The sequence below is a fragment of the Malaya genurostris genome, chromosome 2 (assembly GCF_030247185.1).
Source record: "Malaya genurostris strain Urasoe2022 chromosome 2, Malgen_1.1, whole genome shotgun sequence".
NCBI classification, from domain to species: domain Eukaryota; kingdom Metazoa; phylum Arthropoda; class Insecta; order Diptera; family Culicidae; genus Malaya; species Malaya genurostris.
The window spans coordinates 231530238-231601998 of NC_080571.1; the positions used below are offsets into that span (position 1 = coordinate 231530238).

The following is a 71761-nucleotide window of genomic DNA, read 5'->3' on the forward strand; positions in this document are numbered from 1 at the left end:
AATCAAGTGCATATTCTACCCCGTAATTCTGGAATTGAAAGTCTTATCCGGATGAAATTCAACAGCAGGATATGGGACTAAAAAGCCTTTCATTTCAATTTGATCTAAAGAAAATAGGTTATGCGGTCGGCTCATTTTTTTTACACACACAGATACATTTTGCGATTTCGACGAACTGAGTCGAAAGGTATATGAAACTCGGTTCAAAAATATTTTTTCATAGTGGTTGCATAGCCCTTCTATATGAGAAAGGAAAAAACCAATTACCAATTGGAATCCTGGTAATCGAGTGAACGTAATTTTAATAGCAGAACATTCCGTGCTAGACCTGAAGAAACATTTGGAATTCGAGAGGAAATAAATTTCTTGGTTGTAATCGTTCAACTTGATCAGCAACAATTGAGACAAAGTTCACGATCATGGCGGTTCAATCGAGATAGGCTACACAATGTCAAAGAGTATGATTCGTAACAAGTAAATTGTTGAATGTAGAAGATTCGATTCAACTGATAAGCCTTAACGGTTCCACTATTAGTCAAAATCGTTGCAAAGTGATAGTACGCCACTAAATTGATAAGACATTTGTAAAATAGGGAGAACCATCTATGATTAGAGAGCAAGAGTCGTAATGTGAATTGTACGCATTCCATTCGTTTCACATGTACTGCAAAAACATATTTTACATTATTTCAAAAAAAAAAAAATTATGAAATTCACGTAGTGTTCACGTTATTATATTTTGGCAGATATCTACTCGTACATGATCCAAGTGATTTTGGATGGGGAGAGTAGAGTGGCCATCTCACCGTTGTTTATATTTCGTGTATATTGGGTTGGGCTCTTCCACACTTATTGGGGCGATACTGTAACAGGCACACTGAGATCGGTTAATATGATCTTATTATTGTGAATACATTTTTGAAAGACACCATGTTACGTGAAAATGTTTAAGGTTGGTCAAAATAATTAATCATGACGGTAAATCTAAATTCAAGCATATAGCATAACAGATCGGCTGAAAAGTTCGTATCGTTTCTATGAGAGGGCGCCACTAGAATTAAATCCATACCATTTTCAGTTAGTACCAACCTTCAAAAGATACGTGTATAAATTTGACAGCTGTCTGATTATTAGTTTGTGAGATATTGCATTTTGAGTGAAGCTACTTTTGTTATTGTGAAAAACATTGGACATATTATTCACGAATATTTGGATATGAGAAAGCTTTGTGCGAAATGGGTGCCGCGTGAGCTCACAATCGATCAAAAACAACAACGAAAAACCATGCTGAAATTGAACGAATTGGGCTTCGAATTGCTCCCTCATCCACCGTATTCTCCAGATTTGGCCCCCAGTGACTTTTTCCTGTTCTCAGACCTCAAGAGAATGCTCGCTGGTAAAAAATTTAGAAACAATGAAGAGGTAATCGCTGAAACTGAGGCCTATTTTGAGGCAAAGGACAAATCGTACTACAAAAATGGTATCGAAAAGTTGGAAGATCGTCCGTCTCGCAAATCGCAGTGAAATTCGTCGGTCAAAGATTCTGTAAAGAAGGGTAGACTGCTCGGGATTCGGGCGGGACAATGTCGTAAACAGAAACTAATAAGTAAAAAAAATACGGACTTTCGGGATCAATTAGTGTCCAGCAACACGAAATTAGGATTAAAACCCATTTTATCGTATATTTTTTATCGTTTCACACTACATTAGAATTGTTGTCATTAATGTTCAAATCTTTACGCCTAGCACTAGTCGGAGTTATTTTTCAGGGGCATTTCCTTTCAACCTGACTTTTACCGGATTCTTCATATTCCTGAGACGAAATCCACATTTGCTGGAATGTACCGATGCTAGCCAAAATTGAACCGCCAATCCAGGCACCGAACCGTCGCTCAACCGAACCGTTAGCGGAAATCATCTTTAACCGCGTATTGGAAGGAGCTCGATGCTGCAAATCTCGATTGAGACGCTCTGGGAACCCTGGTAATAGGGTGTTCCCACCGGTAACAACCACCGATCCGTACAGAGATAAACGTACATCGGCATCACACATTCCCACGCTGGTTGAGGCTAGTTGACCGGCGCCTAGCATAGTGTGATCAAATAAACTCTCAGCCAGTTTGAACCGCTCTGGACCGAAGTCTTGATGGTATCCGTTAGGGAACTCGTAATGAACGGCAGGAATCTGAGCAGCGGTTCTCTCGTCGAAAGGCGTTTCTAGGACTTGAACTACCGACATTTGAAAATCTTGCAGCAAACCTTTGAGCATATACTGCTGCCAGGAAGTTGTTAATTTTTCTGGAAGTTGGCGTGGAGTGAAACGAGCGTTGTCGCGTTCTTTGATGACATCTTTGGCAGCTATGCCATAGACCGGTGTTAAATCAATGTTTTGACTTTCTAAGTATTGACGACACTGCAGCGATAAGTAGTCACCGCCCAAAGGAGATTTGACTACCGCTTGACTAAGCACGTATCCTTCCTAAAATGTTTAAGCATTGGCATTGATGACTTTTATAGTTCCAATTGATTATGTTAAACTTACATGAACCGGAACGGCAGAAGTATGCGTAGCGCCGCTGTCCACAACTAAAGCCGTTGCGCGTCCGTTGGCAAACGCTGCAAGAACCGCATTTTTTACTAAGAAGAAAGCCGGAACACTGTACTTCTCGAACATGAGTTCCGTCAATCGTTCTCTGTTGTTACGAACATTCCAAGCTGCTTCCGAAAACAGTACAGGATGGTACATTGACTCTGATTGAACTACCTGCATTTGAAAGTAAATTTAATATTGCAATTCATACAAAAACAAAAAAAACTCATTTACTTTTGCGTATATATAATCCAGCACTTTTTCAAATAAATCCCAATTGTCCACCATGCCATCCTTCATATAAGTTTGGATCTCCGTATTCGATCTTGGAACACTGACGAAAGTTGTATCGACATAGTATTTATTTGCTAAAAATATTAAAATTTAAATAATCACCAAAATATACTTTTCCGTCAGCATTGAAACTTACTGCTGCCGATGTTGTTATCAACTTTAGTTTCCAGATCTGTGTTCAGAGCCACATCACCTGGTCCAACGCCAACAACCGCAGGTATTTCAGCCTTCGGCGTGTCCTCCTGAGCGTATCCCACTCTCAACGAATGATGGCCGGGATCGAATACCAGTGCGCCGATTTCATCACCACCGTATAACATACCACCGGCACTCATTGTAATCGTAGGGATCTAATTCAATTATTTCACTTAAAAATGAACGAAAACAGAGAAATTACAAACGTAAATCGGCGTCGTCGTTTTTGACAAGCGGCTTACAGAATGACGTTTTATTGAAATTGTTTATGGTTGACGAATAGCAGACCCTGTCAGCTTGGAGCGACATCAATCTTCAGTTCAGCAACGCCATCGCACGGCATCACATTCAACATATCATGTCAATTGTATGGGTGCGCAGCCCTGCTATTTTGGCGCGCACGAATTTGACATTTCTCTCCCCTACTTCTATGTATGAGATTCGATGCGAACTCACCTGAGGGCGACATGCTCGCAAAAAAGGATGTGCCAATGATTTGTTCGGGAAATGTGAGAGCTGGATATCTTGTTAATATGATGTCTTTGCGAATAGGCTCAAATGATTAAACAAAAAAGCTCTTACAAGCAGTGCAGCCAATTTTCATCTATGCATTGTACATCATATGAGATGATTTAATATCATATTACTAATTCAATTACATGCGGGTAAGTTTTTATCGTCACGTCACAAATAAACTCAGATTCATTTTGTACCGGTCAGTCAGTTGTATCCATGAACTTTATCTAATTTTTGCCTGTTCTTAAACCAAGCTGTTTCACGAGGATACTAACTCCGAGTCCTATTGAATTGTCAACAACATTGAAGTTAGAAGTGACGATACAAAACCTACTTACAGATTTCAATATATTCCATTTTTATGCGTTTAAAAATGAAATGGATGTTTCAAGTTATTTTAATAGGTATCAGTTAGTAAATATTTCAATGCAAAACATGCGTGTGAAATCGTCAGGTTAGGCTGAAAACAAAATCGATTCAACGATACTCACATTATTCTCTTTTTCGTTTACGACTAACATTATTGTACTGGAATAGATTTTTAGATCATTATTAAATAGTAAATTGAAAAAATTTCTATTCCAGAGAAATGAACGATGCGTTTAGAGAATCTACCATAACCATAATGTGTATCTGGCAGCCCTGACATCATGACAGGGTTGGGTGAACAACTTAGCCGGAAAGCCTTTCATACACGCATTTATCGAAATAACTAATTGTGTGTAGAAAAAATATACACAGGAAAATTTCTATTATTTCAAACTAAAAACTAGCTGTTCAAAACTGCAATGTGCTTCGAATCGAAATATTAGTTCAAATAAATGAGCTTGTTTTTAATTAGAGCGTGGTTTTTCAATGAAACGTTAGTTGTTTCAAGAAAACTTTGGTTGAATCAAATCTGAATTGTTATTGTCACTATTGAAAAATCGCTGTGCTGTGCAAGCGGCAAGTTTTGAACTAATCAATGGTGATAATTTTCAGATTTTGCCTGAAGATTTGAAAAAAGTGCAGGTTTTTCAAAGTTCTTTCCACGAACCGATTACTCACATACAAAACCATGTTCATATTGGGTAAAAAAACTCGATCACTAATATTTTAGTGACTTTCCTCGGTATGTTTGATTCATATTTATGGATGAATCGAAAAGTGAAATATAAAACTCGAAGAAGTCAGGTTGAGGGCTTCTTTAGATATGGAAAACTAAATTTCTATGGATGCATTTAGAGATTCGTTGACGAATTATGACCGAAGATTATTTTATTCTTCTTTTTACGCATGTTTCACCACCCAAATCAAATCTCTACGTGCACTGATAATTCTACATTTTCTTTGACATTTTCAAGTATAGAGGCCAGTTTTAAATCATACGTCAATAACAGCTCGTGAATAATCATATTTTATCCATATTGGTAAGGTCTTGCCATCTGCATTCGTTCAAAATCCAGTATATTGAAAAAATCGTCCAACATTGGATATGTCTAAACCATCACTATCACGCTATCTCATGATGACTACGCAGATTGCATTCTTCAATATCAACAATAAAATTCATTAGAATTACTCGATTTTTTTTTCTTGTTATAATATTCTTGCCTTTCTCACACAGAAAGGTGATACTATCACTGTGAAAACCGACCTCTTAACCGAGGCCAAGTATCGTATACCATTCGACTCAGTTCGTCGAGTACGCCAAATGGCTGTGTGTGTATGGGCGAATGTGTGTATGTAACGTTTTTGTGTTCTTTTCAGGGGAGATGGTTCGACCGATTTCATAAACTTAGATTAAAATGAAAAGCCTGAAGACCCCATTAAAATTCCTTAATTTCATTTTGATCCGACCTCCGATGGCTTAATCGATCCCCATATACTAAGGTTCAATTGAAAGGTCTTATGGTCCCATACAAAATTTCTGAGTTTCATTCAGATTCTTACTCAGAGCGGTGATGCAAAACACGGAAAAATATTTCAAAACTGAACTCAATCGAATTTCGAACGATCACTCTTGTCAGTTGGCAGCCAGAAGAAATGACTTCGACCACTTCCCGACTACCGGTCCGGAAGCACCGAATATATTGATCACAAACTTTAAAATGGAACTCGCTTTTCTCGGCGTTGGCTTGGCCTTTTTCACAAACTTAGTTCGAATGAAAGGAAACACCGTTTCTGCGAACTAAGTACACAGCCGTTGGCGAGTCTCCAACCGTATTGAAGTAACTAGAAACATGGTGCAGGTACGAGTCTCTGTTACCGGTGTGTGATTGAACACGGTGCTGACTTGCTGAGATTGAGACAAATTATAGTCACTTTATTAGAATTTAAATGGATTGAAGTTCATTTGGAAAGACATCATTCATTTTCCCATTGAAGTTTATTTGGAAAGAAATCATTCATTTTTCCTGTGCCAACTTCATCAGCAACTTCTCTAATAGTGATTCGGCGATCATCCATAATCATTTTTTCCACTTTTCCCACATTTTCATCGATTATTGACGTGCTGGGTCGACCGGAGCGTTCGTCGTCTTCGTCTTCGCGGCCATCTTGGAAACGCTTATACCACTCGTAAACACTTGTTTTTTCATAGCAGACTCACCGTAGGCTCTCTGTAACATTTCGCACAGTTGGTTACACTTTATTTCATTTTTCACGCGAAATTTAATACAAATTCTTCAATTCTTCCATTGTTTAAACTAACAAAAATCGCCGAGCTCAAAAAAACACGTCTACACCAACCGCTACAAGACAGAATGTAAACAATGAATACAGCTGAAAATTTCACCATACATTAGGGACATATGTACCAACAATAATAAAAAAAAATTTTGACCACCGGACTCTCCAGACGCGCGCAATTAAAAAATTCCGGGAACTTTTTGAACAGACCTCGTATACTGATTTCCCCGCTGCTTTCGACAAAATAAACTATCAAATAACAGTTGCAAAACTCAATAGGCTTGGATTCGACGGATCACTACTTAAATGGCTATAGTCTTATCTAATTGGTCGTGGAATGTCAGTAAAAATTGGAGACTGCATTACAACACTTTTCGCAGTCTGCTCTGGAGTCCCTCAAGGCAGACACTTGGAACCATTTTTATTCTTGCTCTACCTCAACGATCTTAATTTGAAATGCCACAAACTATCTTTCGTAGATGACTTTGAACTATATTATCCAATAAAATCACCTGACGACACCATATTTCTGCAGTCACAGCTTGATATATTCGTGAACTGGTGTATTAGCAACAGAATGGTTTTAAATGCCTCGAAATGTTCCGTAATGTCGTTTACTCGCAAACACTCGTTATTAAGGTACGACTATAATATTTCGCAGGATATACTTAAACGTGAGTCTATCGTTAAACATCTAGGTATCATTCTTGATATCAAGCTAGATTTCAAAAGTCATATCGACTATGTGATTTCTAAGGCATCAAAGCTTTTAGGTTTCGTTTTCCGCATCACCAAGAGCTTCGTCAATGTACATTGTCTAAAAGCATTATATAGTTTTTTAGTCCACTCGACACTTGAATATTCAGCTGTTGTCTGGTCACCTCATTATCAAATCGACATAGAGCGGATTGAAGCCATTCAGCATAAATTTGTTAGATTTGCCCTGCGTAACCTACCTTGGAGAGATCCTGCTAATCTTCCTATAGTTACACAGATTGTTGTATGCTTATTGATTTGGATCGGTTATTTGTTCGTCGAAATATCTCCAAGGCAACTTTCGTTGCTGATTTACCTCAATCACATATCGACTGTCCTGAGCTTTTGCAGTTAATTAATCTCGACATTCATCGACGTAATCTACGTTTCCACCCCTTTCTCAGATTACCTATTGCAAGAACAAATTATGGGTACAATGAACCATTCTCCAGTATGTGCCGAACTTTCAACAACTGTTCCAATGTTTTCGACTTTCATTTATCTCCAAATATGATTAAACGATAGTTTCGTAAACACTTGTCAAATTAGCCTTCCGATCAGTATTTGTTTTTTAACCGACAATATTGTTTTTTCGTTCAACCCCCACTTCGTCTCTCCACCATCTTCATTGGACACTAACTAGATTTGCACGCAGAAATTAACCCGGTCATCCCTTCCTCTTTTTCTCTGTCTTCCACCATGCTTTCTTCGATCACTAATTAGATCTACATGCCGATTCTAACATCGTCGTTATCCACGCTCCTTTACCACCTCCTCCACCAACCCTCGTACTCCATTCGCCTATCCACTTTTTTCTTTTCTCTCACCTTTTAAGAAAGAGCACTATCACTGCCATGTAATGCTTGGTGTCATCAACTAGTTATAGGGTTATAGATTTAGTTTTAATTGTTAGCTTTAATTGTTAGTTTTGATTGTTAGTTCTAATTGTTAGTGTTAAGTCCAAATGTATCTGTTGGATCATTGTAATCTGTTGATGCTGATGAGGAGGTTTTATGCCTGCTGGAGAGAGAGAGATTGCCAAATTTCATCTCCGTCGGGCTTTTTCCTGCTCCCAAATAAAGAAATGACAAATAAAGACATGCAATGGAATTGCATGCTTCACAAAGTGTATGAAATTGAACAGCCGCACATACACACTCTTCCACTTTTCCACCTACTGACGAATTAAACTCTAGTGAATCTATTATTAGCAACAATGAAATGAATTACTGTCATCCCTCTTGAAAATCGATGAACCTGAATCGATTCTTCTGTCGTTAGTGGAAAAGCAACCGTTGAAAAACCGTTGACAATTTGAAATCCTGTTATTTGAATTTAAACAAAGCATTTTTTGGAAAAATGATGGAAATATGTAAGTTTTGTTGTAAACTTGAGCCTTCTGTAATAACTCATAATATTTTCATTTCTAGTGCCAATATCAGCTGCCGACAAGGGTTCAGCTAGATTGAAGCAAGCAATCAACAAGGAATTATTTATTTCTCGTTGTAAAAACCGGATAAAGGGAGTAATGTCTGAGTTTCGTTAGCGAATGCAAAATTTTTCTATGGTTTATGATTGTATTCCAGAAAAAGAAACTACAGAAATATCTGCCCGAACGTTCTAGCTTTTTGTACGAGTTCTTGGGAACAAAAGGAGGAAACCTGAATTTGAAAACTAACATTTACAAGGACTTTCTTGGACAAACGGGTCACTCGGATGACGTCAAGAATAAGATTATTAGCTCAATGATACCAGACGAAGTATTGTGCAATGCGGAAGATTACCGACCGCGCCGTTTCATGACCGCAATGATGTTTGCCGATGTGTCAGGTAAGACAGAGAAACCAATGATACCATTGTCAATCGAGATTTATTTTATTGTTGCTTATGCCCCGTTTACACTTCTGCTGGCTGCCAGCATGCTGGTGCCAGTGTACTGGCCTCTTAGGAAAAAACGTTCAACTGTGGTCCAATGATCCAACGTCTTAGACCAACGAAGGGCCACCGTTGAACGTTTTTTTTCCTAAGAGGGCAGTACACTGGCACCAGCAATAGTGTAAACGGGGCATAAGCAACAATAAAATAAATTTCGATTGATATTAACCCGGCGAAATGAGCTGAAGTAATGGTTTTGAATAAATACGAGAAAATATTCAGGAAGAAATATTTCAGGAGAGATAACTGCTCCTGCATGTACCAACGATTTTAAAGATTCACATTTCAACGATGTAGTAGTTACTATAGATGGTCGGGTTTCGGGTATTTGTACCAGAAACCCGACCTGAATCCGAATTTCATCCCGATGGGTATCAGTCGGGTTCGGGTACAGAAACAAATACCGTCTTATAAAAAAAAAGCTCAACGGTGGTCTTTCGTTGGTATCATTGTATCATTGATCCAATCAACGTCCAATTAATCGTTCAACGGGAGGCCAACACGGGACCTTCGTTTGCCGATTTTGAAACAGACCGTTGAACCGAAGGCCGTTTTTTTCGTTCAACAAACCCGGCAGACAGAGGTCCATTGTTGAGCCATTTCCAATGGTTTTACTGGAGATTTTTGGAAGTTTTTATCCACTTATTTTTTAAATGAACACTACATACCTGTAGAACACCTTTACTTTATTTAGAATAACAAGAAATTTTCTTTCTGAATAAAGATAACACAAAATTTCCACACTGTTTTTTTTAGGAGTAAAAACAACAACAAACCGTTCCTGCAAACTGAATGATTAATTCGTGCAGTATGCCGTTCAACAAGCGTTAAACGACCAACAAAATGTGGGGTATTGTTGCCGGGTTCGGGTCGGGCACGGATGCCGATTTTTTCATTTTCGGCGGGTACGGGTTGAGAAATTTGTTTGGATTTCTGGTTTTATTTTGGGTTTCGGGTTCGAGTCGGGTATGGATGAAGATGTTTATTTTTTTATCGGGTACGGGTCGGGTTCGGTTTTTGGAAGAACAATTAATCTCGAGTTCGGGTCGGGTACGGGTTGCGTTCGGGTTCGAAAAAATGCTTACCCGTCCATCTCTATTAGTTACCATTTAAATAGAAAATTGCCGGATATTAGAATCTAATGCCAGTGGAACTTATATTTTTTATAGAAATCGGTCACCAGAAACCATCGTGATCTCAAAATTGGTAGTGATTTTAAGCTAAACTTATTCTTGATACGTGTAATTATCAATTTTGTTGGTTTTGGTAATTTAATCATGGGTGATAGGTTATGTCAATGTGGCATGTGAATTGACTTCAAATTTCCGAATCGATGAATATTTCCATTTTTGGTGGCTCTCAAAAGGATACTGAAAACGTGCCCAAATTAGTTTGAGTGAACAAGAGATTTTCAAGAAGTTTAATAGAGTATAAAGTAGAAGTGTAATTCTAAGAAAGTAAGCAGAGTTTTTGCACAAATTTTGCATGTAAATTTTGACGCGGATTTCCGAAGTTACTTGATTTTTTATGCGAATTTTCAAAGCTATGCGACATTCTTGTTTTTTTTCTACTTAGAAATGGTGTTATATCGAAAACGTTTCTTAAGTCAACTCTCTGACACTTGTTTCAAAAATATTTTTTTTCAATTATACCAGATCTCGACGTTTCAGATATGCTCTGAGACATTTGGTATCACAAAAAAATTTTCGATTTCGGAAATCCCAAAGTCGATTTTTTTCAAATTATTTTTTGTCAAAATAACTTTTAAACTTGGAAAAGAAGGAAGAAAAGAAGAAGAATGATGTAGAATACCAGAAATATATATAAAAAAACGAATAAATAACGTAAGAGTATAGATAAGTATTTAAAAAAAAATACATTAAATACCCAACAGGTAAACCCATTTAAAAGAATATTATTATTGTTATTACTATTACCATTATTATATTATTACATTACTATTACAATTATTACCACTACATTCCATACAGACAATTACAAGTACCACATACCACATTTTACATTATCACAAAACCAGATCTACGACCATTGTCATTACAAAAACAACAACCAAACTATAAAACACAACCACACATTATAAAGACAATTTCATACAATCAATTTGAATCAGCACAAAAAACAGTGACCAAGTGGATACCATAGCCTAGGAACGTATGTGTGTTGATTGAAAATAGAAGCTCATAGAAGCAAATCTTATCAAGGGTTCAGTGTAGAACCGAAGCAAGGGACTGCTGCCACTGTGACTACTTACAAAAAAAAGAAAAGATATTTGGCAACAACAATTTTTTTCTATAGTTTTGTGGGTTTTTACGCGGATTTCCGAAGTTACGTGTTTTTTTACGCAGTTTTTTTTTGAGTTACTCGTCTTTTTAGAGCGTACGTATTCTCCGTGTAGAAGATGGCCTCAGTGTAATAGTATGAGATTCCAGATCAATCTATACAACCAATCCACCAGCACATTTTATTTGCATAGCAAGTAATAGAAAATCGAGACGCGTGTGAAGTATTTTAATTTTTGTATAGTACCTCTGATTTAATATTTAATTCTTGTACATTACCTATCATAACATAACAATCCGCCCTCCAAACCCCGGTTGAAAAATAGGGTTACACAGTTATTGCATACTTGATCTATTTGGAAAAAATATCTCACCTTTTTTATGTCGATTATGTAAGTTTTTAAGGTCGCGATTCGCGCGGGGTTGGGAATAGAATACAGGTGGACTGCGTGAAAGAATTCGACTCGCCCATTACGCTATACCCGTCCCCAATATCTAACCTTCTTCTACATAGGATTTCGAATACGATGAATTAACTTGCTGTGCTACACCACTTGAAATCAATACTGATCTTCTCGACGATATAATCGATTAACAAATTGAACAATGTCCGCATACAGCGTATCTGGTAATTGCATAGCTATGAAGTGACCTCCGTCATCGAAATGATTGTTTTGAATCATGTTACGAAAATGATCACGCAAAGCCCAGTCAGTTTGTTGCATTAGCTCGTAACGGAATTTGGCACATGCTGCTGGAACACGTGTTGGAATCCGATCATAATCATTGAATATCTCAACGCTGTTGAATGCTTCCGAATATAGTCTTTGAGAAGTAGTGATTGAATCGGTTAAATAATATATCATCACATTATCCAGCAGTGCGTCTAAACTGAAATATTTCTCGAGTCCACCGTCGGGAAGATCTCGGTAGGCAGGATTGGTCCATGTAGAGAATTTCTCAAGAATATACGCAGCCAGGCCGATAGGATTCCCAGTTAGTACGGCTCCAATTGTATCCGGCTTTGTAGATTGAATGTGCATGTATCCGGTTTCGGTTACGAGTAGTTTGTACTTCTCAATAAGAGGATAATAATAATTAACGTATTGCTCATCAACTACTAATTTTGGCGCCAGGCTCCCAATAACACCTTTCAATGTGGCAATGGGCGCAGAATTTATACACATTGTCAAATGGACACCTAAACGAAATAGTCGTATCGGATAAGCTATCTTTGAAAGATAACCTTTGAAACTTACCTAACACCTCATTCTGGAAGAAAGTTGCCATAAGATTACCGATGATAGCTCCCCAATCACCGCCGTGTACGTAATACTTTTTGAAACCCAGTCGCAACATCAGATTTCTTAAGATAACAGCAATCTTTGCTGGACTTAGGCCTTGTTTAGACGCCCCTTGGCTGAAGCCGTAACCAGGTAGGCTGGGTACAATCACTTCGAACACGTACTCCTTCTCATCACTTCTGGATGTCAACTTAGGAATTATCTCGTAGAACTCACGTACTGATCCAGGCCATCCATGAAGCAACAGTAGAGGTAGAATACGCTTTGGATTTCTAACGTTTTTTGGTTTCACGTAGAGAAAGTGAATGTCCAATCCCTGAATTTGTGTCTTATACTGTGGGTACTGGTTTATGAAACTCTGACGCTCGGTCCATCGAGTCAAATAATCTTTTCTCCAATATTCTATGATTTCACGAAGCCGCTTGCTGTTAAATCCATACTGAAAAGCTGCTCCATCGAGAGGCTCCGCTAGATTAGGAATATCACTTAACTTCTCTTTAAGAATATCGATCACTTGATTGTTATAATAAACTTTGAATGGCAGAACGTCAACGTTTTCGGTGTAGTTGTCAGCATCTCCTGATCCCCAGTATTCTTGGTATAGAATGTTGGGTGCAGGTTTTGGCTCGGTTAGATCTCGGTACTGCTTGAACAGCATGGCAACCGCGAGGGTGGAAATTACAAAAATCAATCTTCCCACAAAACCCATTGCTGTTTCGCTTCCGAAATGACGACTGACGAGGTATCGCCGGAACTGCAACTGAAAATGAAAATAGAAATCCAAATATTCACGATACACACACACTCTCTCTCTCAAATCTGGATGATATTGAATCGAAGATAAGGAAAACATACACATCACATTTAATCTTAAGCCATTCATGCACGTTCAATTTCAGTTCTATTTTGATGGTTATCAATGATGGTAAAGTTTTTAAGCACTGCTGTTTTAAATAAAATTGATTGATGAAAATTAATTGCAGTATTAGATTTAAAATAATACACAACCAACATTTTAAGGTGCATCACTATATAACCTGAAACATTATTCTACCAGCAGGTGTGCATGTTCAAAACGTCGTTTTGTTATCAAATGGCACTAAAATTAGCATATTAACCCTCAGGGTACGGACTATAAAAAAGTTACGTTCAGTACGGACAGGGTTAGCCTAACCCGGCGACTTTGATCGGGTGTATATCGAGCTGTACTTTGTCAATTTGAATAATTTTTTTTTATTTTGTGTGAAATTGTCTCAAAAATATAATAGAGTTGTCAGATTAATCATTTAACTGATTGAAAAAAAAATATAATGAAAAATGTGAACGGGTCTTGAATTTTTTTTTTGAAAAACGTTTTTTTTCAAAATGCTGTAACTTTTTGGAAAAAAAATATTAACATTGTATAACTCGCATTTGAAAGGTAAAAAGTAGTTCTTACAAATGTCCATAACGGTTTTTTGATTTATTCCAAAAACTATATTTTTTTGAAAAATGAAAATACGCGTTTTTTCGAGTTAGCGAAAAAACGTTGTTTCGTTGATTTATGATGATAAAGGTTAAAATTAATTATTTTGAGCGTAAAAAAATTGTTTCTAAGATATTGTTGAGTAGTATCATATAAATAAATACCAAACATAATTGTTAAAGGCGAATATTTATGATTCAAAAGTTACACAAGTCATGTTACATAATATTGCCGCACTCGCAGCACAGTTTCGCTACGTGCTCTTTACACATAGCCTTATGACATCTAAGGCACTTATAATACGTTTTTCGGTCAAAGGAACTTGGACATAAGTTACATCTCTTTTGCTTTGGAAGTCTATTATCGACAAACTCATCGCGAATGTCCATTTCTTCTGGCAACTCACGAGAATCCAAAAACTCTTCAATCGTATTTCGCAGACCTATTCTCAGAGTAGGTTTTGCCAATCTTTTATTCAAAGTAGGTTACTTTATGTACTGACGTATCTAATCTAACGTTATTTTGTCTCAACACAGTTATTTCCCTTTCAACTTGCTCGTTTGTATGTTTGACGATGATATCTAAAATTTCATCGGTAAATAACACGCTCCAAGCTTCGTGCGGTGTTTTAACTCGTGTCGCATTACCTTTAGTTGATGGCACGTAAGATTGTTGGGACTGCGATCGACGGCCCCTCGATTCCGGAGCAGAGAGATTCCATTTGTACCCGCTCTTAGCATGCAGGTATGAAGGGCGGCCGCGTTTGCGCGGCGGGGCGCCTCTCGGAGCAGCTGCTTCTTCTTCGCCTGACAATGGCTCTCCTTCAGATTCTGCGTCTGTTTCAGAATCGTGAGAACTTTCCTCTTCCGCACCTACGGCGTCGTCGGTGTCACTGTCATTCTCTGTGACGCTGTCCTCCTCGTTTTCCTTGTACAACTCCTCCAAAGCAGCAACGCTTCGAGTGATTAGACGCGTTGCCATGTTTTTAATGCGTGTTCTTTAACAAAAAATTACAAGAAACAAAATTTAATAAGTTATAATTCACTACGAGCAGCAAAGATTTCGATATAAGGCGTACGTTCAAGTGATTGAGATCTACTACAATACTTCGCTTACACCATGTACAACGCGTTATTTTGAGGTTAGAATCTACAAAATTAAGTAAAGAGTGCGTATTCTTACTTACCTTTTTATTCCTCAGCGGCAAACAGACGAAAATTAAAACTTAATTTTTTTGAAAATTTTGGATTTTGTAACGTTCGATACGGACTGGGTGTACCACACCCGAGCACAATGTTTTTATGTGTCTAGCTCGGACACAAAGCGGAGACTGCCTCTGCCGCTTGGGCCTCTAATAGTGTGTACCTATAAGTTTTTCCCCCCCCCTGGTCCGGACCCCCCTCGCCGACTTCTCTTCGTATGGCGCTTCTTTCAAATTTCGCTCGGGTTACGGTAACCCAGTCCGTACCCTGAGGGTTAAATATATTTAGAACCTAATGCTATTTTGTTGGTTGGGACCCCCTCTTTAAAACGTCGTATTTATTTACTTGGTTTCGCACTAGAAATATATTTTTATTTTGTGTAGAGACAAATAAAATGGATTTGCGACAAGTGATGATTTTCTTGTTTAATCAAACGGAAAAGGTATCGGAAAGTCATAGCGATCTTTTCACAACTGTCAAAAATGGCGAACGCAGGTTTTAACCTTTCAAAATTGCCATTGAATTAACATAAAAACGAAAAAATCGACCAAAAAAGTTTGAAGATAACGAACTACATAAATTGTTGGTCGATAATGATACACGAGCACGACAAATGATGGCGAAGCAATTGAATGGCAAGTCATTTCCGAACATCTGAGAACCATGAGAAAAATTCAAAAAGTTTATAAATGGGTTCCACACAAACTGAACGAACACAAGATGGAAAAGCGAGAAACTAATTGCGAAACGTTCTTTTTCGCTACGAAAGAAAGTTTGTTTTTTGTTGCATCTAATTTCGACTGACGACGAAAAATGAGAATATTTTAAAAATCTTAAACGCAAAAACTGATTGATAACCATCAACATCGAACACAAATTCGTCGAATTGCAGAATCGGGGTGGATATTATTTTTACGAATAAAAATGGAATTGCAATATGTCTGTAGGGACCTGTTCTAGGCTGGGCTCCTTGCTTACGGAGTATAGATTGTACCGACAGAAAGTACTGTCTTTTCTTGGTTCATATTTTTGTTGTTTTATTTCACTCCGGTTTCGGTATTTCTCCTGCGGATTTATAATGTGCAATTTGTAGCTACATTATTATTCATTCCGTTTCGACGATTCTTTTTGACATGGATACAAATTGTATAACTAACCAATTTTAAAATAATCTAGTAGCTCTCCGTTATTGTACTAAAATATGTAATGAAAGGGAAGCAGATGCAATGCGGAACGCAGTTCACTGACAAAGCCATGAGAATAATAAACAATACACCTCTACATAAGCAATGAACATTTTATTTTACAACTTTGGACAATTCTAATTCTACCATTTTACTGGATCTTTTTCACGAACTCCACTATATCATTATACAAAACTGTGGGAAGTTGCATAGCTGCAAAGTGACCACCGTCCTCGAAATGATTTGTTTGAACCAAATTTATGAAAATATCTCGCAATGCCCAGTCTATGGTGTGCATCAATTCGTATTTGAATTTGGCACAAGCAGAGGGGACCTTCGTTTGAACACGATCGAAACCGGCAGACAGTTCACGAACGCCAAAGTTTTCTAGATAAATTCGTTGCGATGTGGTGATCGAATCAGTTAGATAGTAGATCATAATGTTATCCAACAAACTATCCAGAGTGAAGTATTTCAATAGGCCACCATCTGGCAACTCTCTGTAAGCGGGATTTGTCCAGGTCGAGAATTTTTCCAAAATGTAAGCTGCTAGACCTACAGGATTACCCACCAGGGCGCTTCCAATGGTGTCTGGTTTGGTAGCTTGCAAGTGCATGTAGCCGCTTTCGATAACAATTTCCTTCAGTCTAGGCAAAGCAGGATAGTAGAAATCAATATATCTATCATCGATGAACAGAGATGGTTTGAAACTGGCGATGATGGTTTTCAAAATGGCTAATTGAGACATCGCACCGCACATATTCAAATGTACACCTGTTAAAGTAAATAAAGAAATTGTTAATCGATGTCAACAAATAATTATCTCTATTATTTTTACCAAGCACGTTATCTGGGAAGAAAGCAGCTATTTGATTGCCGATCACTGATCCCCAATCACCACCCTGAACGTAGAATTTCGGATGACCTATACGGTTCATAAGCCTTTTCATTATAAGCGTAATCCTCGATGCACTAAGTCCTTGTTTAGCTGCAGCTTGGGACCAACCATAACCAGGTAAACTGGGAACGATTACTTCGAACACAAAGTCTTTGTCCTCACTTTTGCTGGTTAACTTTGGTATGATATCATAAAACTCACGTACCGATCCAGGCCATCCATGTAACAGTAGCAACGGGAATACCTTGGTATCTGGCGATACTTTCGGTTTCACGTGAATGAAGTGTATGTCTAGACCCTGAATTTGAGTTTTGAAATGTGGGAACTGATTCAAGTACTTCTCTCGAGTGCTCCATTTGTCTAGATAATCAGTCTTCCAGTATTTGAGAACCTCCTGAAGGTAATTACTGTTAAAACCATACTCGAAGGAAACCCCTTCCAGTGGTTTACTGAATGTTGGTGTGTCATTCAATTTGCTACGAAGCTTCTCAATCACCTCAGTAGTGTACGCGATCTTGAACGGTTTGATCGCCGTATTTTCTTTATACAGTTTGCCATCGCCAGGACCCCAGTACTGATCCAAATCATTTATTGTCGGAGCTGGCGTTGGTGTCGCAAGGTTGCGATATTGCTTGAAGATCACCGCCACAGATAGTGCAATTACGACGACGAACACGCGACTAGCGAAACCCATACCTAGGAAAAAAAATTACAGATTTGTATACAAGATACGACTGAGCACAATGATATTAAAAATTAAACAATCTCTAGGTTCACCTAATAAATACAATTTTCTTATGATGGTGGATGCACTTAACTGAAAACTTATTGTACACGCTTAGAACAAATGTTGTGAATTTACGTCTCTATAGATGCACATAAAATGAGTATCGGAAATCACGTAAATTTACAATTCAGAGCTTGTAATTGCCATCGGAACAGACACAGAATTTATTTCTACATGTTAACCCATTATGTCCTAGCGTATGATATATCATACGCAAAGCTTCCTATATTTTAATACGTGTTTATTTTAGAAGTTTAATACCTAACATAAGAAGTATATTAAAATTGTTCTCAAATGTCATTGTTTTATTTGTATTATAACCACAAGTTTTCACAAATTATCAAAGAAAAGTAAGCAACATATTCGTGTGAATCTTATGTTCGATGTTATAATACTTCCATCTTTCGGCAGTATTTCGATGAGCACCTCAATAACGATGTGGCGGAATACGAAAGTGGCGGCGCGGTAACGAACTTGGGAACGCGTGCGGAGGACGATAGACTGCCGGTCCCAGACCTCCAAGAAATCGAGGAGGAGGTAAGCCGGTTGAAAAATAATAAGGCCGCTGGCGTTGACCAACTACCAGCGAGCTACTAAAACACGGTAGTAATGCACTAGTGAAAGCACTGCACTGGGTCGTTACCAAGATCTGGGAGGACGAGATTTTAGCGGAGGAATGGATGGAAGGAATCGTGTGTCCCATCTACAAATCCCGGCGATAAGCTGGATTGCTGCAATTACCGCGCGATAACTCTGCTGAACGCCGCCTACAAGGTACTCTCCCAAATCTTATGCCGTCGACTTTCACCGATTGCAAACAAATTCGTGGGACAATATCAGGCAGGATTTATAGGCGAACGCGCTACCACGGACCAAGTGTTCGCCATCCGCCAGGTGTTGCAAAAGTGCCGCGCGTAAAATGTGCCCACACATCACTTATTCATCGATTTCAAATCAGCCTACGACACAATCGATCGAGATCAGGTATGGAAAATCATGCACGACTACGGATTCCCGGACAAACTGATACGATTGGTCAAGGCTACGATGATTCGAGTGATGTGCGTTGTTCGAGCATCGGGGATAAACTCGAGTCCCTTCGAAACTCGCAGAGGGCTACGGCAAGGTGATGGCCTTTCGTGTCTGCTATTCAACATTGCTTTGGAGGGTGTGATAAGAAGAGCGAGGATAGACACGAGTGGCACGATTTTCAGAAAGTCCGTCCAACTACTTGGTTTCGCTGATGATATTGACATTATAGCACGCAACTTTGAGAAGATGGAAGATACATCGGACTAAAAGCTGAGGCCAAGCGGATTGGACTAGACATCAATGTGTCAAAGACAAAGTACATGAAAGGCAGGGACTCGAGAGAAGATATCAGCCACCCAATGGTAGACGAGCTCGTGTACTTGGGCTCACTGGTGACTGCCGATAATGACACCAGCAGAGGAATTCAGAGGCACATATTGTCAGGAAATCGTGCTTACTTTAGACTGCGTAGGACGCTTCGATCGAGCAAAATTCGCCGTCGTACGAGGTTAACTATCTACAAAACGCTGATTAGACCGGTTATCCTCTACGGGCACGAGTCTTGGACAATGCTTGCGGAGGATCAACGCGCACTAGATGTTTTTGAACGGAAGGTGTTGCAAACCATCTTCGGCGGAGTGCGGATGGAAGATGGTACGTGGAGAAGGCGGATGAACCATGAACTGCACCAGTTGCTGTGAGGACCAACCCTCGTCCAAACGGCTAAGGTCGGGCGGTTACGGTGGGCCGGGCATGTTGTTACAATGTCGGAGAACAACCCGGTTAAAATGATTCTCGATAATGATCCGACCGGTATAAGAAGAAGAGGCGCGCAGCGGGCAAGATGGATCGATCAAATTGAGGACGACCTGCGGACCCTTCGCAGCTACCGAGGCTGGCAGCGAACAGCCATGAACCGAGTTGCATGGAGACGCCTCCTGTATACAGCAGAGACTCGCGTGGTATACGACTGAAAGAGTGAGAGTAAGTAACTTCCATCTTTTGACAAACCATTGCCAAAGGTTCAAATTAGTTATTTCTGTAGCGAAATTCCAAAAATATAAGTTAAACAATACAAAATTGTGGTTAACATTTGGTCTTATGATATATCATACGATGGGATAATACAACAGTATTTTTTCCAAAGTATTTCGTTAGCCGATAAACTCGAGTATCAGAATTATCCCATTAATAGAAGTCTTTCAAAAATCTCTTGCCATCAGCAAATCAAATTCGAAATGTGAAATATGTAACCGTTCGTTACAAAGTCCTCTGATTATTTTTAGTATATGTTTAAATGTTATTTGTACTGTCACGTTTCTAAATGTTAATACAAAGGTTTATTGTTAGGAGGGTTAGTCAAATAAAAATGTTTAAAAATTGTTAGATTATATGTTAATTGTAAAACTAGGATTAGTAGGGTTAAATAAATAAAAACACACACCGAAGCGTATAACAGAAAATGTAAGGTGGCGGAAAGCTGTTCTACGGCTGATGAAGTACAATTGCGCGGCACACTAATTGTTCGCGCCTGGAAGGAGGTAAAAACAACCGCCAAATTTCAGTGAATAGGAAGGAGAAAAGCAATCGAACCCAGAGCAAAGGTTCAGAATTAATCTGGCGTTCGTGTGCTGAGGTTCAGTAGAGCAGTGAATAGATTGTGGTATTTTATATAAATTGTGAGGTGTGATAATAATTAGTTCAGGTAATTGTATAAAGCTTACGTAAACTGAACAGAAGCCAACTGTTCCAGTCCGGGTAAAACTAATACCCGTATTACATATACCCTCACAGGACCTTTTGGTATATTTATTGATCGCCTTGGACTGAAGGAAAATCTTCCCAAGGTAGCACACGATTCGGCCTAGTGAGCCCTGGATGCTCACTACGTCTAACCCGTCAAAGACCAGCGATTATTCTCTGGCCTTGGGCCATAACTGCAAAGGAGGACATACCCCTCTCGGCACGGTCACTCCGGTATCGTCCTGGGCCTGTCGATCTCCGTCAAAGAGGGAAGACGCCAGTACTAGCCGTAACATTCAACCTAGAACCCACCAATTTCGACCAACCGAAATTCTACGCCAGCCATAGTTCCCGTACAACCGCACCGTCTGTAGCAGCCACGCGAGCGCTCGCCGGACCATCCCAATTCACCTAACAACAGCAGTAGTACGTACCAGGAAAACCCAACCAGCACTCACATACACTCACACTTACAGATTTAAAAAAAATAATAGTAAATAAATTAAATCCAATAAATCCGTTTTGTTAGTCCAAATACATTTCATTTTTATTCACAACCCAGATTCAGACATGTGACAGTATCCTACATAAGTTGTTCGCGAAGCCCCTCCGAGTACCCAGTAGTAAGCCTACCCTGAGACCCAGCTCGAGGGGTCTCTTGCTATAGAGCTTTTCCGGGATACACAGTAGAAAAGTTACAAATACTCAAAAAATATGGCTGCAAAAAATAGCGATAAGGATAGGGACCGTTTAGGATTTGACGTACACGTGAATATGAACTAGAACACTAACTTAGAAAAGGAAGCATGAATACCTCTAAAACTTATTAAACATTGGAAATCCTATCACATGAGCTTACGATACTCTCAACAAATCGTTCAAATATCTAAAATACCATACATGTGTGTGTGTGTGTGTGTGTGTGTGTGTGTGTGTGTGTGTGTGTGTGTGTGTGTGTGTGTGTGTGTGTGTGTGTGTGAGTGTGTGTGTGTGTGTGTGTGTGTGTGTGTGTGTGTGTGTGTGTGTGTGTGTGTGTGTCAATACACATTTTCACAAACTCAGATTTTAATGAAAGCCATTGTCTCATAGCCTGCTATTGAAGTTTATCTGGATCGAACCTCGGTCGCAACATGGTAAAATATGCATATTACTTGAAAAAATGTGCACTCGATTTTCTCAAAGATCGCATAATCGATTTTCTGGAACTTAGATTCAAATGAAAGATCATACAGTTTCATTGCCTGCTATTGAATTTCATCAGAATCCGACTACATTTTCTAGAGTGACGGGGTAAAATGTGCAATAAATGTCCTCGATTTTCACAGAGACCGCTCGAGTAACCACATCAAGCTTTGGTTAATACATTTGAATTTCACATAGTACACACTAAAACTCAATTCCGTTGTTCGGTAATTTTTTGACGAAAACTTTCGGTAATCAATAGAAATTACCGATATTTCGGTACATGAACGTAATTTTACAAAAATTATGCAAATTTTTACCGGGCGATCAGTTTTCATAGACGCCAAACAAAAACTAATCGTACGATATGCGTCAAAATTTGACAGAATGTGTATAAAAGTGTTGCCAACGTTGAGAGAATAAAAGTATAGAGATTGGACAAGCGCGGGAATTTTAAAATGAAAATTCCGGTTCTTTTTTGATAATAAGGTATATGATTACAGTACTTCTTCAAAAGTTTATTAATCAACGAACAAAATAAAATGTTAAAATGGAAATCTTTTGTGCAAATGTTTGATGATGAACACTGATAAACATTTATATTAAAATTTAAAACCAATTTGAATTTAATTTGAATTTGATTCATTTTATTAGTGAAAACAGATAGAGCAGATACATATTTTCTATGAAAATATCTGGCATCTCTGTGCACAGACGATGAAACACACACATTTAACAATGTTATGGTGACGTATAGCGGAAACAAACCAGTGCTACTAGATTTGTCACAATGGTTATTTGATTAGTATTTAACACGCTCTATTTGGTAATATTAGAATCCGAAACAGTTTTATTTATATATAAAAACCAATGATAGAATTAAACTAATGTCACGGATACCAAAAAATACTTGTTGATGATAATTTAAAGAAGAAAAAATATTTTTTTTTATTTAACATTATGAGAAAACTTGGCAACCTTGCGATTCGAAATGAGATAAAAACAAAGCGCAATCAAGTGAATTAAGTGCAAATTTTCATCTCATATTTTTCATTGCTTTTATTGCTTATCAGGTAATTTCAGAAGTCTTTAATCGTTGAATAAACAAGTGGAAAGTGAACATTACTAACTATAAAGTCATCCAACATTGAATAGTGGTGTAAATATGTGAAATAGTGATCATGTTTTGAGACGAATCGATTAGTAAATATTCAGAAACATGATGAATTGTAAAACTTCAGATGAAAGTGGTTCCTAAATCAAAAAGTGAGTTTATTTTAAATAAAAAAAGCGATCGTTGAAGGTTTTTTAACTATTTTTTTCAATTGGAAAGTATGGCAAAGCCTAGAATAAATGTTTTAAAACGTTCCACAGTTTTGTACAGGTACGTTTAAAGATATGATTAATGTTCAAAGTTATGAGGTAAAGGAATGAGATGGAAATTGGAGCTGAGATGAAATAGAGAGCCCTTACCCTAAAACCATAGCCAAAACAGGTTGGAATTTTTTTCATTCGCTTTTGTGAATATGTGTAGTTTTTTGAAATCCGAAAATAAAAGAAATTTAACCAAAGGAAAATAAGCAAACATAAAATTACCGAACAATCAGTTAGATCCATTTGGTTTACAGTTTACGGTAGTTGTTTGACAGTTCAGCAATTACCGAACGATCGGTAATCACTTTGATTACCGAACGTTTAGCTGTTGAAAATTCGATAAAAAATTACCGAATTACGCGAAATTTTCTAAGTGTGTATCGAATTTTATCCGGATTCGGTTTCCGGTTTCGGAGTTATAGGCTGATAAGCACAAAATTTTCAATTTCAAAAGTGTGTACAAGACACTGAAAAATCGGCAGAAATACTTTCACACAGCCGTGTAATACTTCAGTTGAAAGATCTTATGGTCCCAGAACGCAGAATTTGATGCGGATTCGGTTTCCGGTTTCAGAATTACAGGAGGGAATGTGTTCAAATTTTTTGGCTATAACGGATCGCAGTTCCCGGTTCCGGAAATAGTGGTTAAAAACTCAAAAACAGATATCACTTTATTTTCTCACCTAAACCGATTTTCAAGAACTGAGGATCAAGGTCTTATGGTTTTTCATAGGCTGCTATCGATTTTTATCCGAATACGACTTCCTGTTCTGAAACTTGGAGGGTGAAGCCTTTTTAAAAATCCCAAACCGCCATTCAAAAAGACAAAAGTGGAAAAATTTCCATATATCTCAAATCTGTTTACAAATTAAAATGGTTATACTAGTTTATGCCCATATTTTTCGGAGAAAAATTTTTAATAATTCCTGAATAATGTTTATGTAAACATGAGTGATATGAGAAAGGCATCATTACACTACTAGGTGGATTGAAAACGGTTGTTTTACATTAATTATGGTATCACTATCAATATTAAAGGGTGGCATTGCCAATACTAAAGCACATCGCAAAATTTTATATCACGGAATATTAGAAAATCTCAAAATCACAAATATGAGTTTTCCCAAAAAAATCTTGTGAAATTTTTAAAGCAGAAGATTAGTTCATCGGTGAAGAAATATCAACTAAAAATCATATAAAGATTGCTTGTGCCAAAAAGAAAATTATTTTAAAATGAGACGATTTGATTACGTTTCGCAGTCACCTCATCAGTTCATTAGTAGATTATGTTGAACTGCCAAAGCCACCTCGCGAATCAACACAATCCGCTAAGCATGCCGTCAATTTGTTTTGTACTTTCGGAACGCCAGGATATACATTGCACTTCGGTGCAAACAAGTGATTTGCAAATAGCAAATACTTCACGTCTGCTTAGCGCGTTATGTTGATCCGCGAGGTGGCATTACGACTGTATTTCATTTGTAATCCCAATAACGCTAGCAAAATCAAAGGTAGCTAGGATTCGATCGAACCACACTCGATCGAAAAATTAATACGTCGTTATTCAGAATAAGGGTGATTATCTGCTAATGCACTGACGAGCTGAGTGCGAAACATAAACGAATCGTCTATGAAAAAAAAGCTTCGGAAAGAATTGATGAGAGTGCGCAAGAAAGATGGCGCAAGTATTGTACAGAATTTGATGGGTATTGTTGAGTCCAACGTGCGGACGTTTACCCTAAGAGAGGAGCTTCTGTTACCCTAATTAGCAAAAACATAACTAACATGTACGTATTAGTTTAATTTTAGTGATCATTTTTGTCTGTTGTATTTTTTTCGAGTAAAGTCTTTACTCTCAAAAATATTTAGCCAATATTCTCGCTTCGGTCCTAAGGAAAATATAACAGATAAATTAGAGTAAAAATGTGAAATATTTCTGCTATAGTGACACAAAAATTGAAATAGAAACGGCTAATGTTCTTTCCTTTCTATGAGCCAATTCATTGAACAGAGATAGCAGAAAATGTGAAGAGGAAAAACATAAAAACACATTCTGTTGCAGGATTATCCGTTAACTCATCTCCAGTTACCATAATTGAGGACAGTGTTTTTTTTTTCATTTATATCATGATGAATACACTTGAATAGTTGTTAAATGAAACTACATATAGCAGCTCTACAATAATGTTTCGAGCTATGATTTGTTCCGTTATCATGCAGCGGGCTCGGATGTCATACTAAATTTCGTTAGAAACTACAAACACAATCAAAAAAGCTTGTCTGACAGATAATTTCTGTATAAAAATTGTGTAAACGAAAAAGGTCCGTTTTGAAAAATGTATTGTTTATTTTTCATCTTAAAACAGTCATAATTCTGTAATTTCACTGAATTTTTTTTACGAACTGCACTATGTCATTGTACAATACACTTGGTAATTGCATAGCTGCAAAGTGACCGCCGTCCTCGAAATGATTTATTTGAACCATATTTATGAAATTATCTCTTAACGCCCAATCAATGGTATGAAACAATTCGTACTTGAATTTGGCACAAGCTGAAGGAACCTTCGTTTGAACACGATCAAAACCAGTCGACATTTCACGAACGGTGAAAAATTCGGCATATAGTCGTTGCGATGTGGTGATCGAATCAGTTAGGTAGTAGATCATAATGTTATCCAACAAACTATCCAGAGTGAAGTATTTCAATAGACCTCCATCTGGTAACTCTCTGTAAGCGGGATTTGTCCAGGTCGAGAATTTTTCCAAAATGTAAGCTGCTAGACCAACAGGATTACCAACCAGGGCGCTTCCAATGGTGTCTGGTTTGGTAGCTTGCAAGTGCATGTAGCCGCTTTCGATAATAAGTTGCTTTACTTTAGGCAAAACGGGAAAGTAAAAATCGACATATTTATCTTCTACGAACAGTGATGGTTTGAAACTGGCGATTGTGGTTTTCAATTGGGCTAGCGGAGTCGTTAAACCGCACATATTCAAGTGTACACCTGTTGAAGTACATGAAGAGAATTTTAATGGGAATCAACAAACTCTAATTTCGAATAATTTTACCAAGCACACTATCTGGAAAGAAAGCAGCTACTCGATTGCCAATTACTGATCCCCAATCACCACCCTGAACGTAGAATTTCGGATGACCTATACGGTTCATAAGCCTTTTCATTATAAGCGTAATCCTCGATGCACTAAGTCCTTGTTTAGCTGCAGCTTGGGACCAACCATAACCAGGTAAACTGGGAACGATTACTTCGAACACAAAGTCTTTGTCCTCACTTTTGCTGGTTAACTTTGGTATGATATCATAAAACTCACGTACCGATCCAGGCCATCCATGTAACAGTAGCAACGGGAATACCTTGGTATCTGGCGATACTTTCGGTTTCACGTGAATGAAGTGTATGTCTAGACCCTGAATTTGAGTTTTGAAATGTGGGAACTGATTCAAGTACTTCTCTCGAGTGCTCCATTTGTCTAGATAATCAGTCTTCCAGTATTTGAGAACCTCCTGAAGGTAATTACTGTTAAAACCATACTCGAAGGAAACCCCTTCCAGTGGTTTACTGAATGTTGGTGTGTCGTTCAATTTGTTACGAAGCTTCTCAATCACCTCAGTAGTGTACGCGATCTTGAATGGTTTGATCGCCGTATTTTCTTTATACAGTTTGCCATCGCCAGGACCCCAGTACTGATCCAAATCATTTATTGTCGGAGCTGGCGTTGGTGTCGCAAGGTTGCGATATTGCTTGAAGATCACCGCCACAGTTAGTGCAAGTACGACTACGAAAATGCGACTAGCGAAACCCATGCCTTGGAGAAAAAAAACGGAAACATGTAAACCATTTGTAAATTTTTTTCATCTTTACACTAAATTAGAATCGAAATGACATTAAAGATTGCACACAACAACCTTTTTCCTGGTGATCACATTAGCGAACCTAGAGATGTTATAGGGAGAGAAGAGAGTTGTCAGTTATCATAACGTAACCGGAAAAACGGTAGTTTTTTTACCGCTTAATTTTCTCGGAAATGGCTGAGCTGATTTCAACAAGCCTAGGCTCGTTTGCAAACTACTATTGGGTCATTCATCAAACGATAAATCTTATTACCGCTCAACTTTGTCAGATATGGATGAGTCAATTACTTCAGAAAGTGATCAATGATCAAGTTCACTTGTATTATTGCTGATACATTTGGTTGGAGGAATGTTACCGAATATGTGACGTACGCGCTGGAGCATGCTTTTGTAAACTACCCATAACAAAAGTTAAGTTGACTGTGTCAATGACAAGATAAAGGCATTATAACACAACTAGGTTGATTAAAAATAGAACTTTTATTCAACAACTGTTTTAAAAGCCTCTGTTTAGGCAAACTCGTATAAGGCTAGTTTCCCTTGATTTGAATCATGGTTTAATAAAGCACAAATAATGTATTGTTTGCATACATTTAAGATAACCTAAGAGCGTAAGCTACTTTCAAATACGTTTGAAATAATTTGGTTCAGTTATAAAAATTGTTTGTCATGCATCAGTAGCTAAACTTCAGTTGTTTCGGCGATATCTTCGGTTTAACACCTCCAGCCCCTCCTTTCTTGACACCAACTATATATGATCATTAACACTGTCTCAAGCTTGCCGGCGACCGCTCAATTTTATTGTTGATAAGAGTGGAATAAATATATACCTATAAGCTTCAATCAAGTTTAAATTCTGCTTTGCTTTGCGTGTGTGAGAGAATGAATATCAATTTAGACAAATTGATTTGTTTCTATTTGGTGATTTTCAACGAAGTGCACATGTCTGATAGATAAAACATGTAAAGCGTTAAAAAAATTTTCTTCGGTACGCAAGTTATTCTTAAGCTCTTGGTGTCATTCTCCAGCTCAATACTAAACCAGGTATTTATTGCATATATAAAGTAGTGTTCTATTTGAAAAATTACATCTAATAATCACTTTCTCTACAGGCACGGTTAAAACTCACTTTTTAAACACTGGACACCACGGGACAGTCAGATCGAAAAATTCACCTTCGAACAGATTGGCGCTGTTTTAAGCACTGACTGCGCAGATGTTTTTTGCTGCTCGTTGAGAGTTGTTTGTTCAAAACAAGCATGCCGGCTTCGTGGACTAGTATTTGTGACATCGGTGTGTTTATCTAGGAAATGATGAAATTGAATGATGGCGAGTTTTGCAAGTCACTGTCAAATCTCGCTGTATTATATAATAGGGTAACGTAGGTATTTTGTCTACCCTATCATACATTATCAGTTCGGAATGAGTTCGAATCAATTTCGAATTAATGTGGGCTCTCGTGCAACAACCGATTCTAATTGAATTTCGCCGTTTCACGAATGGAGAATAAGCGAACTGAATTGTCGATTCGTTTTCTTTTTCTCGCATTTTTTTCGGTTTTCTTAGAAGTTCAAAATAAAAATGTGTAAATCTAAAACATCAAGTTTTTTCGGATATATGGAATTAGTGAGAAACCAGTTAGAATTCCAACCTAAGCATGATAACCAACAAAAAGGCCTAGTTATCGTCGTCCATTCCTCTAGCAGAAGTATAATGAAAAAGCCGAACTTCTGCCTGGCTTCTACACTAACACATTTCTAGAGACAGCAAAAATTCAATGCCATTTATAATGACACTGTCAATCAATTCCATTTCTATCCAACGAGGATTGAGGGGCACTTTGTTCGTAGCTCGTCTTATAATCCATTGCCTCATCGTCGGTGTTGTGAAAAGTATTGTGGGTGGTTCAAAAAGAAAAACAAGAATTGCTGACAGTACCGCCTCTGCCAGGTTGAAACCGCCGCAATGGACGTTCCTGTTAGTCTAGTGGATTTAAGTACATTTGCAATCACTCCGGATATGATCGCAACAGCTACAAAAAGGTTTAAAAAAGTCATACTCTACTTGACCTGATGGTATTCCAGCAGTAGTCGATGCACCCACGTGTGGACTGATCTTTTGTGTGTAATATTCAATAAGTCGTTCGAGCAAGGCATATTTCCGACAATCTGGAAACAGTCTTATACCTTATGATCAAAAAGAACCGGAATTTTCATTTTAAAATTCCCGCGCTTGTCCAATCGGTAAACTTTTATTCTCTCAACGTTGGCAACAATTTTATACACATTTTCGTGTGGCGATTTTTATAATGGATGAAAATTTAGAACAACGTGCGTGCATCAAATTTTGTGTTGCAAATGGACTTAAGTGTTCCGAAACGTTGAAAATGTTAGAAAAGGCCTTTGGTGAATCGTGTCTAGGAAAAACACAGGCATACGAGTGGTATAAACGCTTCAAAGGTGGTCGTACAAGCTTGGATCACGATGAGATCCCTGGCCGCCCAACAACATTTGTTACTGATGAAAACATTGAATCGGCGAAGCAAATCGTGTTGCAAAATCGTTCTGTACCGATTAGAGAGATTGCTGTGTTGTTGGGCATCTCTTTTGGATCAGCCGAAAACATTTTAACTGATGTTTTGGGTTTGAAACGCGTCGCTTCTCGGCTGGTGCCAAAAAAGCTGAATTTCATTCAAAAACAGCGTCGTGTTGATGTGGCCAAAAAGATGATTTCCAACGCAGATAGTGACCCCACATTCATCGAATGCATCATAACTGGTGATGAGGTGTGGATCTAAGAATATGACGTCGAAACCGCACAACAATCGACCGAATGGCGCTTCGAAGGCGAGCCGTTGTTCTATATTTTCATCCATTATAAAAATCGCCACACGAAAATTTTTCAACTTCTTTGTATAGATGCCAAACAAAAACTAATCGTACGATATGCGTCAAAATTTGACAGAATGTGTATAAAAGTGTTGCCAACGTTGAGAGAATAAAAGTTTACCGATTGGACAAGCGCGGGAATTTTAAAATGAAAATTCCGGTTCTTTTTTTATCATAAGGTATGTTCCCAGTATTCAAAAGTGGCGATTGCCTAAATTTACGAAGATACCGAGGTATAACCAGTTTGTCAGCAGCGTCGAAGCTCTTTGAGTTGGTAGTTAGCACTGTCGTACTGTCCCAAACTAAAACGTACATCTCTATTAATCAGTATGGTTTTATGCCGGGTCGTTTGATCGAATACATCATGGAATACTTATAACGAAATTATCCCGACTAGGCGCCTCGAGAATCTTTGTTAAATGGCTGAGCTCTTATTTATGCGACAGAGTGCTACGTGTACCGTTAGGCTTGTATATTTCTTCTCCTTTCACGAATAAATCTGGTGTTCCTCAAGGCAGTAACCTAGGTCCATTACTGTTTGTTCTGTTCTTCAACGACGCTATTTTACTACTTGGCGTTGGATGCAGACTGATTTACGCTGATGACCTGAAGCTGTATCTGGCAGTCCGGTCTATCAAAGATTGTGCTCGTCTCCAGAAACTTCTAAATACTTTCGTTGGGTGGTTTTTCTTTTTGATCGCAGTCTCGGGGTCGTTGTTAATTCCTGTAGATGCGCCTTGCTGTAAATTGACTGCGGTTGCTAATTGGTTCGAAGATGAAAGCGCTTTTGGAACAAGAGTACTGGGTCTACTAGTTACCGTTGCTGATCGGTTATTCTTGACTTGGGTTGAAGATATCCTTTTCGCAATTTCATGACATGTAACCATGTTATCAGCGGATTCTCATTTGTAACCAGTGATTTACAAGGATGCCTTCCGCTCTGACCACAAATGACATACGATGGAATTGTCATATGCAGTCGCATACGTAACACTCACACGCCACTGGGGGAAAAATTCCGCCATACTTCCCTTTCGATGGAAAGAATTTCTCCGCATTGCGATATATTTTCTCGAACGTACCTGACCTGCGACAGTATGAGTAAATTCTTATAAACATAATTTTTCGTGATGCACTAGATCCACCTATATTGTACTGCGCTAACTATTTACTATCGGTACACCCCTGATTTCATCATAATATTTGAAAATGAATCATCACAATAAATTATTGGATTACGTTGATAATATATTTAACTTTTTTAGCGGTAACCATGGAAGGAAGGTAACCATTTAATTTTCTCAACGTTACTCATCTAGATTATTTTTTTATTGTGTTAGTAATTTTCATCCGAAATTAAGTGGCGATAGACCAGAAGCAAGTAAATATTGTAACAAAACGGGTTCGATTTTGTATTGCGTTGGAGGATGAGAAGTAGCACAATTACGAATATAGTTTTGGCAATATGTATTAAATCTGTATCCTGCATGAAATTCGCATGGACGTATACGAATCAATACATTACAGGTAATTCTGTATAAATGGCAACTCAGTTGGTAAATGAAAAAGATAAACACAGTCTAGATGACAGACAGGATGTTTTTGATAGGGTAACGTGGCGACATCATGACATATGCGTGTACTGTCCCAACTAAAGGAATATTCGAAATGACCGTTAAAATGATTGAAGAATCTAATTTGAGTGTCCTGTCTGTTAGTCTGTGGTTCAAGGTCATTTGACATGACTGACAATTTGCAGCTCTTATCCCAAGGTGTTCGGTCACCGACACCCCATTTTTTTCGACAAATCGTGAAAAGTTGTCAGTGATATGCAGGCTGCTGTCGAGACAAACATCTAGCTGCCCATACAGCTGATGCTCCGGCTAAGAAAAAACATTGAAAACCGGCCAAATTAATACCAAAGGCGCCACCATCCAAATACTCGACCAAGAGAGTCAAGGTGAAGTCACAATCAGACAATGAAAACTTTTGTCAAAAACGCTTCCAAAAAGAATAAATTCTGAGTCATCACTTATATTTTTCCATTTTTAGCGAAATTTCATGGGGTGCCGGTAACATTATTTTTCCACTCATTTAGCTCTGCACATTGTCCTCAGTCACCTATCTGGAATATTATTTTTCTATTTTAGCAAGTAAGGGGACTAAGCAAATTTGGTTTAGTCTGTGGCAAAACGCTCAATATTGAAAGAATCTCTAACTATTGATGAACGGAATGGTTCATTTTTAACAATCTGCACAATTAACCTTGAATTCTAATAACTATCAACACAGGATTTACGGATCTGTCGGAGAAATTCAACCAACCTGGAAAGGGTGGCGCTTCCAAGCTATCGCATGTATTGAACTCGTATCTGGGAGCGATGGTACAGGAAATTCTATCTCACGGGGGAGACATATTGAAGTTTTCCGGAGATGCTTTTCTGGTGCTATTCAAGGTCAGTTCATCGGTTTCGCTACCGGATGCAACCCATCGAGCTATCGATACGGCAATCATCATTCAGAAATCCTTTGGTGCATATGAAACTGAGGTAGGAGTTACGCTGAGGGTTAAGATCGCTATCTCGGCCGGTGAAGTTTACTTTTCTCTGATTGGAACGGAAAACTTTTCTCATTATGTCGTAATTGGTCAGCCGGTTTGGAAAGTGAAAATTGCGGAACGAATTGCCGTAGCAGGTCAAATTATTGTCAACTATTTGGGTATGTAATAGAGTTCGTTGAATCTCAGACAGATGGACTTATTTTCCAATGCAGCTTGGAATTACATTCATGACAATGAATATATTTCTGAACAATGTGAAGACAGAGTACATTTCCGAATCAAAGGATTCACAAGTGACTGGAGGTCCACCCAACGTTTGAATATTTTTGATATGTTACAGGAAGATCGTATGGATGATGAAGGTTCTGAGATAATGATTGGAGCCGATGAAATGAAATTAGACACTGAAACTCTTGGAAGTAACTCCGACATAACATTATATTACTTTTTATTTACTGATCTTTTGTAGTACGACCCAGTCTGAAGCACGTAGGAACTCGTGTAATATCTGCTTCTCTGCGAAGGTTCTTAATAAAACCAATTCTGCTTGCGATTGATAACGAAGAACCAATGGAATTTCTGACAGAGATGCGTCAAATTGTAACCGTTTTTCTAAATATTGTACTTAGACCGAAGGATATCCTACCAGTGATCAATGAGATAAACTTTATTTTAAAATCCCTTACCGCGTAAGAGGCCTTTCACTTTCTTTCTTGCCAATTCTAACTGTTCGCTCAGTCTTGTAGACAACTACGAAGGCATAGTTAACAAAGTATCATTATTCGATAAGGACGTAATGTTTCTAATCATTTTTGGGCTGCGAGGATTCAAACATGACCTGGACAGTCAGCTGGCTTTACGGTGTGCTGCAGAAATACGAGAACTATACAAATCTAACCCGAAAGTTCTTTCGGCATCGATCGGTGTTACAACGGGGATGACTTATTGCGGTGTAGTAGGTCATTTCGTACGCCGAGAGTACTCTGTTATCAGTGTTACAGTAAATAAAGCAGCGCGCTTGATGATGGCCTATCCAAATAAAGTAACATGCGATAAAGATACATTCATGATGAGCAAGTTGGACCCGATACATTTTACACTGCAAGAAACCATCGAACTGAAAGGGTTACAAAATGTGGGGCCGATCTATGAGTTCAAAGAAGTGATTCCGTTAGTCGAAGATGCAAAGTTACTGTTAATGGTGAATCTGACAATTTTGTTTCACTTTGTAGCGAGCGAGAAATGATTAAACCCATAGAATATGAATATCCTTTAGTAGGAAGGAACGAAATTCTAGAAGTATTCCAAGAGATGTTGGATGATGGCCTGTTTCTCACGCAACATATGAGCTCGAACGAACAACATCAAGAATACGTCTACCAAAGCTGTCTTTTGATAAGAGGAGAAGCTCAAATGGGAAAAACTCGTTTGTTGAATGAGATTTTTCACATTTCTCTGAAAAACAAAAAAATTAGCACACTTAGACTGACACTGTCAATGAATGATGTTAAAGTAGTATCATTCGATCGAGATTATTCCATTCTAATCTAAATCATACCTTTTTCCCTCTAGAAACCCTTTTCGGCAGCCTGTTTGTATCTTTCAAGACCGCTAGGTTTTACAGAAACGATTACTAGTATAACCAGACAAAATCGAGTCAAGCAGTACCTGAAGGAGTATAACTTCGATCAACATCTAGCATTGCTCAATGAAATCCTGGATACTGAATTTCCTGAGACGATTATCCTTCAAATGATGAACAAACCCGAGCAAGATGCAATGCGAAAAAAGCTGTTTGAACTGTTGTGTCATAAGGTAAGGTTTTGATTCATAAAATCAAACTGTTGCTGTAGCTGCCAGCGTGTGTATAGCGGGTTGCCTAGCTGATCGGCGTTTAACATTAGTTTCTGTCTACATTGACAGGCCTTTCAAAACCTGTGGGTACTGATTATTGATGATGTTGAATTTATGGACGACGAGTCGTTCGAGCTGTTTGAATTTCTCTGGAAGATGCCTCAAGTTATCACGGTGCTTGCACTGGGCTACCAGCGGAGATTAACACAACAATACATGAAGTTATTTGATAGTCCTTACGTGTGTCAGTTGAAGCTGACCCCGATTGATACGCTGCTGCACAAGGCGATCGCGTGTCAGTTTTTGAATGTGAATGCTATTCCACTGGATCTGGAGCGGTGAGTGAATGGGTTGTTTTGCGTTGGGGTGGAAAAGGTAAACTTTGGAGAAATTCAATGTTTCTGGTTTTTGTTTTAACATAAAATACGTAATGTTTTCGAGTTGTCTACGATGAATAATTGATTCAGGTTATATCACTTTTAACACTTTAGCTGCTCGAGGGTTTTGGGAAGGTTAAGGATGATTTCATAGATAGGAGAATCATCAGCATTGTGATGAATATCATTTTAAGAACTATCTTTGTTAAAATATTCAATTTTGTTTGTGTGTTATTACTTTTCCACAGCGCTACATTTCCATAGCGGAATACCGGGATGTGTTTTCAGGTGATATTGAATTTTCGAGCGAAAGTGTTGATGTAACATCACTAATGAATTCTTGTATATTTTATCACTAAACGAAACTCATTTGAAATTCAAGATAATTTGATTTTTCCAACAGTGAATTGTATATTGTTTCTTGTTCCGCTCATTATAAAGCAGTTTGTTTCCGAAAACTTCTAAATTGGACATTTGAAGTCCTTGATATAATTTGACTACGTACGAGAAAAGCAGCGCATGCAAAGATGGGACTAAAATGGAAGTGTCTTTGCGTTTGTCACTAAAACTACTCGCATATGGGTTCTTGTTTCTAACATATGATATGTTGACAAAAAGAAACGTTTGCAATATTTCATTCCAGAAGAAGATTTTATAAAACAATTCAAATATTTACTCAATTTAGTGAAATAGTCCTACATCCTAGTAGCAAAAAAAGTTTTTGTTGAAAAAACTCTGCCTTTAACAGTTCCAATCTTGCAATGGGATATGGGGGTAAGTCCGCCTAAGGCTATGCAACCACTGTGAAAACCGACTTTTCAATCGAGGCCCGGAGGACCGAATGTCATATACCATTCTATTCAGTTCGACAAACTGAGCAAATGTCTGTGTGTCTATGCATGTGTGTGTGACAAATATTGTCACTCGATTTTCTCGAAGACGACAGAACTGATTTTCACAAACTTAGATTTAAATCATAGGTCTTATGGTCCCATACAGAGATGCCACGTAAAAATTTTAAATATCTTCAGACAGGGTTGCAAAAGTCTGTATATCCAAAAAATAATCTGCAGTTAGCAAGTATGTCTTTAATTCTGTATAAAGTATGATACGCTAAACTGACTTGTCGAGCAAAAACAAAAAAAGGTCGCGACAATTTCAAAAGTCTGTAAATTTTGACGAAAGTCTGCGAAAAACTAGATTAGTTAAAATAAAATCAATCAACTTTCGCGGAGACGGCTGAACCGATTTTCACAAATTCAGATTCAATTGAAAGGTTTGCGATCTTAAACAAAGTTCCCAAAAATTCACTTGTATCCAACTTCCGGTGTTGGAATTACAGGGTTACATGCATAAAAAAATAAATATAATATCACCAGCTTTTTCGAAGATGACTCAACCGATTTTTTTCTAAGCTATTAGATTCAACTGAGAAGTCTTCAGATATAATAAGAATATCCCGATTCAAATCCAACTTCCGGTTCCGGAGATAAGGTGTTTAGAGTAAAACTGTCAATTTCAGCAGTGTTTTGTTTCATAAGTAACCAATCTGATGAGTCTCGAACTCTTTGAATTGGCTAATAAATTTCTCTGGTTTGCAGATCAAAATAGTCTAAAGCCAAATAAATTCATATTTTCATAAAATCGAACTTCAATTAGCAGGTCTGATAGTCCTATAAAAATATCCATGCCCAACTTCCGGTTCTAATATAACAAGGTGATAAGTTTTCAAAATGTCAAACCGTCATAGAAAATCATAAAATATCTTCTAAGTTGTGCTCTAAACTGTTCCAATTTGTAGGTCATGTTAGTTTATGACCATACGAACTGTTTCAGTTACGCCGGTCCCGTCATTTATTTCAAACCGCCATTTAAATCGAAGTTGCAGTAAATTTTGGAAATTCTTCTGAATTTTGCTTAAAACTGTTTCAGTTTATAGTTCATATTATCTGATGGTTTATTGATTCGAATTTCACTAATCCGGTATTCTGTTTTCGGTTCCAGAAATTGTTGTTCAAACCCTTTAAAATGGAACTCACTTCATTTTCTCAAATTTTCACTAACTTATATTTAAATGTAGTATTTAAATGCAGTAATATCATGAAGAAGAAATCTTCATAAATGGGTTCTAAACTCTTTTAATTGGTAAATTTAATTTATATTGCTGTAATATATAAGAAATAATGAATAATATGAGAAAGGCATCAGGTAGACTAAAACAGTTTTTTTTTAATATCGAAGAGCTGGATTTACAGTTTCATCCATGACATATCTTAATATAGCTTCATTGCAACAACATATGTGCTTTTGTAAGGAAATAGGTTTGTTATTGCATCAACCAACGTACCTCTAAATATTGAAAAATGACTAAACTAGCTGAAAATTACCAGTATGTCGTAAAATTCGTTACGTTCGGGACTTCACCAGTAAAGACACTGTGTTTCGGTACAATTTAATTGTTTCAAATACAAAAAAAAAACTTTGCGTCTGTTTAGAGATTTATTGTGAACTGCTGAGTGACATCGTAGTACAACATAAACTGCTATACGCTAATGAGTGGATGATGAAACGTCAAAAAATAGACGAAAACAGGAGCATTCACCATGTGCACTGCATAAATGCGAAATCTATGAATATCTTGAATATTGACGATTATGGATATTCCCTAGTAATAATTTAATATATTTATCATCAGTTAATGGGTTCATAATTTTCACCATGAAATGATATCCATCTTCACTCTGCCGAAATAATGGCGTGTGCATTGAAGAATCCTACCACCGATGGATTTCCAAGACACATGCAATTTATTGCTTGTGTGGAGAAAAAACTATATCTCGTGATTGTACTTTTTCTCCCACAAATCGACGGATTGTTCGTCAACGGAAATTTTGTCAGCTCGAATTAAAATTTTATGGTTATCAGATATCATCCGTTCTAAAGCAGTTTTCAATATTTTGATTAATTCATTGTGCTCGTTTCCTCTTAACAATGAACGCAACATTGCAGAATTTAATTTCATTAATTTCACTTTACCACTTGCACAACCCAATTCAAGTATATCATTTTGGAACTTCAGTGCCATGCAATGAATACAAACTACGTTTATTGGTCAAATAGTGACTGCACTGTGTTAATTCACAGGACCATAGCAGAACGCAGCACGATTGGCACTGAGGATCGTTAGATAGCCCTGATTTTACTGAACTATTTTTTTGTTGCGTGTCTATCTATGGTACTTATGATGTTCTTGGTCAATAATTTCTTATATTGTTTGCCGCGCGATAACGGTGTCCGATATGGCTTCTTCTAATTAGTCGCAGAAGTTTTCTACCTAAAATTGACAAAAAATCTTTTTATCCGTTTACTACGATATGAACGTTAAGATGTTAAAATGAAAATATATCTAAGTCGAGAAAAAATAAATGAAAAAGTATTGGTGAAACAATACTGTTTCCATACAGTAACGATAGTTGTGAGAGGAAATGGGGGCTCACAATACAGTTATAAGAACAAAATTTTAAATATTTGAATTATTCAATTCACTTGTCAGAGTAGAATTTCGTTATTTCGCTTCTAATTTTCACGTCGTTATAGCAGAAGTATTGTGCAGGTATAGCATTGCTTTTAAGGACCGAAACAAAAATATTCAATTCCAATGTACATACATTGAGTTATCAGAAAAAAGATAATCCTAGAAGGACCACAACTAAGTTCTCACATTTCTGGTATATTCACACATATAATTTTACTGTCTCATTTCTGCAGAGGGTAGTAAGTCGACGATTTACTCTGATAAGATTTATCAGCCAATTCTACTGAGTTTTGTACAACTCAATCAGTATTTCCTGTAGCTCATCAATAGCTTGATCTGATGATTTCGCATTTTTTCTGATATCCGCACGAAATTGATCAACATATTCAGAGAAAAAACAGGTCGGCTGCGTTAATGATCATTTTACTATCAGTGCTAGATAGTTAAAGTACTTTTTTTGTAATAACACAGGAATAATCGAAAGAGAAAGTAAACAACAATAATTTTCCATTGGTCTATAGGTTCATTCACACGTTCACATCAAAATATAAGCTTTTTAATATTTTGCTTGTAGAATTCCTATAGTAGAAGTTCAAAAATAATCGACTAGAGTTCTATAAAAAATTACTATGGATAATCCCATTGATGTGGAACTAAGCGCTATTGATGTGGAACTAAACAACCAAAATTCAATCGGCATACTTTTAATTGGCTCCCTCGATTTGTCTATATTAGGAACCATCATCGAACACGCGAACCTAGATCACAGACTCTGTTTGCCTTGATTTGTATTTGTCTTATAGCCGCCGAAATTATATCAATAGCCCAAATATACGCAATTATATGTATGTGTTTATTAGTGCAACGAATTCCGATATTTAAGCTTCTCTTCGCCAAGCTTGTGTTCAAGTTTGGCATGCATGCAGTTATTTTTATAGCGTTATGTTTCTCTTGTGTGTGTAGCCATTCTGCGATTCCGGTTGAAGCGATATTTTTTTTTTCATTATTGTTCGAGCTCATCTTATTTAAATTAAGTCTCAAGCACTCGAAATTTACCCTGGGATAGTTGCACATTCCTCAGACTAAAACGACGTAACATAACATTTCATCCAAACCCGCATGGCACTTGAGATTGAACCAAAACAGTTAAAGCTTCAAATAGCTGATAAATCGCTTACTTCTTCAAAACCATCGTCTCCGTTAGGGAAATCCAGTAAGCCAGCATAGTGTCTTAGATTTTTAGTAGACAAAGTAGGACACGGCTCGCTATTAATGAGAATTTTAATTATTTATAATTGAAAATACGAGGCTTGATATATTCGAAACAAAACTTAGGAATATTTCCAATCAAAAGGTGAAAAAAAAATTAATAATTGATACAAAATAGACTGAGCTGTAAGTGTTCAAAAGCTGACCGCATTTCTACATGTATTTACTATTGAATTTCTAATTTGCATATAGAAAACAAAGATGTGTTCCACATCAAAATGCTTATGTGAAAGGACAATAAAAACGTAATAAAAAACTGAAATGGGTGTAATGATAAGAGTATTCCAAGAAGAAACTTCGGATGGAGGTGAGCAATACTTTTGGAGAAATCTTTTTCCAGAGATGATATTTTTTCAAAAACTCTCTTCCGTACGATAAATGATTGTTACTCAATTGTAGTAGAAATTTTATGTAATATTCATGACTCATGCATAGTGTTTTTGTTTTTTTACATCAGAAATAACGAAACTAGAGTTATGTAAGCGGAATCTCTGTCGTGTATCTGTTCTATAATCACCTGAAGCGTCCATGGTTTGTTAAGCATGTGCCTGAAAATAGCAAATTTTGTTGATCAACACTGAAAATCGAGTTTACTTTTTCTCTCACGAGAAACCACTCATTGTCAAGCTTTTTTATGAGACAAATTCAAGGTGAATAACAGATTACTCTATTTGAGTTCATAATGGGTAATAACTTAATTGGTATTTCCTGTAGCTCATCAACAGCTTGATCTGATGATTTCGCATCTTTCCTCATATCCGTACGAAATTGATCAACATATTCAGAAAAAAACAGGTCGGCTGCGTTAATGATCATTTTGCTATCAGTGCTAGATAGTTAAAGTACTTTTTTGTAATAACACAGGAATAATCGAAAGAGAAAGTAAACAACAATAATTTTCCATTGGTCTATAGGTTCATTCACACGTTCACATCAAAATATAAGCTTTTTAATATTATGCTTGTAGAATTCCTATAGTAGAAGTTCAAAAATAATCGACTAGAGTTCTATAAAAAATTACTATGGATAATCCCATTGATGTGGAACTAAGCGCTATTGATGTGGAACTATGCAACCAAAATTCAATCGGCATACTTTTAATTGGCTCCCTCGATTTGTCTATATTAGGAACCATCATCGAACACGCGAACCTAGATCACAGACTCTGTTTGCCTTGATTTGTATTTGTCTTATAGCCGCCGAAATTATATCAATAGCCCAAATATACGCAATTATATGTATGTGTTTATTAGTGCAACGAATTCCGATATTTAAGCTTCTCTTCGCCAAGCTTGTGTTCAAGTTTGGCATGCATGCAGTTATTTTTATAGCGTTATGTTTCTCTTGTGTGTGTAGTCATTCTGCGATTCCGGTTGAAGCGATATTTTTTTTTCATTATTGTTCGAGCTCATCTTATTTAAATTAAGTCTCAAGCACTCGAAATTTACCCTGGGATAGTTGCACATTCCTCAGACTAAAACGACGTAACATAACATTTCATCCAAACCCGCATGGCACTTGAGATTGAACCAAAACAGTTAAAGCTTCAAATAGCTGATAAATCGCTTACTTCTTCAAAACCATCGTCTCCGTTAGGGAAATCCAGTAAGCCAGCATAGTGTCTTAGATTTTTAGTAGACAAAGTAGAACACGGCTCGCTATTAATGAGAATTTTAATTATTTATAATTGAAAATACGAGGCTTGATATATTCGGAACTAAACTTAGGAATATTTCCAATCAAAAGGTGAAAAAATATTAATAATTGATACAAAATTGACTGAGCTGTAAAAATAAAGCTGACCGCATTTCTACATGTATTTACTATTGAATTTCTAATTTGCATATAGAAAACAAAGATGTGTTCCACATCAAAATGCTTATGTGAAAGGACAATAAAAACGTAATAAAATATTGAAATGGGTGTAATGATAAGAGTATTCCAAGAAGAAACTTCGGATGGAGGTGAGCAATACTTTTGGAGAAAACATTTTTCCAGAGTTGATATTTTTTCAAAAACTCTCTTCCGTACGATAAATGATTGTTACTCAATTGTAGTAGAAATTTTATGTAATATTCATGACTCATGCATAGTGTTTTTGTTTTTTTGCCTTTCTCATATAGAAAGGTTATGCAATCACTTGAAAAACCGACCAGTGAAAGTGTCAGTGTCATATACCATTCGACTCAGTTCATCGAGCTGAGCAATGTCTGTGTGTGTGTGTGTGTGTGTGTGTGTGTCAAATAATCTCACTAGGTTTTCTCGGAGATGGCTGAACCGATTTTGACAAACTAGGATTCAAATGAAAGGTATCGTGGTCCCATACGGAATTCCTGAATTTCATCCGGATCCGACTTCCGGTTCCGGAATTATAGGGTAAAGTGTGTTCAATATTGTACACCGTCACTTAAACCGGCGAAACAAAATACGAAAAATTTTTTCTAAACTGGTCTCAAAACTACACAAATCGATAGTCATTATCAGTAGGCAACTAAACAAACCGATTCCGGCTATCCTGGTTCCCGGTATCCGGTTCCGGAAGTACCGGAAATAGTGGTCATATATACCAAAATGGATCTCACTCACTTTTCTCAGCGATGGTTTGACCGATTTCCACAAACTTAGATTCAAATGAAAGGTCTTCCGGTCTTATATGGAATTCCTGAATTTCATCCGGATCCGACTTCCGGTTCCGGAATTATAGGGTAAAGTGTGTTCAATATTGTACACCGTCACTTAAACCGGCGAAACAAAACGCGTAAAAAAATTTCTAAACTGGTTTCAAAACTACACAAATCGATAGTCATTATCAGTAGGCAACTAAACAAACCGATTCCGGCTATCCTGGTTCCCGGTATCCGGTTCCGGAAGTACCGGATATAGTGGTCATATATACCAAAATGGATCTCACTCACTTTTCTCAGCGATGGTTTGATCGATTTCCACAAACTTAGATTCAAATGAAAGGCCTTCCGGTCCCATACGGAATTCCTGAATTTCATCCGGATCCGACTTCCGGTTCCGGAATTATAGGGTAAAGTGTGTTCAATATTGTACACTGTCACTTAAACCGGCGAAACAAAACACGTAAAAATTTTTCTAAACTGGTCTCAAAACTATACAAGTCAATAGTCATTATCAGTAGACAACTAAACAAACCGATTCCAACTATCCTGGTTCCCGGTATCCGGTTCCGGAAGTATCGGAAATAGTGGTCATATATACCAAAATGGATCTCACTCACTTTTCTCAGTGATTGTTTGACCAATTTCCACAAACTTAGATTCAAATGAAAGGTCTTTCGGTCCCATACGGATTTCCTGAATTTCATCCGGATCCGACTTCCGGTTCCGGAATTATAGGGTAAAGTGTGTTCAATATTGTACACCGTCACTTAAACCGGCGAAACAAAAAACGCAAAAAATTTTCTAAACTGGTCTCAAAACTACACAAATCAATAGTCATTATCAGTAGACAACTAAACAAACCGATTCCAACTATCCTGGTTCCCGGTATCCGGTTCCGGAAGTATCGGAAATAGTGGTCATATATACCAAAATGGATCTCACTCACTTTTCTCAGTGATTGTTTGACCAATTTTCACAAACTTAGATTCAAATGAAAGGTCTTCCGGTCCCATACGGAATTCCTGAATTTCATCCGGATCCGACTTCCGGTTCCGGAATTATAGGGTAAAGTGTGTTCAATATTGTACACCGTCACTTAAACCGGCGAAACAAAAAACGCAAAAAATTTTCTAAACTGGTCTCAAAACTACACAAATCGATAGTCATTATCAGTAGGCAACTAAACAAAACTATTCCGGCTATCCTGGTTCCCGGTATCTGGATCCGGAAGTACCGGAAATAGTGGTCATATATACCAAAATGGATCTCACTCACTTTTCTCAGCGATGGTTTGACCGATTTCCACAAACTTAGATTCAAATGAAAGGTCTACCGGTCCATCACGTAATTCCTGAATTTCATCTGAATCCGACTTCCGAATCCTGAGTTACAGGGTGCGTACTAGAAGAGTTTGTGTGTCATGTTAGTTGGTGGCCGTACGAACCGACTTCGATTATACCGGTTCTCGGGTTCCGGTGCCGGAAGTGTCGTTCTCGTAAGGATGGCTTACGCAATCAAAGCACTATTTTATTCTGTATGTTATGCATAAACAATCACTTGGTTTCTTTCAAAAATCGAAGAGAAAATTTTTGAATAGAATACCACAATATTATATGTACATGAGAAAGGCATGATTGCACCACAAGGTGGATTAAAACAGGTTTTTACATCAGAAATAACGAAACGAGAGTGATGTAAGCGGAATCTCTGTCGTGTATCTCTTCTATAACCACCTGAAGCGTCCATGGTTTGTTAAGCATGTGGCTGAAAATAGCAAATTTTGTTGATCAACACTGAAAATCGAGTTTACTTTTTCTCTGACGAGAAACCACTCATTGTCGAGCTTTTTTATGAGACAAATTCAAGGTGAATAACAGATTACTCTATTTAAGTTCATAATGGGTAATAACTTAATCATTATCTACTCCAACTTTGACTTGATCGTAGAAAAAGGTTTCTACCTTAAAATCTACCTACCTCTTGCAAGCATGGGCGACTCGTAGTTAGTCAATGGGCCGTATGAATAAAACGTAGCATGCTTGAATTTCGGTAGTAAATGCTACGTGTGGATCACGTTCCTGTCAAAACATGCTACAAACTGTAGTATTTACTACAAGTTTTCGGTAGGTAGCTCTAGAGGTTGCTACTCGTATGTTTGCTGATAAAGTGCAGTGCAGAAATTAAAAAAGTGGCATTTTTACAGTGAGTACGTTTCTTGCTTTGTGCATGCTTATGCCAGCTTTTCCGGCTCTGTGTCGATACGGTATGCAGTAAATGCTAAAATTCGGAAGTAGCATTAACTACATGTTCGAACTTGTTTTTTATTCATACCAAAACGCGTTATACTCTGTGGACTTTGTTTTTGAGAAGATACTACAAACAACAGACTTTACTACATTTTATTCATACGGCCCAATATTTCACAATATAATACAAACGTAGTAGCGCTTTTATTTCGATGCCTGCTTTCTACATATGCATTATTATACCTAGAATTATTTTTTTTTGTTTCAATTATAGAGGTTTTAACCTTAAGATCATTCGCCTCTTCGAACCAGAAAAACTTTCTGACCCTATGTGCGGGGTTGGGAATCGAACCCAGATGGGCTGCGTGAAAGGCATCGACTAACCCATCACGCTATACCCGTCCCCAGAATTATTGGATCCAGCCGATTATTACTTGATTCTGAATGCTATACGAGAAAATCGATAGGAATATCGAATGAAATACATTTCGCTAGTTATGATAATTATTATTATCTATCTGACAAAGCGCTACGTCCCCAGTTTGCTTCGGTTATTTTTCATTGCAATGATGATTACCATGCTGCTCCTCCAAACATTACTGAAGGAGTTTGTTAGAGTGAAACGACTCATGATAATTTACAAACTTTTCTCTCCTCACAGCGCTATCCATACCATGAGCAGCGGAAATCCCGGATGGATGAACACCTTCGTGATGTCACTGAAACAGAGTGGCTTGTTACGCATCGTACGGATGGGATCCTTCGAAGCCCATGCAAAGGGTTACGTGTTCTGCGAGGCAAACCTGCTGATTCGATCCAGTACACGATCTACGCTATCGTTCCGAATGAGCGGTGCCGATTGGGAATTGTTCGAAACGTGCTGCGAGGAAGAACAGTTCCTTCCGTATGCATTGGCGAACCTGTCCAACAAGCTGGTTGATGTGGCTTGTCTGAAGGCGGATATTGACACCCAGAATTACTTTTCGTCTTCCTGCCTGGATGCCTTCCATTTGATGTTGTACGATTCACTTTCATCCTATGAACAGTACGTATGTAAATGTGCTGCAGTCCTCGGAGAGAAATTCCTGCGGGTTGCATTGATCTTTGTGATAGCGCAATATAAGGAACGAGATGTTGCTATTAGTAAGTATTATTACCAGGCGCGTACCCAGAAAAAAATTTCGGGGGGTGTTTCAGAACATGTTGATCAATTTCCATACAAATGGAACTTTTTATATAATTATTTGAAATTTTTTTATTGTGGAGTCGTTTGTTGAAAATTATTCATTTTATTTTTTACTTATTTGAAAAAAAGAGTTTACATAATATCATACTTTTTTGAGTTTCGGAGGGGGTTTGAACCCCTAAAACACCCCCCTGTATACGCGCCTGATTATTACCATATTTCGCTTCGTTAAGTAATGTGATTCAGAAATCTATCTTTCATAGCAATTCAAAAATTGTTTGATCTTCAAATACTATCGTGTGCTATCGGAGACTTTAGTGTCGGGATCACTCTCTATCAGAAGAACGTCAACACCGAAGATCTACCAAAGGGTACTTGTGGTTGTATCAATTTGGTGATCGAACGTAAGTAAAGCAACTACTGACGCCAGCGTTGTCACTTTGATGTCTGTTGTTGTCTTCTTCAGGATCCTGCCGCGATCTTCCGCGATATGCAGCGTGTGGATACTCAAAATTCAATTCTAATTTATTCCGCCAGACGGTCTACAATTTACTAACCGAAGAACAGAAGACCGAGTTCCACAGCCGGGCGCTAACATTCATAGAACGTGAGACTAAGCGGTGAAGTGACATTCGTTGTTTATTAATGACCCATCGAAGATAGCAAAGGATGTATCAACCATGTTATGGTTTTTGATTTCAGATGCGAATCTTGCGGAGGAGGTCCTTTGCGTAATTTGATCACTAGCGATGATCAGTTTGATGTCATTACGGGATTTAGAAAACGTACGGATTCCGATCAGTCTTATAAAAATCTGCTTTATAAAAGCTGTGTCAGCGTAGGTGCCACAATTTGTATGAAGAAACACTAAATAAAGCAAACCTATTTCTTTTTCAGGGATTTTCAATGCAGTCATACAAACGTAAATTGGGATTAAATTTGAAAAAAAAATTATCTTACCCGTAACGTCATTTGTAGGGGACGACACCATACTCGACTGTTTCTGGTGGCGTAGACATGACAAACCTTGCGTCAGGGTTCCTATTCTAAGCTACCGAGAGTACGATTTTACCCAGTGCCGCTGTCATATGATTCTTTACTCCATGTATAAAGAAATTGTTTTCCATAGCCATGGTGCGGGTATGGCAGAGAAGCATGTGGAGGCGCAAATCGAGTGGGCAAACTGCTGCATCAAGATTGCTAATATTCCCAAAGCGATTCAGATGCTGGAAAGCGTGCAGAAGCAAATAAAGGTGCCGGATAGAGTTCTATTCAACGTGATACATTTATTTTTAAGACAAACCTTTTAGGAAATCGACCGGTCGGATAACATAGCTTTAGTGACATATTTGAAAGGACGCTTGTACACACAGCTGGCAGTGTGCCGGTTCAAGCTGGAGCAGTACAGCCTAGCAACTGAATATTTCTACACGGCTTCAGAAGTGATGGGTATGCCATTCCCGAAGTCCAGGTGAGTCGGTGGAAATTATTCTACTACAAAGCGACGAAATGGATGGGTTTGCTTTTTCATTTCCAACTGGGAAGAATAAGAGAAGATTCCTGAATGTGTATTAGAAATGCGAAAGGCTGACAATCCCAAATTTTGATTCAGCAAACGTAGAGAGATTGTAATTGCATAGATTTTTAAATTTTATGAAAATCATATTTCACTTAAAATGTACTAAAAGAGAAACACCTCTTATTTTGGACTCTAGTATTCAACACAAAAAATTCAGGTTTAATGGCTATTATGATATCCAGAAAACTATAATACTGGTTTTTGCAATGACTGAGCGGAAACATATATTGGAGTAGCCAAATCAATGAAAAACTAACAGAAAAGATGATTTATTGGATAAAGATACGCTCAAAGGCAGGACTCGAACCTGCGTTCTTATGCATTCCGTGCATACGCGCTACCATTTTCCAATAAATCATCTTTTCTACTAGTTTTTTCATTCATTTGGCTTCTCCAATATATGTTTCCGCTCAGTCATTCAAAAAAAAACTGAACTTAGCTATGGCGGCATTACGTCGAACCAACTAAAATGAGTAAATCGCTATAATATTGGTTAACCTGCGTTTAATATTGAATACGCAGTTCGTTCATATTGGTTTTTGAAAGTCATTGACTGGTGGTTTTCCGAAATTATGGTTGTTAATTTTATTTATCAAAAAAGCCTTCTAACAGAAATTCAACTCAAAACTCAAGATGAAGTAGATAGTTTATCTCATAAGTAACAATCTAAAAAGTAGTTTAAATTTAGGTTCTTTTTATTGTGATCAATAATCTTTCTTTTTCTTTTTAGAATATTTCAAAGCTAGTGTTACTTGGTTATTAATGAACGAACGTCATTCTAAAATTTTTAAGCTCTGGATTGTTTATTTTCGCTACACTTGATTTAGGTGGTTTACGTGACGTTTACACTCTGACTGCAACCTAAGTATTGAGCTTAAAATTAAGTTTCCCACGTTTCACGAATGATAACGTCGATCATTGGTCATGTGTAACGCTCGTATATTTTTTTCGTCAAAAAAAAGTACATTTTGCGTAAAAATACAGTACTTCGACCTTGAAAAACAGTACATTTTGCACTACGCATTTGGTCTAACAACAGTGATTTATTTGCATAATCTCAACAGTTTCTCTTTTTATTTCTCTTTTCTATAGTATTTTCAATGCAAACTAAAAAAATGCACGTAACAATCATCAAACATGTTTTGCAGAAAAAAACACAGTTTTTTTTCGAGAAACGGATATTTTTGACGATGATTTTGGTTTAGTGTATTCTTTCTATTTGCCACGGAGAAGCTGCAGATTACAAAATTTTTGTTTCACGACATCGTTTCAACTTTTTCAACTGAATTGTTATTGATTTAACTCACATATCTGTTGATTTTTTCATAACAAGTTTTCCATGTATTGAATCGATTTTCCTACAGTAGAAATGTTTTTATTTCATCTGCGAGTAATGTATTTTCGGACTGTTTATGTCAATGTAATTAAAAACGCTTAACGCCTAAAAATTTGCTGCTAAAGTGAAGTGGTACCTTTTGTATTTTCATGAAAGTGCATCTGCAGCATTAGACTTATCAGCAACATTCTTGAAAACGGAATCAAAAAAGCTCTTCCAGCAAGCCATTCTGCAAGTGGAGAAAAAATTTCCTAGTGCCCTGTGAACATTTTGCTTGCTAATCCCCTCTTGGGAATTTCAATTCTTTGTTGCATTTTTATATCATCTGTGGGTTTAGTGATAAAGCTATAAGCAGCCACTTGAGGGAAATTTCGTTGTTCAAACGGTGAACGATTAGCAGCCCCCCGAGGAGACTAGCAGCAAAAAAAATATTCATTGCAATAGGCGTCTTAAGTTCAAATAACTCAATAATTGCTTAAAACAACTAAGACAAAGGCGAATGACCATAAACCGTTAGAGTCGCCAATAAAACAAAACAAAAACTGAGACATTTTTTGCTTTCATGCGTAGAGGTAACCTTACTGGGATTGTGTCATTGCTCAGTTGCACGAGTAACACCTCATTGAAACTCATTTCATTTTCCTATCAGTGTACATGTAATTGCTCAACTGTAACGTTTCATTATTTGTTTGTTGGTGCGTGTCTTTGCTAGGTTGAGTTGCTAAACTGCCAGCACGATGAATCAAAAATGGCAGTTTAGTTAAAACAACAATCGATTAGTTGTACCAAATTTTAACCAATCAAATTAAAAAAAAACTTGTTTTCATCCACCTAGTGGTGTAATGATGCCTTTCTCATATCAATCATACTATCGTATGTAATACTATGGTATTCTTCAAAATAATTTTCTTCGATTCTTAAAAGGATAACCGAAATCGGTTTGTTTGACCGTCTACTGATAAAAACTATCAATTGGAAAAGCTATGAGGTCGATGTAGAACATTTTTTAAGGTTTTTCCCCATTTTCAGCGATGGTATACAATTTTTAATCCAGTCGGAAGTCGGATCCGCATGAAATTCAGGAATTACGCACGTACACACATACATTTTGCGTACTCGACGAACTGAGTCGAATGGTATATCACACTCGGCCCTCCGGGCCTCGGTTCAAAAGTCGGTTTTCACAGTGATTGCATAACCTTCCTATATGAGAAAGGCAAAAACAATTAATATTTTAGTTGTTTTGCGTTCCCCGGGTTTTTTCGTGGTGGACACAACTTTCTTTTGTTTTAAATAAACAAAATTTAGCAAAATTGTGGTGAAGCTCTGTGAACAAGAATGAATAATTAAAAAAAAAAGATTAAAAGAAGAGAAAGAGACAAATTTATTTACTGTTTTCATGTATTTATATTCACTACGTGTTGTTACTCTCCTTCCTGACGTTTTGTGTTGCGGCAAATCGAAATTCAATGCGATAAAGATATAAAATTCTGTTTAATGAAAAATACAGTACATTTTAATGGGAAAATACAGTACAAATTAAAATACAGTACATTTAACAGTAAAAATCAGTACACAGTATTTGTGTCAAAAATGCAGTACAATACTGTAAAACACAATACGGATACGGATTTATTGCGAAATATGCTTATACTCCGCCACCAATGACGAAAAACGTGAAACTTTTGAGAACCTGAGGTTTTTTTTCCGTCTCAATAGAGAACGGTACAGGGTAGCAAGATCAGAGGAGAAACAGCGTATCAAGATCAGAGGAATCCACCGCAGGAAGAAAAGGCAGCACGAAGAGAATGTGATAGCTGCGGAGGTTTTATGCGGAGGTGGCAGCCAGGTGGAAGGAGCACTTCAAAGATTTGTTGAACGGTGAAGATGTAGGCGTATCAAGAAACAGGATAGATGTAGAAGAGGACGGTCAAGCAGTGGAACCACCAACACTGGATGGGGTTAAGAAGGCTATAACCGAACTAAAAAACAGTAAGGCTGCTGGGAAGGATGAGATCCCGGTCGAACTTCTCAAACACGGAAGTGAGCAGCTGCACTAATCGATTCACCATATCCTCATAAGAATATGGGAGGATGAAGAATTGCCTACCGGCTGGATGGATGGCCTCATATGCCCAGTATACAAGAAAGGGCTAGAGTGTGGCAATTACAGAGGAATAACCCTTCTGAATTCAGCGTACAAATTACTGTCGCGCATCCTGTTTAACAGACCGAGACCGCTTGAGGAGTCCTATGTCGGTGAAAAGCAAACTGGTTTTCGCGAGGGCCGATCATCGACGGATCAGATGTTTACCCTGCGGACGATCCTACTTGCAGACTCACCATCTGTTTATTGATTTCAAGGCATCGTACGACTCAGTAAAAAGAAATGAGCTGTGGCATATAATGTTCGGACATGGTTTTCCGGCGAAACTAATTAGGCTGATACGTGCAACGCTGGACGGCTCGAAATCAAGTGTACGGATCGCAGACGAAGTGTCAACATCGTTTGTGACCTTAGATGGATTAAACCAGGGTGATGCGCTGTCAAATTTACTTTTTAACATTGCACTTGAAGGTGCCATCAGGAGATCTGGCGTGCAGAGAATGGTACTATCATCACACGGTCGCATGTGCTTCTTGGCTTTGCGGACGATATTGATATTATCGGCATCGATCGTAAAGCAGTGGAGGAGGCTTTTGTTCCTCTGAAGAAGGAAACGCATGGTTGCGGGTAGAGGCAAAGGCAGGTCTAATGGTGTTTGTGCTGAGGTAGTGATTGATGGGGTTGTGTTTGAAGTTGCCGAAGAATTCGTTAACCTTGGAACTCTTGTGACATGTGACAATGATGTTTCCCGTGAAGTGAAAAGACGTCTTGCAGCTACGAATAGGGCCTTTTACGGATTACGTAACCAGCTGAGGTCCCGCAACCTGCAAACAGAAACGAAATTTGCTCTTCATAAGACACTGATCCTTTCGGTGGCTCTGTACGGACACGAAGCGTGGACGTTACGAGAGATAGACCGGAACGAATTCGGAGTTTTCGAGTGCAAAGTGCTGCGGACAATACTTGTTGGAAAACAAGAACAAATTGTAACAAGTGAATAGAGAAGCGAATATTATTAAGCGCATAAAATACGGCAGATTTCAGTGGGCCGGTCAATTAGTGCGAATGCCGGAAGAAAGAAATGCGAAAATAGTATTCAGTAGAGAACCAGGTAGAGGTCGGCGACTTCGTGGAAGGCCAGTGGAAGAGGACCTGGGATCCCTAAACGTTCAGGCGAACTGGAGAAACATTGCCCAAGATCGACGAAGATGGAGCTCTACAATACGCCTGGCACTGGCGTGAAGGCATGCTGTAGCCATCCAGGTATCCAGGTAGACTTATACTGCCAAAGAAGTGTTACTTCTATTACCTACAAAATGCCTCATGAGTCAATCACAGAATTTGGACGTTGAAAAAAAGGAAATCTTTCGCTGCAAGGCTGTTTTTTTTAAGGAGGCAAGGGATTTGTGGTTTTGCTGCATAAGTTTCCAAGCCAAAAACAAAAAAAAAAACTATGAGTTGAATCCACGGGAGTTACACAAAAGAAATTATTTAAGCATCACATCGTTTTTGATACCGAAAAAAGGTTTTTTTTACGTTTCGTCTTAGACTCGTCAGTGCAGAGCAGTAAAAATTGAACTGCTGCTTACTGCAAAAACTTAAACTGTTCAATTTGAACCGCTTAGCAGACGCAAAGTTAATGCTTTTTGCAAAATACTTTGTATTTGGCACCGCAGTGCCACGTATGTCAGTTAAAAAGCATTTATATGCATCGAAGCAGAAAAGAAAATTAAAAGTAGATCTAAAACCATAAAGACAACAATTGTTCTTTAAATAAATGAATCTTAAAATACGAACACAGTGTTTATGATCTTGATTCACTTGTTTGAAATTCTTATTAAATTTACACAGAATATAAAATTTTTATTAGTCAAAAACCAACTTGAAGACTCCAAAAATACTCATGTTTTTTACAAGTTCACTTTGATGTTTTCTTTGTTTACTCTCCGAACACACTGAAACTTTGTACTAGATTCTATCCCAATTTAATAATCAGTGCAAGAAATTCGTCGTGAAAGAATAAGTTCGAAAATGATATGAGTTATAAACAGAAAGGTTTATTTCCACCACGCGAACTTAAACCGAATTTTGACAACCATTTCCAAATTCGTTATTACTGAACAATTATTTTACTATTCTACATGTTTTAATACTTCGTTTTAGCAAAATCGCAAAAATGGAATTTATCAGGCTCTTTTATAAAGTGAAGAACATGGTGCGCAGAAGCGACCTGTGTCTGGCGGAACGTCCGAAATCAATTTGGTACGTACTGATCGCGTCCCAGCTATCTTCCTGTTTCGGTGGAATGATGCATCTGTTCCGCACATTAACCAAATGGACCCTGGCTCAGCTGGCAGCGGTTTGGAGTTTGAAACACGCTCTCAAATATCGACGAAATCCGTCTGTTTTAGTAGACGCTTTTGCCGGCATGTTTCAAATTGGTGAGTACTTTTTTTATTCAACAAATTTACGCTCCTAGAACTTTCCTTCATATGCAGCTTTTCACATGGGATTTTCGGATGACATAACATGGATGCAGGAGAAATCCCTCAACATTATTGCTGATAACGTAGATTACATCGACATGGACTACATGAAATCTGTCGTCAAATACTACACCGCATTGTTGATGTGTCAGTAAGAGTAATCATACTTTCATGCATTTTTGAGCAAACTACAAAAGAGTCTTTTCAGAACTATTCGATCTACGAAATTACTTTCCATAGAGTTGGGTAAGGTTGTCCTAAGAATTACGGACACCCTACAATACAGAACTGGAGATTGGGACATCATTCCTATCCTAGCCGAGCTTTTAATGTCACATCGGAAAATCTCGGAGGCAGTTAGTATGCTTTGGAGCTTTCAAAGTTTGACAGGTAGATACAAGGATAGCTCTGGACGAGCTTGGTACTACGCCATCGCCTTGGATATTCTTTTGGACTCGAGTTGCTGTATAGAGACGTACAAAAACTGCGAGAGTTTCATTCTGAAAAATAGCGAAGCAATTGGTTATCAACGGGACACGTATGCCGCCACTAGATTGTACGCTGACTTATGGCTTTGGTGCGTCCGCTATGGTGCCTGGGAAACTGCCGACACTTGGATGAATAAATTACAGGAAGCTTTTGTTCTCACACCGCACGATTCAATGATTAACGTTCACACAGCAATTCGAGTTATAGAAGGGTTAATTTTGACATTAGTTAGTAAGGTGGAAGCAAGAAGTATCCTAGCTATTGTTCGACTTCAAGGTGAAATAGGAAAATTGATGGAAAACATCGAAGATGCTTTAGACATTAGCAAGTGTCATGAGGCCAAGTAATTGACATAATGTTAAAAATTCTAATTTCCCTTGTGGAATCGTTTTATTTTAGATACAGACTATTGAAAGTCTATTACCAAGAAGTGATACAACCAAGTAAAAACACAATGAACAAATTAACAAAGCTTCGCAAGCTGGCAATTTCTCGGAATGATCATTTATGCGCGGAAAAAATTCTCCACACAATGCAGGTAAATTACAATAATAATTGTGTCAATAAACAAAGAAATAAATAATGACCTTTGCTATCATATGCAGTACTGGCGCTGTGAGTTATCACCAAAGATCGAGTCATTTTGGATGGATCACTGCTCGAGCGTGAACGTTTCGATGGAAAATGATACACGAGATGACGAGTCAACCTCAACCGAACACCGTTACAATTATACCAATTGCATTCTTAATTATGAACGAATTTATCCTTATTCACTGCCACTGCCAAGAGCGAGATATTTCTAATGAATATTTATGTAATGAAGCACGAATAACCCGTCGATTGATAAGTCTCGGAACTGAATATATACATGGCGTTGTGAACCAATTTTCCGTATTATTTTTCATAAGTACCAACCTTCAGAAGATACCTGTCTAAATTCCATGACATTCGGTTGTTTGGTCCACGAGTTACAGTATTTTGTATGGGGCTACAAACCCTTTCATTTGAACTCTAAGTTTATGAAAATCGGTCCACCTCCGAGAAACATGAATGAAGAAACGCGCGCACACATACACACATACAGACATTTTGCGTACTCTTCGTACTCCGGGCCTCGGTTAAAAATCGGTTTTCACACTGTTTGCATAACCTTTTGAAGATCAATGATCAATAAAACAAACCAGCCTTCGAAAAAAGGTACTAACTTGAAACATGTTTAATTTAATAAGCAAAACAATGAACTTACAAATAACTCACGCTCTTGCAATGATTTTCACCGGGATTCCTTTGTCTGGTCGAAGTACTAGGTCCGTTTTGACTCGCAACTTTCCCAGTGATTCGCCGGGAAGAATTTTGTAATTGGAAATCAGCTTAATGAGTGTTGTCTTCATCTCCAGCAAAGCGTACCGTTGACCAATACAATTCCGTGAGCCAGCACTGAATGGTATGTAATCGTAGGGACCCCGTTTAGATTCCGCCGTTTCGGAGAACCGATCAGGATCGAAACGCTCTGGATCGGGATATACCTTCGGGTTTCTATGGACAACATAGATTGGAATAAGGAAATCTTGGCCAGCTTTTATTGTTGTTCCGTCTAAAAATTTAAAATCAGTTAGATTACAAAAACTAATTGAATTCAACTTTCTACTCATTTCTAAATCATCCATCAATTTCCTCCCGATGAATGGAACAGGAGGAAATAGTCGCATCGATTCTTTTATCACAGCTTCTAAATAGCGGAATTCCTGAAGATCTTGATAAGTAAGCACGTAAGATTTTGAATTCTTTCCCAGTATCGATACGATTTCATCGTATATGCGCTCCTGAATTGGTTGATTCAACGCCAACTGATAAACTACGAACGCAATTCCGCTTGTTGTTGTGTCATGTCCCTTCAAAACACACAAGGTGAGAACTAGTGCAGATATTTTTACAATTAGATTATCAATTACCTCAAACATAAAAGTGTCCACTTCCTCCCGAATATCCAAGTCTGAAAGTGGTTTCCCTTCTACATGAACATTCAAAAGTAAATCCAAAAACGTCATTTTTTTCTTAGAATTTACATTGTCCTCATCTCGATTGGAATCAATCTGTCTAAGCTTTTCATTTTCCAATGTCTTTCTCCGAGATTTGATAATGGAATCCGTGAACCGATGAAGAGCTTTAGTGACTTTTCGCTGTTTCCAGCCATTCGGATGAATGAGTGAATATAAAAATGGAAAACCAGATAACATGCTTACAGTTTGCAGTAGAATTAAGACGGACATTCTGGAAAAAATGTGATCTTGATCTTCTCCAATGTAATAACCAGAGTTAATTGTAGATTTACCGTTTAACACTTTGCACGTACTTGTTAGTAGGATCTTTTTGAGCGTTCACTGCAGTTCCCATGGATGTTTCTATTTCGTTATAATACATTGAAAACGCAACCCACAGATTTGATAAAGGGTAAGCTTACCGCAAATACTATCCAAAGCCATCAACGTTATGTAATCGTACATATCAAATTCTTTCCCATCGACGTGTTTTTTCAAATTTTCGACCATTACATTCGTCTCCTTGTCAAACACCGTTACGAAATGTTCTAGAACTTTAAAATGGAACGTTGGTGTTATTATTCTTCTACGCTGGAACCACTTTTCTCCATTTGAAATCAGTAAGCCTTCGCCTAGCCAAGGTTTCAGAAAATCATAAATGAACGACTTCTGAGCGTGTTTTGCCATTATCACCTTCTCCACATTCTCCGCGCTGGTCACGTTAATCATGGTCATATTGAACAAACTCCAAGTGAAAATGTCTGGACCATAGCGTTCGTGAAAACCAACCACAGTTTCGAAAAGTCCTGCAAAATAATATTACCGCATTTTCACGGCTTTCATGTAAACGAAACTGTTCAAACCTGGAATATCCTTTTGGAAAAATTCTCCTAAATTACCCCACAGAGGGTGCGGTTTAGGTCCGACGAAATGGGAAGCCACTAGTTTCAGCTGTTTCCTGGTAGCAAAGTAAAAGAACAACTGATAAACCAGCAATCCTATTGCTACTGCTTCCACCAACATTGTTTAAACTGAAACACTAGACGCACGACAGAAAACTGAGGGTGCTATTCGGTAAACACGAACTTTTTTCAGTTGGTTATCGTTCAGTAAGTCGGATTTTTTATCGCTTATCACTTAAACAAAAAATATTGATTAGACAAAGTCCAACGGTTCTGAAGAATCATTATTATTCAGCATTTAAAAAATTTCATGGTCTATGGTGAAACATTTCTCCTAAATTACAAAAATATACAAGAAATAGAACATTTTGTACACAATTTAGAGTTAAGTAATCTTAATTAATTAATTAATTAATCAATAACGTCGACGAGTACAAGCGATCAAGGTCAATAACGTTGACATACCAGTAAATGAAATTGAATTTTTATTAAAATATGCAACGTCTCAGTAAAAAAATACAAGCAATTCATCTACACTGCGCAAGCAGAGCATTATAAGTTAAGTGCCTTGCTTAGTTGGTAGCAGAAAACGGTGAAATTCGGCTCTAAACGTAATAATGTACACTATTGTTTTTTTTTCTATGTAAAGGGTGTTATTTTTGTAGGGATAAATAACTGCCATAATTCAAGGTCATTTAAATGTCAATGTCACTTCTAGTGTTTTGCTAAGTAATGTTAGATAATTCATCTTGGACAGGTTTACACCAGAACAACGCTTTAAAATTGAGAAAATTTATTTCGAGAACAATCATTCAATTCGTGAAACGCACAGAAAAATTCATGATGTTTGTGGATGTTTATGGACGGCCCACTGAACACTCCATTCGTCGAGTGATGGATAAATTTTGCGCGGATTACACTCTATTGAACCTTGAACCATCGTCTCGTGCCAAAACTGTGCGTAATGAAGCCACAATCTTTGCTGTTAATGATAGTGTTTTGCAAGACCCAAATTTGTCGATTCACCGACACGCATCACAATTAATCCGCTGCCCGTCGACCACATAGAAAATTTATCGAAAAGACCTACAATCATACAAGATCCAGTTGATTCAGGAATTGAAGCCGCTTGATCATGATAAGCGTCGAACACTCGCCTGGTGGGCAATGGATAAGTTGACCGAAGATCCACTTATTTATCGCAAAATTGTGTTAACTGACAAGGCACATTTTTGGTTCCATGGGGTGGATTGCAAACAAAAACAATTTCCATTTTTGGAACAATAGCAATCCTTATGATGTTCTAGAGGCACCGTTACAATCTAAAAAGTACGCTGTTTGATGCGGAATTCACGCTGGTGGCATCATCGCACGGAGAACCCTCCGATCATAAAATTGCGATATCGCAGTTTTTGATTTTTGCGATAGTTGATTTAACTAATTCCTTTTTGATTCAACCAATACGGTTTTTGATTTGCATATATTCAAGTGGTTAAAAAATGTGTTGTTTTGAATGCTGTCAAATGCCGGAGACAGCTGAAAGCAAAACAATAATCGAAATGGAAAATCAACAATTTTTTTAGTTGAAATCTGTTCGCGTCGCTTCAAAATGTTAATGAAAACAACATTGATGGTGGTTAAAGCGTTTGGGAAATTTGTATTCATTCGATTTGAGAAATTTATGATTCCATAACAAGTGTTTATCGATCAGCAGTGTTGTGAAAAAGTTTACCTTGTTTAAGATGAAAATAAGTTAGTGGCAAATTGGAAAACGTTTACTGATTTGGTGTTACAAAAATCAAACAATTGACACTCATTTGTACTTCTGTACAGAGATATTGAAATTAAAAAGATTGTAATATTGAAAGGTCTTCAATCAAATGTATATGCGTTCATCTATATTTAATCGTTTTCGTTAAATGAATGATCATCTCGTAATCTGTCAGGTATGCGCAAACATTTTATGCTTCAAGCGATTGGTTCAATGTTAAAAGAAAAATGTTCATCTTCTTTCATGATTTATTAAAAACAGTTGCTTTTGCCGAAAAAATGAAAACAGATTCCAATGCGTAGAAGTTTTACGCGTAGAATTAGACATAAACGCACATAACATATAGTTGATAAAAGTTAGGAATACATTTTTTAATAACCTGGGCTGGAAAAGCAAGATTTAAAAATAATCCAACCGAGATCACTGCCAAAGATCACTTGTGATTTTTTCCAATAAAGATCACTACTGATCTGATCTATTTATTGAGCACGAAGTAAACAACGCGTTGTGTCGGTTACGTCACTTACACCATCATATCTCCTGAACCGGAAGTGACAGCCATTTGATCTTCAAACTTGATTCACAATATTCACGAGTAAGCTTGTTGAAATCGGTTCAATTATCTCCGAGAAAGTTAAGTGGAAAAAAATGTTAGAGGTACACGTAGAAACACAGACAATTATCGAAGGCAAAATATTAATAATTCATATACACTAGAGATGGGCAATTCGCTCCTGAGCTGTTCCAGTGAATCGAATCATTGAAGTGAGCTGACAGCTCACAGCTCTTTTCAAAAGAACCGCAGCTCACCAGCTCACTCATTTGCTACCCAGTTCACTGCATTATGACGAAGGGAACACGCTACGAGCTGATCGGATCTTCGGCTCTTTAAGAGATTCAATTTAGTCGACATCAATTAAAGATAAGTTAATTCGCATTGCATTCATTGCATCATTGCAAATCAATGATTCAATTTCGATCATGCATATGAAAGAAAACCGGTGCATAAGAAAAACGGCGCACAAAATGAACCTTAAGTTTAAACTAAAAGAGCTGATGAGCTGATACATCGAATCGATTCACTTTGGTGAGCTGATCGGTTCGGAGCTGTTCACCAAAATGAGCTGTTTTGCACACCTCTAATATACACTAATATAAAAAAAACGGAAGACATAAAATTATTGTTTTTAGTTTAATTTAAACCGGTGTATGAAATGTTGCACTAAAAACCGTCCTGTTTTTGACAATCGCATTGCACCAGTGCTATAATTTTTCTGTACCGATACCACTGATGTAGTTCGGTGTAGCTATGGGCAACGAAATTTATTGTAAACAAGGGTTCACCACTGTTCATGTTTTCAATTTCGTTCGTTTATTCATGCTTTTGTCCAACACTGCACCCGTGTAATGCAATTTAGAAGCAAAATCACCATTACTTCTTATTGCAGTGTAAATATTACTAATAGCACTGTAGTGATACATTAGTTGATAATAAAAATTAGCTGTTGAAAATGGATACTCACACTTTGGTGATATTTTCTATCCATATTCCTAATTATTGCTACATTCTTTTTAAATTTATTTCATATTATTCATGTAGGGGATTATCTTCTCATTTTTACCAACCATCTCATCCGTCTTTCTGGAAGAAGAGCACCAATCAGCCCAACAACAAGAGATGATACATAATAATATACTTATCTTGCAAAATTTCCAAAATTTTTTTCTTAAGATCAGATAAAAACCGACATCCGCACAAAACACTTTCACCGATGTAAACAACCCGCCTAGGGATGTCGTAACATCGATCGATTAATCGAGTAATCGAACAATAACCCAGATAATCGAGTAATATTTAATCGATTAGCCTAAAACTAATATTCGATTATTGAGCTAATCGAATAATTAAAAAAATCCCATAGTAAAAATCGAATGAATCATCGAGTAATCGATTATTAACCCAGATAATCGAATAAATTTCAATCGATTAGTTTCAAAATTATACTCGATTATTAAATAATCGAGTAATTCAAAATTTCCGACATCCCTAAACCCGCCATCACTTTTTTATCGTTTTCATTCCGCTACAGTTGGTAACAACGTTACCAGGTCATTTTTTCCAAAATCTGTGTTCAACGTTTAACTATGTACACTGATAAAAAATTTGTAATTGATTCATATGTAAATAGCACTTCCATTTAATATGCTTTTTTATTTTAATTCATACAGGATCTAGAGATGACGATACACACTTAAATTTTATTGCTGCATCTCGGCAAATTTGTTAACTGTTAATTATTACCGAGCTTGTCAGCAGCAATTCTGCTATAAGCTCGGCAAAGGCGATGAGGATTGTATCATGGATTGCCGAGTCATTAGTAATTGACCATACAAAGGATTTTTCTTTGTTATAATATGAAATGAATATCTCAAAAGCTGAAGTTGGGGAGAGCGGGTGTTTTATTTACGTTAATTTTAATCGAGCATACAATAAACAAAATCACACCCCTGAAGAAAACATCACGGCTAAAGACAGTTATTTCTAGTACTTCTCAATGCCTCTACCTGGAAATAAGCAGCTATTTGTGGGTACATATGAAAAAATGTAGATTTTATTTCACTTAGCTTTTCATAAAATATAAAAATCTTTTTCCTTCATCCAATTTATATGTTTTCCGTTTCCAAACTCCACGAATGGAATGGTTTACGACAGGGATAAAAAGGTCTCGGAGAAATAATCTGATTACGCTACTCCACACGTAAAATGCAGTATTTGAGAAATATGTTACTATTCAATGAAGGGCGAAACTAACATTGCCAGCAAATGGAGAAAAACATCGAAGAATGTTCCGACCTTGGGTCCAATTCCTATTTAGAAATTATCGTATATTCTCAGATAATGTTTTGACTAGTCAATGACCTTTTGATTTTCTTCAAAAGATGTGTAATTTTTTCACTTTTCTTCAATATCCACTAAATAAATCAACATAAAAAGAGTTTCGCCCATTTCGGTTTGTTTACTTCTATGATCCCTGTGAGAATTCATAAGTTTCGCTCTCGTGCATTTTTCGTGAATTTGGTCACGGAGGGCGAAACTTACGTAACCAAATGGAATGATAATTTCGCCCTTTTTAGTTCTTTGTATTACTAAGATAATGATTTTTGTAGAATTCGAACCTTTAGGCAAAATTGCGTCATTTTGAAGTTTTTATTCGTAGGAGAGAGAAACGCGATTTGTAAGATTCGCCCTTTTATTGAAAAACAGCTGGCATTGAAAATCCGTGAAACGCAATTTAATCTGTGCACCTGGCATCTCTGATTTACTTATTTCGCGTTGCCAACTGGCGAAAACGATAAAAATAAAATTAAAACGATAATATACTTATGGTGGACAGAGATGCCAGGTTTGCAAATTTGTTTTTGATTTTACTGATATTTTTTAAAAGCAGGATTTTATTCTGCTGATTTTTAAAATTTTTTCGGTGTTTATCAGACTTTTCAAACAAATTGAGTCACTCAGATTGACTCAGGCCGTTTTTGGCACGCTAAATCCAAGTATTTGATGAGCTGCATAAAATTAAAAGGTTAATTTAATAATATAAACTGGCATCGCAGGTGGTGGACAGCGATGTCAGATCTACGGAAATCTCCGTAGATCGACGTATTCGGAGATTTCCTACGGATATACGGATTCGTAATTAAAATCTATGGAAATTTAAATTTTTCTACGAGTATTTACGGAATTTTGATATGTTATTCGGAAAACTTCGGAAACTGTTTGACTAACGCATAAAAAAGGTTGTTCCCTACTTTGCATCGTTGGAGTTGAATAAACTATATTTGCTATGGTTTGCTGGGCATCTTATCGTTTTTGTAAACAGAAAGGATTTTTATGTGTGGAAATTGTACAATAAAATGAACGAAACCCTGGAAAATCACAAGAGGTATTTATTTCTTATGTATTGAAGCTACCGGAAAACGGTGATTTTGATTCTTTTGTTTCAGATAATTTGTGATGTTCGGTTAAAATATAGAATTTCTTCATGTATTTAAAAAAAATTAGCTGCAAAAGTATCACTAAACTACTAAAGAAAAATATAAAAAATGAAGGATGAAGATTAAAAAATAAAAATACGAAACATGGACTAAAATCATTGCAAAAAGCTGTGAGGTTGTACTCCTAACAACTAATGAATACTATTTCAAGTAGAGTAGTGTGATAGGTGCTACTAACGAGTAACATTGACAATGCTTACATAGGGAAGTAAGTACTCTAAGATTTTTTTTCTTCGTTTATTTTTATGTATTTGTTGAATCCTTTTTGTTGATTCGTAGGAAGCTGACATTGTTTAAAATGAATCAAGTATGGCGATCGTCAATTTACACGTATGAAATGATTCCTAGAAAATGACACATGAGTATGATCATTCTCGTTTTACTTCATAGAAAACATCTAGATTTCCAAATCAATGTCAAGTCCGCTTTATGCATTCGTATACTAACTACTGTTCACAGTTAATCGCATTAGCTCCTTAGTCTTCATGAATCCTACTACAATCATGAAGTCATCGTACATAATGGTTTCATGCATTCATATAGTATTATTTCGCTGTCTCACATATTTTTTCAAGTTCACTCATGATGCATAGTTGGAACCCCTGCGTAATTTTCGCAACATTATTCATTGCGCCGTATTTTCGAAATGTGGTTTAGGCTTATAGCTATCTATTTCGTTCCGTGATGGCAATTTTATTTCATTTATGTTGTGAAAGAGATGAGAACTTGTCTGTTCTTTTGCTTCTTTGTAACATTAAGCTTAAAAACTGTAACCAACTGCCAATGATGGGTTGGAAGACAACAGATTTCGTTTTACTGTTGAAACTATTAATACTTTTTTCCTATAGCTCTTTAATGTAGCATCTTCTTTCGATTACTTATACACTGCACAAATTAAATGAAGCTGTTCTCATCATGTAATGCGAACGACTAAAACAATAATATTGCGTGAATTAAAACAATCATACAATACAAAATTTTAATTATTAGAATCACAATGCAGCTGCTGATATGAACAAAAACTATTTTTCAATTAATCATTATCACCAGCATCTTTGAAATGCAAAAATAGTTATTTAAACCAATTCCGTTCCTATTTCATTGATGCTGTCTTTCAGAGCGATGATGATAATTAAATAGCGTAAAATGTATTTATTTCAACTACAAAACCACATTACTTAGAGATCAGATCAGTTGTGATTTCGTAACGATGATTTATTCCTTGGTTGAAATCACTTGTGATGAAATCAGTAGTGATTTTTTCAAGTACGAGATCAGTGATCTTAAGATCAGCAGTGACCGGTGGTTTTCCCAGCCCTGTTTATAACTAATGATATTACATGTACTGTAAAATACTGGACTATTGGAACAACGATATTTATTTCATGACATTGCCGTTTCAACCTTCCGAGTGAACGGACGTGCTTTGTGTTTACTGCGAAAGCGTTGAAAACCAGTGCCGTGTGTGATAAAGTGACCGGACGATCAAAACTAGATCGCTATTGTGTAATAGACAATAGTGCTTTTTCCTGTGAGAGGTTTTATGCACATTATATACTGAAGCAGTGTATTGTTGTGAGCGGACGATCGAAACAGTACCGATATCCGGTGATTGTTCGATCGATCAAAACAGGCCCAGCGGTGTACGTGATATCACTGTGCGGATTAAAAAAGAGTGTGCTTTTTCCTCTCGGAGGTTTTTTGCACACCATCGCAGCGGCGATACGCCGATCGACGAGGGCTAGGCCTTGGTGGCCCCCGTTGGATTTAAGTTAAGTATCATTATTTAGTTTTTTTTTCCTTCCTGCATTCGACTGTTCTATTTCTCCCCGATTCACTTAATTCTGTGCGGAGGTAGCTCCGCAACATGTCTAGTCTAAATTCTGACCCCCCCGTTCCCGATGATCAAATGGAGACTTCCCTTGACTATAAAAAGTCTCGCATAAAGAGCTATCCGGATGGGCTCGCACTACCGGCCGGTCCTTATGCGGTCTATTTCCGGACCAAATCGAAAGAAAAAAAATTAAATATTTTAAAAATATCGCGGGACCTGTCCTCGCGATACAATACTATAAAAAGTTTTGATAAGATACGTCCAGACAAGCTCAGGGTCCTGTTTACCAGTTCAAAACAGGCTAATGAGCTCGTTCAAAATGATCCTTTTACGCGGGAGTACCGCGTCTACGTGCCAGCTCGCGAAGTAGAAATCGACGGTGTGGTCACCGATTCGAGTTTGACTTGCGAGGACGTTCTTAAGTACGGGGCGGGTTGTTTTAAAGACCCCTCACTTAAGAATGTCAAGATACTGGATTGCAAGCGATTGCATTCAGTATCGATCGCCGGGGATGGAACAAAGTCCTATCCCCAATCAGACTCTTATCGTGTGACCTTCGCCGGTTCTGCTTTGCCCAACTACATCCTCTTGGACCGGGTTCGTTTGCCTGTTCGCCTATTCGTACCCCGAGTAATGAACTGTACTAATTGCAAAAAACTGGGGCATACAGCTACCCATTGCAGCAATAAGCCACGTTGTGCTAACTGTGGGGAAGCTCATGCGGACGGCTCTTGCGGTAAGGATGCTGAAAAGTGTCTCTACTGTAAGGAGGGTCCGCATGACCTCTCTGATTGTCCCGCTTACAAACTGCGAGGTGATCGAATGAAGCGTTCCCTAAAGGAGCACTCCAAGCGTTCTTTCGCAGAGATGCTTAAAAGTGCCACCCCTCCTAAACAGACAACGAACCCATATGCCTGCTTGTCAACTGACGAGAGCGATTCTGACGACCCTTTGGAAGGTCCATCTTCGGCGGTCCCTCATAGCTGTAGGAAAAGAATAAATAAATCCTCTCATAAGCTACCTAGTAAGGGTTCGAAGGTGTCTTCCGAAGGGCTTCGAAAAGTTACAGCTAACGGGAATCGGGACACAACACCGAAGCAAAAAGCTCCTGGTCTCGGAAAACTCAATTCCGAGATGGAATTCCCACGACTTCCCGGGACTACAAAATCCCCAAGCGTCCCAGAAAATCTACCAGAGAACCAACTAGGTGCTGGACTTATCAAGTTCTCTGATGTTGTGGACTGGATTTTTACAACTTTCAATATTTCAGACCCTCTTAGAAGCATTTTAATTGCTTTCATGCCAACAGTAAAAACATATTTGAAGCAGTTGACTGCAAATTGGCCCCTTCTCTCAGCGATTGTATCCTTCGATGGCTAAATCATCCACCGAGGTCACGGATCTAATCACTGTTTTACAGTGGAATTGCAGAAGTATCATCCCAAAAATAGATTCTTTTAAATTTCTAGTAAATAATCTGAAATGTGACGCATTTGCATTGTGCGAAACTTGGCTAACTTCTGAAATATCCTTAAACTTCCACGATTTTAACATTATTCGCCTGGATCGAGATGATCCCTATGGAGGAGTACTTTTAGGGATCAAAAAGTGCTATTCTTTTTATCGAATTAACCTCCCCTCGATACCAGGTATTGAAGTTGTCGCATGTCATGTTACAATCAAAGGTAAGGACCTTTGTATTGCTTCCATCTACATTCCCCCTAGAGCCTTGGTTGGGCATCGGTGGCTCAGTAATATCATAGAGCTCCTTCCCGCACCGACGTTGGTTTTAGGAGACTTTAACTCACACGGTACGGGATGGGGCTGTCTTCACGACGATAACAGATCAGCTATGATCCATGATATTTGCGACAACTTCAATATGACAATCTTGAATACGGGAGAAATGACACGGATTCCTGCACCACCAGCAAGACCAAGTGCGCTGGATTTATCCCTTTGCTCGACATCGCTACGGTTGGATTGCACGTGGGAGGTAATTCCTGATCCCCACGGTAGTGATCATCTACCGATCGTAATATCAATCACCAGCGGCTTAAAACCATCGAAGACAATCAATGTTTCGTATGACCTCACACGAAATATTGATTGGAATAGCTATGCGACCTCGATATCTGAGAAACTTGAAAGAACTCAACAACTTCCTCCGGAGGAAGAGTACACGTTTTTGGCTGGCTTGATTCTCGATACTGCGATTCAAGCTCAGACGAAACGTGTACCCGGCGCAAAAACTAACATCCGTCCTCCCAACCCGTGGTGGGACAAAGAGTGCACAAATTTAAACGCGGAGAGAGCCTCCGCGTATAAAGAATTCAGAAAAAATGGAACACCTGATAATTACCGGAATTACGCGGCGTTAGACGTTAAAACTAAGAACTTGATTAGAGCCAAGAAACGCGGTTACTGGCGTCGGTTTATAGACGGCTTAACGAAAGAAACATCTATGAGCACTCTTTGGAACACAGCCCGACGAATGCGCAATCATAACACCACGAATGAAAGCGAGGAATACTCCAACCGCTGGATATTCGATTTCGCTAAAAAAGTATGCCCAGACTCTGTTCCGGAACAGAAGATCACCCGCGCCGCGACACCAAATACAAACGAATCACCGTTTTCGATGGTAGAGCTCTCACTTGCACTTTTGTCATGTAACAATAAAGCCCCGGGATTAGACAGAATAAAATTCAACTTGTTGAAAAATCTGCCTGACCCCGCCAAAAGGCGCTTGCTGAATTTATTCAACAAGTTCCTCACGGGTAATATTGTCCCACACGACTGGAGACAAGTCAGAGTTATCGCCATTCAAAAACCAGGGAAACCAGCCTCCGATCACAATTCGTATCGGCCGATTGCTATGCTTTCCTGTATCCGGAAATTGTTCGAAAAAATGATTCTGTTTCGTCTAGACAATTGGGTCGAAACTAATGGTTTACTTTCAGATACACAATTTGGTTTCCGCAGGGGCAAAGGAACGAACGATTGTCTTGCGTTGCTCTCAACAGAAATTCAAATGGCATTTGCTCGTAAAGAACAAATGGCATCAGTTTTCCTAGACATTAAGGGGGCTTTTGACTCAGTTTCTATAAATATCCTATCTGAGAAGTTGCATCAGCATGGTCTTTCGCCAGTTTTGAACAACTTTTTACATAATCTATTGTCTGAGAAACACATGTACTTTGCGCATGGTGATTTGTCGACAATACGATTCAGCTACATGGGTCTTCCTCAGGGCTCATGCTTAAGCCCCCTTTTATACAATTTTTACGTAAGTAATATCGATGAATGTATCAACACATCTTGCACGCTAAGACAACTTGCCGACGACAGCGTTGTGTCTATTATAGGACCCAAAGCTGCCGATCTCCAAGGACCATTACAAGATACTCTCGACAACTTATCATCATGGGCTCTTCAAATGGGTATCGAGTTCTCTACGGAGAAAACTGAGCTGGTTGTATTTTCGAGGAAGCGAGAACCAGCACAATTACAGCTTCAACTAGGGGGTGAAACCATAGCTCAGGCCTTCACATTTAAATATCTCGGGGTCTGGTTCGACTCCAAAGGCACCTGGGGATGTCACATTAGGTATCTGAAACAAAAATGCCAGCAGAGAATCAACTTTCTTCGTACAATAACCGGAACTTGGTGGGGTGCTCACCCAGGAGACCTGATCAGGTTGTACCAAACAACGATATTGTACGTTATGGAATATGGATGCTTCTGCTTCCGATCAGTGGCGAACACTCATTTCATCAAGCTGGAAAGAATTCAGTATCGTTGTTTGCGTATTGCCTTGGGTTGCATGCAATCGACTCATACGATGAGCCTCGAAGTGCTGGCGGGCGTTCTTCCACTGAAAAACCGGTTCTGGGATCTCTCATATCGTTTGCTCATTCGATGCGACATTTTGAATCCTCTGGTGATTGAAAACTTCGAAAGGTTAGTTGAGCTTAACTCTCAAACCCGTTTTATGTCCTTGTATTTTGATTACATGGCTCAGAATATTAATCCTTCTTCGTTTGTTTCCAACCGTGCTCATTTCTTGGATACTTCTGATTCTACTGTGTTTTTCGACACATCCATGAGAGAAGAAATTCATGGAATTCCGGATCACGTGCGCCCTCAAGTGGCCCCAAATATTTTTTATAATAAATTTAGAACAGTCAACTGTGAAAAGGTGTTTTACACTGACGGATCAAACATCAACGAGTCCACAGGCTTCGGCATCTTCAATCAAAACATCACCGCTTCTTACAAACTCAGTGATCCGGCTTCAGTTTACGTCGCAGAATTAGCTGCTATTCAGTACACCCTCGAGATCATTGAAACCATGCCCAAAGACCATTACTTCATTGTCACGGACAGTCTAAGTTCAATAAAAGCTCTCCGGGCAATGAAGCCAGGAAAGTATCCCCCATATTTCCTGGGGAAAATACGGGAACATTTGAGAACTTTATCTGAACGGTCTTATTTAATATCGTTAGTCTGGGTCCCTTCGCATTGTTCCATTCCGGGCAATGAAAAGGCAGACTTATTGGCTAAAGTGGGCGCATAGGAAGGTGATATTTATGAAAGACCAATCTGCTTCAATGAATTTTTCAGTATTTCTCGTCAGAAAACTCTCGAAAGTTGGCAAACTTCATGGACGAATGACGAACTGGGACGATGGCTACACTCCATTATCCCTAAGGTATCGACGAAACCTTGGTTCAAGGGGATGAACATGAGTCGTGATTTCATTCGCGTTATGTCACGGCTCATGTCAAATCACTATACATTCAACGCACATCTCCGGCGTATCGGGATCGTGGAGAACGGGCTCTGCACCTGTGGCGACGGTTATCAGGACATCGAGCATGTCGTGTGGTCGTGCGTAGAGTATCGTGACGCCAGGTCGAAGCTACTGGAATCCCTCAGGGCCCGAGGTAGACCGCCTGAGGTGCCGGTTCGGGATGTGTTGGCGAGTCGGGATAGTTCATATATGCTTCTCATATACCAGTACCTTAAACACATTGATATACAAGTGTAATGTGTTATTCCTCGCTCAGAAAATATAATCTCCACCTACAGGTTCGACACTAACATCCGCCCGATTCTCTCGATCCCCGTCCCTGTCCACCATCTTCATTGGAATTAACAAGATCTTTTTTTTTTGTCACTAACTTTTTCGTTCCCCTTTCCCTGTTTTTTCACCATCTCGATGGCAACTAATTAGATCTCTGTCGTTTTCAAACATTTTGTTCCCACACCCCTTTTTTACCCCGTTTCCCACAATATTTACTTCTTTTTTTCATTCTCTTCCGTAACATCACCATCACCGGAAGACCGCTCCAGTCAATGACCAGCATGCGGGCCACCCGCCGGGCCTTCGTAGCCTGGGGGTGTTTCCCGCGGACCCTCACGGACCGAAGAATGCGGCCAACATAGAAAATTACCATCGCCATCTGGAATCATCTCATCCTAAATTCAATTCACCGGCCACTACCGATCGCCAGATACTATATTACATAATGATACTACTCTAGTTTTAAGTTAGACGATAATTAAGATTAGTAAATACCCTTGGCATCTTAGAGCTTAAGCAGTGTGCCTTAATATTATATTATATTATTGAATAAAAAAAAAAAAATTTATTTCATGACTTTCAAAATGCCGAAATTTTTTCAAATAGTTCATAACGTACATTGGACGTACATCAATAAAATTGTTCGAGTTGATTCAACTAATTGCAAGGCCAAAAATAACTAAAACCATTTAGTTTTCAACTAACAGAATGTTGTTTCAATAACAACACCAGTTATTTCAACTAAAATATTTGTTGAAATTGAAAGGTATGTGTCCTCACTAATTGACAGCATTTTTTTTCAACCAATTAAATTAGTTATTTCAACCATCGTTTCTGCTAATCGAAAAACAAAAATGACAGTTTAGTTAAAACAACAATCGATTAGTTGTACCAAATTTTAACCAATCGAATTCAGAAAATCAACTAATTTTCTGGTTGAAATGGTATCGCAGGTGGTTCCGTGCGGTCCTTATTTCTATAAAAACTACGAATGGGCGTCATATCGAGGCAAACAGCAAAAGCTTGATTACACTAGATTGCTGAATCCACTGTTCTTCACTGTTTTTCACACCTACAACGCCGTTGTGGAATGAAGTGTGAGTATATGCTATAGTTCGTAACATTCAAAATAATCAAAATAGACTAAGCACCGTCGACACCGATGTATATCTATATTTAATTTTTTTTAATTTTTACGATCATTACGAATGTTTTTCTCTGGTTAAACTCCAATTTGAAATATTGAAGATGTGCGCGTTCAAAATTTCAAAATTTCGAAAATCGCGACTGAAATTATTCACAGGCGATTTTCATCGAGCAGAAAACTCACATCAGAAAAGTTCAGTTCAGATGCAAAAGTTCAGATTTTTTGCAAACGCGATTCACACTGAAACTGATTGCACATGCAAAAAATCAGTTGTGAAAAGTTCACAAGCGAATATTCTTTTCGATGATGTTTAAGAAAAAAGTTCGCACATTGAATATATCTGATATGATTCTAGAACAGAAGATTTTTTGAAAATGAATGTTTATAGCTGTTATATCAACCCTTTACAGAACACATTTTGAATAAATTCACCGGTAAACAAATCTCTCTGAATAAATTGAATCTTTCAGAAAATGTTCAGTAAGCGAAGGGTGATCAATAATAGTGGTGATGTATTCGAAATTTATTGTGCTGTGCTGTGCTGTAATCAATATTATTTATATTGATAAGTGAAACAATAAAAAAAAACAATCACAAAGCATGTTATGTAGCTGATTGAAAAATATTACCCATGTTAGCTTGAAAATTATACGCAAAAATAACAGGAGCGCAGGTTATCGATACACCAGTTCAAACGCGCCATTTGAACGATGCGCCTGCTGTGTTACTCTATAACCAGCTATAGTTAAAACAGCATTTCGTTGCTATAATCACTATTTGGAATGTGGAAAAAATATATATGTTCATATTGGCCACCTTACGTATATTGAAAATATCGCAGTCGTTATTTCTCAGTTGCGAATTCATTCAGTAGAGAGTTTTTATTGATGAAAACATAACAAAACTATTCTTGCACGAACCACTTCGGTGTCGAACTGAAGCTTAGTGAAAATTCAGTATCGAAATATCATCGGAGACTTTTTCTACCTTTCGATTATCTTTTTGGCGACATTTCTGTGGGTGAAAATCAGTCATCAAGTTTCGCTGACGCAAAAAATCACTTGTGAACTTTGAGGATCGGAG

General features: G+C 37.8%; 6 protein-coding genes across 6 annotated transcripts; 1 reads left to right on the plus strand and 5 right to left on the minus strand.

Moving 5' to 3' along the window:
* Positions 1–1674: 1674 nt before the first annotated feature.
* Positions 1675–3354, minus strand: LOC131428062 (actin-like protein 6A). Its single transcript, XM_058591712.1, has 4 exons — positions 3021–3354; positions 2825–2958; positions 2543–2764; positions 1675–2479 (listed from the first exon to the last, which is right to left on the minus strand). Exons 1-4 carry the CDS (start codon positions 3217–3219, stop codon positions 1766–1768), a joined length of 1269 nt encoding a protein of 422 aa, XP_058447695.1. The 5' UTR covers positions 3220–3354; the 3' UTR covers positions 1675–1765.
* A 4909-nt stretch (positions 3355–8263) lies between these two features.
* On the plus strand, positions 8264–54725 carry LOC131428063 (adenylate cyclase type 10-like). Its single transcript, XM_058591713.1, has 22 exons — positions 8264–8393; positions 8452–8546; positions 8608–8851; positions 32479–32904; positions 32959–33165; positions 33216–33435; positions 33485–33916; positions 33979–34258; positions 34319–34561; positions 34670–34938; positions 45316–45797; positions 46104–46244; positions 46307–46460; positions 46543–46678; positions 46738–46762; positions 46819–47093; positions 47151–47311; positions 53026–53303; positions 53361–53499; positions 53557–54180; positions 54237–54375; positions 54443–54725. The coding sequence occupies exons 1-22, from the start codon at positions 8381–8383 to the stop codon at positions 54641–54643; spliced, it is 5184 nt and encodes a 1727-aa protein (XP_058447696.1). The 5' UTR covers positions 8264–8380; the 3' UTR covers positions 54644–54725.
* On the minus strand, positions 11803–13416 carry LOC131428064 (juvenile hormone epoxide hydrolase 1-like). Its single transcript, XM_058591714.1, has 2 exons — positions 12516–13416; positions 11803–12457 (listed from the first exon to the last, which is right to left on the minus strand). The coding sequence occupies exons 1-2, from the start codon at positions 13411–13413 to the stop codon at positions 11817–11819; spliced, it is 1539 nt and encodes a 512-aa protein (XP_058447697.1). The 5' UTR covers positions 13414–13416; the 3' UTR covers positions 11803–11816.
* Positions 16505–28522, minus strand: LOC131428065 (juvenile hormone epoxide hydrolase 1-like). Its single transcript, XM_058591715.1, has 3 exons — positions 28428–28522; positions 17250–18005; positions 16505–17185 (listed from the first exon to the last, which is right to left on the minus strand). Exons 2-3 carry the CDS (start codon positions 18001–18003, stop codon positions 16563–16565), a joined length of 1377 nt encoding a protein of 458 aa, XP_058447698.1. The 5' UTR covers positions 18004–18005; positions 28428–28522; the 3' UTR covers positions 16505–16562.
* LOC131428066 (juvenile hormone epoxide hydrolase 1-like) lies at positions 25795–28504 on the minus strand. Its single transcript, XM_058591716.1, has 3 exons — positions 28428–28504; positions 26497–27252; positions 25795–26432 (listed from the first exon to the last, which is right to left on the minus strand). The coding sequence occupies exons 2-3, from the start codon at positions 27248–27250 to the stop codon at positions 25810–25812; spliced, it is 1377 nt and encodes a 458-aa protein (XP_058447699.1). The 5' UTR covers positions 27251–27252; positions 28428–28504; the 3' UTR covers positions 25795–25809.
* A 362-nt stretch (positions 54726–55087) lies between the features above and the next one.
* On the minus strand, positions 55088–56918 carry LOC131432623 (cytochrome P450 4C1-like). The gene is made up of 6 exons (XM_058599010.1): positions 56743–56918; positions 56302–56685; positions 56173–56242; positions 55793–56111; positions 55489–55732; positions 55088–55434 (listed from the first exon to the last, which is right to left on the minus strand). The coding sequence occupies exons 1-6, from the start codon at positions 56900–56902 to the stop codon at positions 55094–55096; spliced, it is 1518 nt and encodes a 505-aa protein (XP_058454993.1). The 5' UTR covers positions 56903–56918; the 3' UTR covers positions 55088–55093.
* Positions 56919–71761: the final 14843 nt, after the last annotated feature.

Excerpts from the sequence above, each read along its gene's own strand:
- LOC131428064 (XM_058591714.1), bottom strand. The coding sequence starts at position 13,413 with ATGTTTTCCTTATCTTCGATTCAATATCATCCAGATTTGAGAGAGAGA. Across the intron at positions 12,458-12,515 it reads CTTCCAGAATGAGGTGTTAG|GTGTCCATTTGACAATGTGT; the intron begins GTAAGTTTCAAA and ends TATTTCGTTTAG.
- LOC131432623 (XM_058599010.1), bottom strand. The coding sequence starts at position 56,902 with ATGTTGGTGGAAGCAGTAGCAATAGGATTGCTGGTTTATCAGTTGTTC. Across the intron at positions 56,243-56,301 it reads GGCTTTGGATAGTATTTGCG|AAACATCCATGGGAACTGCA; the intron begins GTAAGCTTACCC and ends ATAACGAAATAG. Across the intron at positions 55,733-55,792 it reads TGGACACTTTTATGTTTGAG|GGACATGACACAACAACAAG; the intron begins GTAATTGATAAT and ends TGTGTTTTGAAG.
- LOC131428062 (XM_058591712.1), bottom strand. The coding sequence starts at position 3,219 with ATGAGTGCCGGTGGTATGTTATACGGTGGTGATGAAATCGGCGCACTG. Across the intron at positions 2,959-3,020 it reads TGATAACAACATCGGCAGCA|CAAATAAATACTATGTCGAT; the intron begins GTAAGTTTCAAT and ends TAATATTTTTAG. Across the intron at positions 2,480-2,542 it reads CTTCTGCCGTTCCGGTTCAT|GAAGGATACGTGCTTAGTCA; the intron begins GTAAGTTTAACA and ends TAAACATTTTAG.
- LOC131428065 (XM_058591715.1), bottom strand. The coding sequence starts at position 18,003 with ATGGGTTTCGCTAGTCGCGTGTTCGTCGTCGTAATTGCACTATCTGTG. Across the intron at positions 17,186-17,249 it reads CTTCCCAGATAACGTGCTTG|GTGTACATTTGAATATGTGC; the intron begins GTAAAAATAATA and ends TTACTTTAACAG.
- LOC131428063 (XM_058591713.1), top strand. Across the intron at positions 46,461-46,542 it reads ATAGAACGTGAGACTAAGCG|ATGCGAATCTTGCGGAGGAG; the intron begins GTGAAGTGACAT and ends TTTTGATTTCAG. Across the intron at positions 53,500-53,556 it reads ACCGCATTGTTGATGTGTCA|AACTATTCGATCTACGAAAT; the intron begins GTAAGAGTAATC and ends GAGTCTTTTCAG.
- LOC131428066 (XM_058591716.1), bottom strand. The coding sequence starts at position 27,250 with ATGGGTTTCGCTAGTCGCATTTTCGTAGTCGTACTTGCACTAACTGTG. Across the intron at positions 26,433-26,496 it reads CTTTCCAGATAGTGTGCTTG|GTGTACACTTGAATATGTGC; the intron begins GTAAAATTATTC and ends GTACTTCAACAG.